Source organism: Heteronotia binoei, chromosome 11 (assembly GCF_032191835.1).
Source record: "Heteronotia binoei isolate CCM8104 ecotype False Entrance Well chromosome 11, APGP_CSIRO_Hbin_v1, whole genome shotgun sequence".
In the NCBI taxonomy this organism is placed as follows: domain Eukaryota; kingdom Metazoa; phylum Chordata; class Lepidosauria; order Squamata; family Gekkonidae; genus Heteronotia; species Heteronotia binoei.
In genome coordinates this window covers 70,784,645-70,856,467 of record NC_083233.1, presented here as the reverse complement: position 1 = coordinate 70,856,467, position 71,823 = coordinate 70,784,645, and the positions used below count along the sequence as shown (strand labels likewise).

Genomic DNA, 71,823 nt, shown 5'->3' with positions numbered 1-71,823 from the left:
ATCTTTTAGAAACTTGGGGGGTATTTTGGGGAGAGGCACTAGATACTATACCGAAAATTTGGTGCTTCTACCCCAAAAAACAGCCCCCCCCCCAGAGCCCCAGATACCCGCGAATCAATTCTCCATGATTTTCTATGGGAATAAATCTCCATAGGGAATAACAGTTCCCAGCAGACATTTCCTTCCCCTCCCCCTGCTTTCTGACGACCCTGAAGCGGGGGGAGGGCCTCCAAACCGGGGGATCCCCTGCCCCCACCTGGGGATTGGCAACCCTACATCAACATGATGCCAGGGACACTCTGGCATTTGAGCAAAACTCTCTGGTTTAATTGGAGGCCTGATATATTTGGGATTTAGTTTACAGACCAAAGTCAGGGCCCAAGGACCATGCCTTCTTCCCCTGACCTTCTCATGCTTCTAACCCAAAGGTTCTCACAAATTCTGACTTCTCGCAGGCTAGCTGATGATGTATACTGGCTGGGGCACAGAGCCAGCAAAGATGCAGCAGCCGCTAGAATCCAGAGCATGGTTTCGGGTACTTGAGAAAGGAGTAGTTATTAGTTGGATAACGTTCAAGACAGAAAGTAATTTCTAAAAGGGCCGGGCGTCTGGGACTCTCCTAAAATACTGCTGTAATCCAGGATGTGTGAGGGAAGGTAACTCAAAGGTGAGACAAATGTGCTTTTCATATACTCAGGAAGGGTTGCCAGCTTTCAGGTAGGGGGAGCAGCTCTTCTAAAATTAGGGGAGGGACGGTGGCTCAGTGGTAGAGCATCTGCTTGGCAAGCAGAAGGTCCCAGGTTCAATCCCTGGCATCTCCAAAAAAGGGTCCAGGCAAATAGGTGTGAAAAACCTCAGCTTGAGACCCTGGAGAGCCGCGGCCAGTCTGAGAAGACAATACTGACTTTGATGGACCAAGGGTCTGATTCAGTATAAGGCAGCTTCATATGTTCATATGATCTCCAGATCAGGTCTTCTGGAGAAAACGGCAGCTTTAGAGGCAGGGTTGCCAATCCACTTAAAAAAATATCTGGGGACTTCGGCGGTGGAGCCAGGATACATTGGGTTTGGAGCCAGGAGAAGGGTTGTGACAAGCACAATTGAACTCCAAAGGCAGTCCTGGCCATCACATTTAAAGGGACCACAAACCTTTTAAATGCCTTCCTTCCATTGGAAATAATGAAGGATAGGGGCACCTTCTTTTGGGGCTCACAGAATTCAACCCCCTGGTCCAATCCTTTTGAAACTTGGAGGGTCTTTTGAGGAAAGGCACTGAATGCTATGATGAAAATTTGGTGCCTTTAACTCAAAAACCAGACCCCCAGAGCCCCAGATACCCATGGATCAATTCTCCATTATACCCTATGGGAATTGGTCTCCATAGGGAATAAAGAAGTCCCCAGCAGACATTTCCCTCCCCTCCCCGCTTTCTGATGACCCTGATGATGATGAGAATTTTGAAGCTCTGCTCTTTTGTAAGATGCATGATGGTGTTTAGAAGCTGGTAGAAGCTTTACTGTGAAACAGGGGATCAAGTACGACCCTGTTGCGTTTTATATGCCTTGCTGGGCTGGATTATTTCTTCATTGTACTCGTGAGGACATCTTGGAGCGCTGAACTCCCCAGAAGAACCTACCTTTGCCATGGCCTGAACTGCTTCTATGACTTTTGCAACGCCGATTCGTCTATTAAGAGACTTGAACGCAGGTGTGGTCTTTGTGTACTCTTTGATTAGCTTCACTTTATATTATTCATATTTGTTTATTTATAAAGCACTTATACGATTTGTTAACTATTTTTGAGGCTGGTTTCTCGCAGAGGTTTCTGCCTATTTCCTGCCCCACCTGGGGATTGGTAACCCTATTTAGAAGGTGGACTCCAGGGTATCGCATCCCAACTGAGTTTCCTACTCTCCCCAGTCTCCACCCCCCAAATGTCTAGGAATTTCCCAACCTGGAATGGATAGCCTTTCTCAGGGGCATCCTCTTGGTTCTTCGTACATTCAGGAGCTGAGACTCAGGATTCAAAAACAGAGTGTGGAATTTAGTTTATTAAACTGGAGCCCTATTAGAGTTGCTTGCTAACCTCCAAGTAGGGCCTGTGAATTACAGACAACAGAAATTAGTTCTGGGGTAGGGTGAGGTTGGGGCGTTTGAGATGGCCGCTTTTGAGGGTGGAGCCAGACTCCATCCATAAAATCTCTCGGAATTTCCTAACCTAGAGTTGGCAACCCTGAGCTCTGCTGAGAGCCAGTTTGGTGTAGTGGTTAAGTGCATAGACTTAACTGGGAGAACTGGGTTCGATTCCCCACTCCTCCATTTGCAGATGCTGGAATGGCCTTGGGCCAGCCAGAGCTCTCGCAGAGCTGTCCTTTCCAAGGGCAGCTTCTGTGAGAGCCCTCTCAGCTCTACCCACTTCACAGGGTGTCTGTTGTGGGGGAGGAAGGTAAATGGAGATTGGGTTAGCCAGAGCTCTCGCAGAGCTGTCCTTGCAAGGGTAGCTTCTGTGAGAGCTCTCTCAGCCCCACCCACCTCACAGGGTGTCTGTCGTGGGGGAGGAAGGTAAACGGAGATTGGGTTAGCCAGAGCTCTCGCAGAGCTGTCCTTGCAAAGGTAGCTTCTGTGAGAGCTCTCTCAGCCCCACCCACCTCACAGGGTGTCTGTTATGGGGGAGGAAGGTAAAAGGAGATTGGGTCAGCCAGAGCTCTCGCAGAACTGTCCTTGAAAGGGCAGCTTATGTGAGAGCTCTCTCAGCCCCACCCACCTTACAGGGTGTCTGTTGTGGGGGAGGAAGGTAAAAGAAGATTGGGTCAGCCAGAGCTCTCGCAGAACTGTCCTTGAAAGGGCAACTTCTTTGAGAGCTCACTCAGCCCCACCCATCTCACAGGGTGTCTGTTGTGGGGGAGGAAGATAAAAGGAGATTGTAAGCCACTCTGTGACTCTGAGATTCAGAGTGGAGGGCGGGGTATAAATCCAATAGCTTCATGTTCATTTTTCATATTTTCTAAATTTGGGCAGATACTCTGGTGGCCATGACCCAGACCAGTGACTGGAGTTCCACAGCCTCCCTCAAATCATTCTTTTGCCGCTCTCCAGAGTGCCCCAAGGAGGACTTTTTCAATATGCCTGACTCTCCTCCCTTGTGGAGTTTCTCTCAGGATTCGTCAGGGCTCCCTCCAGACCTTCAAGTTCAACTTAGATATTGTTTTACAGAGAACCGAGCTGCGACGGATCCCTGTCCCACCTCACCCATCTCAAAATTGATGCGGGATCTTGGAATAGATTGCAAATCCCTTCCGGAGGAGGGCCCTGCACAGGGAAAAGCTGCCCTCTGCTGCCGAGCCACATTCTGTGCAGGAGAGAGGCTCACTTCTGACTTTAAAACAAAACAAGGGGAGAAATGAGGCCTCAGGATCAAAGGAGGCAAAGTCTGAGTCCCAAGAGAAAACTCTTGAGACAGCTAAATGGAGGAGCTGAACAGGCTGAGGCATTTAAAGTCTCCTGACTTTCTAAGTTCTAGAGGGACCAGAGGAAAGAGGGGAGCTGATGTGTTGCTTGCTAGTGTCCCTCTGAGAGCCAGTTTGGTGTAGTGGTTAAGTGTGCGGACTCTTATCTGGAAGAACCGGGTTTGATTCCCCACTCCTCCACTTGCAGCTGCTGGAATGGCCTTGGGTCAGCCAGAGCTCTGGCAGAGGTTGTCCTTGAAAGGGCAGCTGCTGTGAGAGTCCTCTCAGCCCCACCCACCTCACAGGGCATCTGTTGTGGGGGGAGAAGATACAGGAGATTGTAAGCCGCTGATTCAGAGAGAAAGGCAAGGTATAAATCTGCAGTCGTCGTCTTCTTTGAGAAAATGCTGTCTCCGGTCAGGCTAAATCCGAAACGAATGAAGACCAGGGCTTCTGAATCAGCCTAGATTTTTCAGCTTACCATTTCTCCAAAGAGCTCAGTGAAGCATACGTGGTTGTTCTCCTCTACCCTCTACTTTTTCCTCGCAACATCCCTATGAGGAAGGTCAGACAGAGCAAGATAGACTGGCCCAAGGTCATACTTGTGGCAATGGAGGTCTGAATACTGACTTTTGCAGTTCCACACTGACCCTCTAATCGCTACCTCACACTGACCCTCCATCATCCCAAACTTTGCTCTTAATGCATTGGCCCTGAGAGATCTGTGGGGTAGGGGTAGCCTCTAGAGACAGGGACTTCTCTGTGGTAGCCCCCCTGTTTTGCAATATGAGTCCCAGCGACTCTCACTTGTCTCCAAGTTGCCCCCTATCTTTTAGCCACTGTTAAATGATTTTATCCTCTCAATGTTTATACAGTATGACCATTTTACTCTTTCACATTCTGTGCATTCTGTCACTATCACATGGGGTTTATCATGGCTATGACAGTTTGTCTTTAGGTGGTGCTGGTTTAAGCCTTGTTTTTAAGTTGTGGATTTTGGACTCCAACCTGCCTTAGGGATTCTTTGAAGGCAAAGCTGGATATTTGTATTTAGATATTACTTTAAATGTATGCCCTGACTTGCCATTACCATCCCCGAGGCAGCTAGCATCTGCGAAAATCAAAGCTGTACAACTGAATTAACCAATATAAAACAAGAACATGAAGACTGGCTCCTTCAAACGCTGCTGGAAATGGGAGGGATCAAGTATCCCCAGATGAGATGTCAGACAGAGATGACAGGGTTCTTTTTCAAGACCACACCAAGGATGGCCTATATGGCTTACAGCAAAATGAGGGCCATTGCTCTCCTATCCCAAACCACCTCTGAGTTGCTAAAGCAGGTCAGCAGTAGGTATTGGGAAGGACCTGTCTTTGGAGTCGATCTGGGGCTCAGTGGTAGAGCCCCAATTTCTCTCCCCTCTGCAAGAAGTACTTTTCTCCCTTTCTCACAATACAAGAACTCATGGGCACTCAATGAAATTGCTGAGCAGTCGGGTTAGAATGGATAAAAGGAAGTACTTCTTCACCCAAAGGGTGATTAGCACATAGAATACACTGCCACAGGAGGTGGTGGTGACTACAAGCTTCAAGAGGGGATTGAATTAACATATGGAGCAGAAGTTCATCAATGGCTATTAGCCACAGCATATTGTTGGAATTCACTGTCTGGGGCAGTGATGCTCTGTATTCTTGGTGCTTGGGTGGGGCAACAGTGGGAGGGCTTCTAGTGTCCTGGCCCCACTGGCGGACCTCCTGATGGCACCTGGGTTTTTTGGCCACTGTGTGACACAGAGTGTTGGACTGGATGGGCCATTGACCTGATCCAACATGGCTTCTCTTATGTTCTTATGTTCTCTGCTTGGCATGCAGAAGGTCCCAGGTTCAACCTCCAGAGTCTACAGTTAAAAGGACCAGGCTATAGGTGACGTGGAAGACCTCTGAATGAGACCCCAGGAATAGAGTTGCCAAGCCTGTGCTGGAAAATACCTGGAGAATTTGGGAGTGGATCTGGGAGAGGGCGGGGTTTGGGGAGGGGAGGAGCCTCAGGATGGTACAATGCCATAGAGTCCACCCTTCAAAGCAGCCATTTTCTCCAGGGGAGGTCTCCAGGCCCCACCAGGAGACTGGCAGCCCTACAGAGAGCTTCTGTTAGTCTGAGAAGACAATACTGACCTTGATGGACCAATAGGTCTGCGGTTGCCAGGTCTGAATTGGAAAATATCTGGAGATATTGGGGGTGGAGCCTGGGGAGGGCAGGATTTGGGGAAGGGAGGGACCTCAGCAGGGTATAATGTCATGAAGTCCACCCTCCAAAGCGGCCATTTTTTTCCCAGGGGAACTAATTTTGAACAATTGTAATCAGGGATTTTTTGTAGCAGGAACTCCTTTGCATATTAGGCGACGCCCCTCTTACATAGCCAATCCTCCAAGAGCTTATATGGCTTTTCTTACAGGGTCTACTGTAAGCTCTTGGAGGATTGGCTACATTAGGAGTGTGTGGCCTAATATGCAAAGGAGTTCCTGCTACAAAAAAATCCCTGATCGTAATAGCAGGAGTCCTCCAGGTGCATCTGGAGGCTGGCAACCCTATGGATGGGATGGCCTGATTCAGTATAAGACAGCTTTGTGTGTTTGTGCGTGCCCGAGAACCACTGTGAGTCAGAGTGAACAATACTAAGTAACACAGACTAGCAATTTGCCTCACGCAATAGGACAGGTTCTTACAATATGTCCAAGACATAACTAGACCACCTCCATCCTACTTAAGTGTCAGATGATCTGTCTTCGCCCAGAGTAAACCAGATACTCCTTTCTCAGCTTCATCACTTATTTAGTCATTCAAATACTCAAAGCTTTTTTGGTAGGAAACTCTTAGCAGGAACTCATTTGCATATTAGGCCACACCCCGTGACATCACCATTGTTTCACATACAGCATTTTTGTAGGAAAAACCCAGCAGGAATTTATTTACATATTAGACCACACCTCCTGACATCGCCGAATACAGCTTTTTGTAGAAAAAGCCCAGCAGAAACTTATTTGCATATTAAGCCACACCCTCTGGTGCCAAGCCAGCCGGAATTACATTCCTGTGCATTCCTGCTAAAAAAAAGCTTTGCAAATACTTATATATCCTACCTCTCTCCAAGGATAGTGCTTTAATCAGTGGTACACTCCGATGGGGAACCCATTCCTTTCCATTTGCAGAAAACGACATGAGAGAGAACCATCAACAAGCTGGGGCTTTCTTGTATTCAGTTCAATTTCCCAGAACCTGCTTTACCTGAGTTACAAAACAGGCCCTCCCATTGAACTGCCAATGACTACATCACTCGGGTGCAGGAATATTAACCAACTCTTACAAATAGGCCCCGACACTGACCTCAAAATAAGTAATTCAGTTGTTACTTCTCTGGAGAACACAATTTTCATTTTCTCGAAACAGTTCATTTTGCCGCGAATGAACAGAGTCAAGAAAATTGAATCAAACTGTGATGCGTTACCCTCCGTTAGATCAGACCATGAATATTTAACAGGCGAGGTTCTTATTAAGCACTAACATGTTGAGTAAATGGCAGAGTAAAAGAGGGTTAAGCGTTGCCAAATGCTTGGATATTTATTGAGTTTTGAAATGTGTGTACGTAATGAATTCTTGCCCTTGTAACGGGTTGTGTAGCAAGAGAAGCTCTCAGTGAGGGACATCTCGCTTCCCTTGAAGAACAGGTCAGCACCAAACTTGCCAATCCTTTGGTCAGAGCGGGGGATTCCCCGTCTCCAGCTCCTGCTACAAGAGGCAATGAGAAAGGAAAAAAACAATAATGGCATCATTATTAGGGTTGCCAAGTCCCCCACAACCTCTAGCTGGGGCCTTTTCCGCGCACACAACATGCGAGCGGTGCAATGATGTCACCTGGAAGTGACATCACTGTGCCAGCAATGCCACGCGCCGGCCACTCTAGGCGTTTCCAGGGAAACTCTATGGTTTTCCCTGATGCTCTAGCAATTTGGGAGGAAAAACTCTATGGTACCTATTGTAGGAAAAAACTCTATGGTACCTCTATGATACCTATTTCCCTCCCAAATAGTAGGAAAAAACTCTATGGTACCTCTATGGTAGAGCAGCAGAACAGAGCAGAAATATTTATTGTTTAAAGCCATCACAATAGAAAATTAAGAACTTAATGATTAAAAAAGAAGAAGAAGAAGATGAAGAAGAAGAAGAAGACTGCAGATTTATACCCCGCCCTTCTCTCTGAATCAGAGACTCAGAGCGGCTTACAATCTCCTATATCTTCTCCCCCCACAACAGACACCCTGTGAGGTGGGTGGAGCTAAGAGGGCTCTCACAGCAGCTGCCCTTTCAAGGACAACCTCTGCCAGAGCTATGGCTAACTCAAGGCCATTCCAGCAGGTGCAGGTGGAGGAGTGGGGAATCAAACCCGGTTCTCCCAGATAAGAGTCTACGTACTTAACCACTACACCAAACTGTCACCTCTATGGTACCTATTTCCCTCCCAAATAGTAGGAAAAAACTCTATGGTACCTCTATGGTAGAGCAGCAGAACAGAGCAGAAATATTTATTGTTTAAGGCCATCACAATAGAAAATTAAGAACTTAATGATTAAAAAAGACACCTCTATGGTACCTATTTTCCTCCCAAATTGCTAGAGCATCTAGGAAAACCAGAGAGTTTTCCCAGAAATGCCTAGAGTGGCCAACGCGTGGCGTCACCAGCCCAATGACATCACTTCTGGGTGACATCATTGTGCAGGCGATGTTGGGGGAGGTTCCCCCTGCTGGCCCAATGTGGGTCAGTGAGTTGGGAACCTCCAGGGCGGGAGAACCCCCACCCAGCCCGGGGGCTAGGCAGCCCTAGCCATTACCTCATTCCAAGGAAAAGCCAGAAGTGACATGGGGTTCTCTAAGACTAGCCAGAAACGCTATGGTTTTTTAGCAATTCCTAGAGCTACCCTCTATCATTTCCAGGTTTTCGCCTGAAGTGATGTGATGGCACATGTAATGTCACAGATATGGGAATGGAAGAAATATGCATATCAGAGCGAGGATTCAGGGGACTGGGGATTTAATCTCCCCCACACAGATACATAAAACATTCCTGTGTTAATGAGTGGCCACTCACTAGCACAGTTTAGAGTGGGGGTGTCAAACACACGGCCCGGGGGCCAAATCAGGCCCCCAGAGGGTTCCTATCAGGCCTCTGAGCAACTCGCTGCCATCTGCTTCCTTCTCCCTCTCTTGTTTCCTTCTGCATCACAACTTGTTTTGCCAGGCTTGCTTAATCTTGCTTTGCCAGGCTTACAAAGCACCTTCCTTGGGGAAGAAGTGGGGGGAGGAGAGCTAGCTTTGCCAGGCTCTCTCAGTTGCTCAGCAGAGCTACAGGGCCAAGCCTCTCTTCCTTCTGCTGGCTGAGGCTCAGCAAGCCAGTGAGGTGGATTAGGCTGAGTATGTGTGTTTGTCTGTCCTTTATAAAGTTTATATCTCCCTTACCTGGCATTACATTTTATGACACACATGGCCTGGCCTGACAAGGTGAAGATCCGGCCCTCATAGCAAATGAGTTTGACACCCCTGGTTTAGAGGGAACGCTGGGCATGATCAGTATTAAATACTGCCTATCAAACTGATGTTCATTCCATTTAGTTCACCTTAAAAGTACAAGTTTGCTCTCTGAATGTCTTACGAACAGCCAAGTGTGATGTGGTGTTGAATTAGAAATGTGGAGATTTATATTCAAATTCCCACCCAGCAGTAATGCTCACAGGGTGACCTTGGGGCTACTCGTGCTCGCTTATCCTAACCAGACTGGAGCTGCATGGGGTCTCGAACTGCCCACTGCCCATTTTAAGACTGCAGCAGTTATATTTGGCTCAGGATGTCATCTGCTCCACTCAATGCAGGCGATTAGAGTTGCCAGCTTCCAGGTGGGCAAACCGGAAAAAACTGTGGCAGATTAATGAAGTCTCGGATAGTAGAAGTTGCTAATGTTAAACCTGGTTCCAAAGCTTTCTTGAAGTTGATGTGTTTAGTGCTGTAGGAATGATCCATTTTTGAAGTGATGAGCGGGGAATGCCTCTTCGAGGAAAGCTGAACCAGAAATGGTAACAAGTGCCGGCGTTACTGTCAGAGGCTTCCTTTGCACCCGCTTTCATGAATTCCGGCTTGTTGATGTTCTGAAGCTGTTACAACTGCCGCTTGGAAATAGAAAAGAACTGATACAAAATCATAAGGCACTTTTCTTCAATGGACAAGCATTAGCACTTTAACCCGCCCTGCAGGAGCTGGGGGGGGGGGGGGGGGTGGCGGCGGCGAAGTTACTGAAGTCTGAAATAAGCTACTGAAGTCTGAAACTGGCATGCTTACCCAGGACTGAATGGACTCAGACTTTGGTTATATAATTTATATTGATCAAAGATTTCAGGTTTTCACGGCTGCAACGCCACTGAGGATGTTCTCCGTAGCTGAGAACGAAACGTCTGGAAGAAAAACTTTCTCCAGTAAAACACGGCACTTGAGCCCGAAAGATTCTACAAACCCTAATAATTTATATTTACAATTTACTGTGATAATAATGTAATATATATGTAATATTGAGATATAAGATTTATTCTTCAGGCTGTTTCATCTTCAAGAGAGTTTTGGAACCAGGTTTAACAGCAGCAACTTCTAGTATTTGGGATTTTGTTAATCTTCCACAATTTTTTTGGTTTGTCCTAGCCTCCAGCTGGGGGCTGGAGATCGCCCGCTTTTACTACTGATCTCTAGCTGGCAGAGATCCGCCCCCCTGGAGAAAATGGCTACTTGGAAGGGTGGACTCTATGGCAGTGGACCATGCTGAGGCCCCTCCCCTCTCCAAACCCCGCCGTCTCCTGGCTCCACCCCCAAAGCCTTTAGGTATTTCCCAACACAAACCTGGCAACGCTAGAATTGGAGGGAACACCGATCGTGCCTTGACATGGATGGTCCAAACTAGCCTGATCTCCTCAGATCTCAGAAATTAAGCAGGGTTGGCGCTGGTCAGTATTTGGATAGGAGACCACCAAGGAAGTCCAGGGTTGGTATCAATGCCGGATTAAACCATGTGGAGACCCCCCAAGCAGTCGAAATCTCAAGGGCTCCTCACAAATTATCTCAGAGTCTGAGCGCCCACCCTGCCAACTATGGCCCCCCACTGCAGCCTGAAGGCACTTTCTTAAAAGCCCCTGTTTCTAGGAGAGGGGAGGGAGAGGCAGAGAGAGGCAAACTTGGCGACAACGGCAGCAGCGGCCGCACCAGGCAAGTCGGGTAAAGAGCAGCTCAGTTGTTGGCTGTGCGTGCAGGCTGGGAGGGCTGCAAACAGGAGGAAAAACAGGAGGGGGGAAGCCAGCTAGGGTCCCCTAAAGGTGTGGGGGCCCATAGGCCAGTGCCTTACTTGGCCTAATTGTTAATCCAGCCCTGGTTGGTATGCAGAGGTAGGCAACAGTAAACCACCTCTGCATGTCTCTTCTTCTGAAAAGCCCACTTAAGTTGCCATAAGTTGGCTGCAACTTGACTGTGCTGTGGTTGGCCCTCTTGTGAGTATTATTGGATAGAGATGGATATAAACTGCCTCCTCCCCCCCCCCCCACAATGATCATTTGGCAGATTTTTGATACTGGTATCAAAGCTGACGGTGGATATTGCAACCACAAAACAACCTTTTGTCACCAATGGATCATTCCCACCAGCACAGTCCCCAGAAAGGCAACCTGGGCTGGAGAAACAGCTGGTGCTGATGTTGTGGGAACAGGAAACACAATCTGAGAGAGCTCTGTGTTTAACAAGGAAATATTAAACTTACAGGAAGGTCGTGTGGCAAAACATGTGCAGTCAAATACCTCATATCTCTTTTTTGGACTTAGCTTTTCATGACCTTTAGATGGAAAGCAGTAACCAGCTATTTCTGAAAACATCTGAAATACCATATTGCTTAATCACACGGCTGCTAGAGATGGGGGGGGGGGGGGGAATTCTACAAAGCTGCTTTAAACACACTGCTGAAACAATGCCATAAAGACAGCAACAGATGGTTTGAGAGAAGCGTCATTTCGATCACAACCGTTTCGTTTGTGGCACTGTCGGGACTTTTTTTGTAGCAGGAACGCCTTTGCATATTAGGCCACACACCCCTGATGTAGCCAATCCTCTTGGAGCTTACAGTAGGCCCTGTACTAAGAGCCCTGTAAACTCTTGGAGGATTGGCTACGTAAGAGGGGTGTGGCCTAATATGCAAAGGAGCTCCTGCGACAAAAAAGCCCTGGGCTCTGTAATAAGTTAAAGGTCTCCAGTCTTATTGCAGTGAGGAAGTTGTAGCGCACACCCTTGGCAGTAATAGCTCTGTCTGGTAGAGTAGAATAGTAGAAATAAATAGTAGAAATAAACAGAGAGACGTCCAATCAAGAGTACAAATACAAAACAACCCAAAGGTTATAGTGACCGAATAACTCAATGTAATTCATCAATATCAAGTTCATTCCACAAGGAAACTTAAAGGTACAATTCCCAATAAAATACAATTCTAACAGAGGAGTCCCGACGTACAGGAAAGTCAATTGAATTGCTCCTACGTCGATATTTCTTATCTCAGAGTCAGAGAGCCTTCCCCGCTGCCCCGGCCGGCCCCCACTGCAGCCTGCAGGCACCTTCTTAAAAGTCCCTTCTACTAAGATGCAGGGGAAAGGTAGAGAAAGGCAAACTCGGAGACAATGCATGCAGCAGCCACCCCAGGCAAGTTGGGCAAAGAACAACTCAGTTGCTGGCTACACATGCGGGCTGGGAGGGCTGGCAGGGGGGAAACCAAGGGGGGGGACCGACCCGGGGCCCTTAAAGGTGTGGGGGCCCATAGGCAAGTGCCTACTACTTGGCCTAATAGTTAATCTGGCTCTGATAAGAGTTCTGAACCTGGTGCTTTGGTTGCTTTAGATTTCTTTACACACTGCGGTCTTTTAGTTTTGTTACCCACCTGGAAGCTGGCAGCCCTACTGCATTCAAGCACTCTGAAAACACACACCCTCCGTGGTTTGTTTCTAGATCAAGTTCATAAAATGCACAGATTTTCTCTAACCTTTCCAAGGCCACCGATAGCTTTAAAGTCCTCTCAAGGCCCCCCCCTCCCATCTGCCACACAAACTAGCATTTTGAGCCTTCATAATGAATCCGGGGCTGCCGGCCATTAGATTAGCTGGCTGGCCAATTTAGAGCAGAGCACAGCGGAGAGAGACGGAGATTAACAGCTTTCATTGTGAAGAGCATCTGGACACGACTTCTTTGCAGAATTGGACACCTTTTGAAGAGGAGTTATGAATCTCTGGGCCATTTTGCAAACTTCAGTGAGAAACTAAGATACGGCTCAGATAGGGTTGCCAAGTCCAATTTAAGAAATATCTGGGGACTTTGGGGGTGGAGCCAGGAGACTTTGGGAGTGGAGCCAGGAGACATTAGGGGTGGAGTCAAGATCAAGGCTGTGACAAGCATAATTAATCTCCAAAGGGAGTTCTGGCCATCACATTTAAAGGGACGGCACACCATTTCAATGCTTTCCTTCCCTAGGAAATAATGAAGGATATGGGCACCTTCTTTTGGGGCTCATAGAATTGGACCCCCTGGTCCAATCGTTTTGAAACTTGGGGGATATTTTGGGGATAGGCATTAGATGCTGTGCTGGAAATCTGGTGCTTCTACCTAAAAAAACAGCCCCCCCCCAGAGCCCCAGATACACGCGGATCAATTCTCCATTATTTTCTATGGGAATAAATCTTTATAGGGAATAACAGAGTTCCCAGCAGACATTTCCTTCCCCTCCCTCCGCTTTCTGATGACCCTGAAGCGGGGGGAGGGCCTCCAAACCGGGGGATCCCCTGCCCCCACCTGGGGATTGGCAACCCTAGGCTCAGAAGAGAGCACACTCCAAACGTTACAAACAACAGAGGTGCATTTTTGTAAGTACCATACAGCAGTGGTTCCTAATCTTTTCAGTACGGTGTCTTATGTATCCCAATTTACTTTGTATAGTTACCTATCCAGCCTGGCCCAAAGGTTTTTGGTGGCCTGAACAAACTGCGACCTTGGCACCCATCTCACTCCTTAGATGTTTTAAAGCAGAGGCTAGAGAGCCATCTGACAGCCAGGGCTTTTTTTTGTAGAAAAAGCCAAGCGGAAACTCCTTTGCAATTAGGCCACACTCCCTAGGGCTGCCAAGTTTAATTCAAGAAATATCTGGGGACTTTGGGGGAGACTTTGGGGGTGGATCCAGGACCAAGGTTGTGACAAACATCACTGAACTCCAAAGGGAGTTCTGGCCATCAAATTTATAGGGACTGCACACCTTTTAGATGCTTTTCCTCCGTTGGAAATAATGAAGGATAGGGGCACCTTCTTTTGGGGATCATAGAACTGGGCCCCCTGGTCCAATCCTTTTGAAATTTGGAGGGTATTTCGAGGAGAGACATTGGATACTATGCTGAAGGTTTGGTGCTTCTACCTCAAACAACAGCGCCCCCCCCCCCCCCGAGCCCCAGATAACCACAGATCAATTCTCCATTATCCCCTATGGGAATTGGTCTCCATAGGGAATAATGGAGTGCCCAGGAGACATTTCCCTCCCCCCCCCCCGCTTTCTGATGACCCTGAAGGGGGGGGGGCTTCCAAATCAGGGTATCCCCTGCCCCCACCTAGGGATTGGCAACGCTTACACTCTCCGAGGCTGAGCCAGCCAGAACTACATTCCTGCTAAAGAAAAACCAATTAAAGGCCTGCTGACAGCAATGCTGATTCTGTGAACTAGGCAGATCATGAGAAGGAGGGCAGGAACAGGAAGGGTTGCATCAGTGCTTGGTTCTCATGGCCCTTCCTTACAGGGTATGCCCAGGGAAATGCTGAGTGTCACTTCGGGATCAGGCAGCCATTTTTCTCCATGCCAGTTTGGCAAGGGATCCTGGTAGGATTGCTAGCCTCCAGGTGGGGCCTGGAGATCTCCCACTTTTACAACTGATCTCCAGCTGGCAGAGATCAGCTCCCCTGGAGAAAATGGCTACTTGGAAGGGTGGACTGTATGGCATTGTACCCTGCTGAGGCCCCTCCTCTCCTCAAACACCACCCTCTCCTGGATTCACCCCGAAAGTCTCCAGGTATTTTCCAACACAAACTTGGCAACCCTAGATCCTGGAGGTTTTTGCCATTTTCTGGGCATGGAGCAGGGGTCACTGGGGATGTATGTGTGTGAAGGAAGCAGGGCTTTTTGTTCTTTTTTCTTTTTTTTATAGCAAAAACAGTTGTGGCTGGCTTGGTGTCAGGGGTTGTGGCCTAATATGCAAGTTACTTCCTGCTGGGCTTTTTCTAGAAAAAAGCCCTGAAGGGTGGTATTTGTGAGTTTCCTGCATTGTGCAGGGAGTTGGGCTAGATGACCGGGAGGTCGCTTCCAGCTCTATGATTCTATGACCTAGTTCAGCATTCCATTTTCTACAGTGGCTAACCAACACACATCACACAAAGGTGCCGTTGCCCCCGCTGTGAACCTCAAGCAAGTGGCATTCCAACATGCATTGCCTTTCCACATGGAGCTTACTTTCTTTGACCACACTCTCTTTCTCCATTACTTGCTCAAATCCCCTCTAAGATTCTAAGAAACTCAAGTAACCAAGAATACATTTTATTTGATCAACATGTATATGCAGTGAAGAAAAAGACAAAAGCCCAACTAATGAATAGAACAGGGGTGTTGAACTCATTAGTTATGAGGGCCAGATCTGACATAAAAGAGACCTTGTTGGGTCAAGCCATGTCTGGTTGGGCCGAGCCATGTTGGGCCAGGCCACATGTGTACCTATTTAAGATTAGGTAGCAGAAATATAAATTTTATAAAGAACACAGACAAACAATATATATATATATATATATATATATATATATATATATATATATATATATATATATATATATATATATATATATATATATATATATATATATAAAAACTTAAAACATGCTTAAAACGTTAGCACTCATTGGTCATAAAGGTGCTTGCTTTGTATTTCTCTCATTCTCAGTAGCTCTGCTGTGCGACTGAGAGAGCCTGGCAAACAAAACTATTCCTCCCCAAGGCGGGAGCCTCACCCAATGGAGAAAATAGAGGTTTTGTTCTGTAGCTCCTGTGCAATTGAGCAAGCCTGGCAAAGCAAACTGTGATGCAGAAGGAATCCAAACAAAAAAGACAGCTGTGCAAACTGACGCAACCAACACAACCCCAAAAGGCACACAGCCGTTGATGCTGCAAATAACTTGTGCATTCAAGCACTTATACAAAATGCTTGGTATATTCATAAATACATAGCTCACACTGCTGATTTGTTGAAAACACTTGACACATTGCATATAAAGCTCTCATTTCATTCACGCAAACTCTTAAAGATACATGAACAATAAGTTCTGGAGATAATTATCACTGGCTCCGTAGAGTTACCAATGACTGATTCAGAGTCTGGATTCTTCTTGGACTCTGAATCAGTCACTGGTAACTCTACGGAGCCAGTGATAATTATCTCCAGAACTTATTGTTCATGTATCTTTAAGAGTTTGCGTGAGATGAAATGAGAGCTTTATATGCAATGTGTCAAGTGTTTTCAACAAATCAGCAGTGTGAGCTATGTATTTATGAATATACCAAGCATTTTGTATAAGTGTTTGAGTGCACAAGTTATCTGCAGCATCAACGGCTGTGTGCCTTTTGGGGTTGTGTTCGTTGTGATGCAGAAGGAAGCAAGAGAGAGGGAGAAGGAAGCAGATGACAGACAATTGCTCAGGGGCCTGATTCAGCTCCCAAACTGCATGTTTGACACCCCTGGTATAGAGGAGCTGTTCTCAGGGTCGGATCTCTTGGTTTTCAAAATCCCCAAGAGAGCAATGGTAAAGAGAGAGGGGGCCATTAGGGAGAGAGTTTGCTTGGAAAAGCAACTTTCAGAGGCTTTGCTTGGAAAGCACTGGGCCTGCGATCACTCAGATCCAGGTGGGGCAGCCATGTTGGTCTGAAGCAACAGAACAAAGCTGGGATGCAGCAGCATCTTTAAGACCAACAAAGTTGAATTCTGGGTATAAGCCAAGGGTGGCCAATCTTGCTTAACGTAAGAGCCACATAGAATAAGCCTCAGCTATTTGAGAGCCCCAAGACATGAATGTCAGATGTTTGAGAGCCGGGAGGGAAGGAAGGAAGGAAAATAGATGGAGGAGGAAGGGAGAGATGAAAAGAAAGGGACTTTAACTTTCAATGCATTCTCCAAGCCATCGATTTGCTTGGCTTGAAGAAGTGATTTAAAAAGACAAATGCCTTCTCCAAGCTGGCCAACGGGGCAGTGGAGGCTTTGGGAGCCATACGAGCCTCGGTTTGGCCACCCCTGGGCTGGTATAAGCTTTGGTGTGCATGCACACTTCTTCAGATATGGTGAGAAAAGACAGAATGAGAATTTTCTGCCCGTTGCTAACAGGGGCTGTAGGTGGCCTTTCCTAACATTTCTGGCCAGGGGCTTCCAAGAAAGGCAAGCAAAAGCACCAATTTCCTCAGGCTCATCAACAGCAACCTTTAGAGCTATTGCCAAGTCCAAGAGTCTCCATGCCTTTTAACAGCTATGCATTATTCAGACACACAAGCAAGGGATGACCAACCTTATAGAGCCAGCAAGCACTTCTGGAACGCTGAGAGAGAGTGGGTGGCCAACACTGCAAAATGGCTGCCAAGAGAGGGGGCAGCACCCATCACAAAATGACTGCTGTGAAGGATTCACTCTTTCCTGTGCAGAAGAGCTGCTGCTCAGTTATCATTTCTGAAAATTCGATAGGCCACAGGGAGGCATGGGAACATAAGAGAAGCCATGTTGGAACACTGTGGCCAAAACCCAGGTGCCGTCAGGAGGTCCACCAGTGGGGCCAGGACACTACAAGCCCTCCCACTCTGTGACAAAAGAGTGTTGGACTGGATGGGCCACTGGCCTGATCCAACATGGCTTCTCTTATGTTCTTATGTGACACAGTGTTGGACTGGATGGGCCATTGGCCTGATCCAACATGGCTTCTCTTATGTTCTTATGTGACACAGAGTGTTGGACTGGATGGGCCATTGGCCTGATCCAACATGGCTTCTCTTGTGTTCTTTTGTGACACAGAGTGTTGAACTGGATGGGCCATTGGCTTGATCCAACATGGCTTCTCTTATGTTCTTATGTGACACAGAGTGTTGGACTGGAAGGGCCATTGGCCTGATCCAACATGGCTTCTCTTGTGTTCTTTTGTGACACAGAGTGTTGAACTGGATGGGCCATTGGCTTGATCCAACATGGCTTCTCTTATGTTCTTATGTGACACAGAGTGTTGGACTGGATGGGCCATTGGCTTGATCCAACATGGCTCCTCTTATGTTATGTTCTTACTCAATGTCCGGTAGCTTTTCGGTCCTGGCCCTACGGAGCTCCGGGCCCTACCTGGCTTGTTAGGCTTTTGTAGGGCCTGTAAAATGGAGCTGTTCCGCCAGGTTTTTGGATGTGGCGACGGGCATCTATCTATTAGATCGGGTGGCCTCCCCCCTACTGTACTACTGTACTGTGGCACTATTCTTCTGTGCTATTCTTTAGTGCCATTCTGCCATACTATTCTGTTATGTCGTCTTGCTGGACCATCCTGTTGTACTTTACTAAATGTTGTAATTGGTTTTTATTATGATGTTATTGTAATTTTACTGTGATTTTATAACTATTTATGATGTACTCCTTTCTAAGCCCCCAAACGGGGGAATGGGCGGAATATTATTATTATTAACAGTAATAATAATAATAATAATAATAATAATAATAATAATAATAATAATAATAATAATAATAATAGCTGCTCTGGAATCCAGCCCTCCCAATTTCGAACTACAGCTGAAATGAGTTAGCGAAGAGAATTATTTTCCTTCACAGAGGCCGAACTCTGAGGCTTCGAACGGGTCTATTTGTCACTGACAATCAAACAGGAAGCTCATTCACTATTCCGGCTTTGACTGATAATGTTTTGGTTGTTCCAACCTCCTCTCATTTATCCTGTGCACAGCACTTTCCCTTCGCTATGACATCCTTTGCAAATCAGCACACGCTGCATTTACTTTTCACTCACCCTTCCCTTTCCCATTTTTTTTCCCCACCTAAGCACTTGGCACAGAGGAGTTACAGATCCACGCGCTGCTCGTACACTCAGATTACCAGCTTCTTTGATGAATTCATAGGAATTGATCTGACCTCCTTTCTTCCGGCCAGCCGAATCAGCCTTTGGGTGCTTCTGATCAGTCACCAAAATAAGAGTCTGAGATCCCGATTGCGGCTCAGGTTGCTTCACAGGTGTGGAGCCTGGTCCACCAGCCTGCAGCTGAGGTTCAAACTCATCCCGCACCAAGCACATAACAATGTCACCGCACCTCAAAAAAGATATTATAGCATTGGGAAAAGTGCAGAAAAGGGCAACTAGAATGATTAAAGGGTTGGAACACTTTCCCTATGAAGAAAGGTTGAAATGCTTGGGGCTCTTTAGCTTGGAGAAACGGTGACTGTGGGGTGACATGATAAGAGGTTTACAAGATTATGCATGAGAAAGAAGTACTTTTCTCCCTTTCTCACAATACAAGAACTCGTGGGCATTCAATGAAATTGCTGAGCAGTCGGGTTAGAACAGATAATGGAAATACTTCTTCACCCAAAGGGTGATTAACACATGGAATTCACTGCCACAGGAGGTGGCGGTGGCTACAAGCATAATCAGCTTCAAGAGGGGATTGGATAAGCATATGGAGCAGAGGTACATCAGTGGCTATTAGCCACAGCTTATTGTAGGAACTCTCTGTCTGGGGCAGTGATGTTCTGTATTCTTGTGCTTGTGTGGGGCACAGTGGAAGGGCTTCTAGCCCCACTAGTGGACCTCTTGCTGGCACTTGCGGTTTTTTGGCCACAGTGTGACACAGAGTGTTGGACTGGATGGGCCATTGGCCTGATCCAACATGGTTTCTCTTGTGTTCTTATGTCATCCAACAATCCCTCCTATAAGGGAAAAATGCACTCTGGCCATGCCAGCTTTATTTATGTAAGTACAATGTTCCTACAGGATGGATGGACAGACAGACAGATCCAGCGATCTTTGGGGTCAGGAAGGAATTTCCCTCCAAATCAGATTGGCCTAGGCAGGGGTTGTTTTGTAGAAAAATAAGTGGTGGAGCTCATTAGCATAATTTATTAGCATATGCTTCCCCCCGCCAGCCAAAAGCAACCCGATGCAAGAAAGGAGAGCCCCGGGTGAGCGAGGCCTGCTTGAACTGACTAGAGATCCAGCCAACCCAAGCAGACCTCCCTTGCCTGCTGCTCTTCTGGGCTACCCTCCCCAGTCAAAAGGCCAGCAAGCCACCCGCCACCCAAAATCACATAAGAAGTGGAGAAAGGCTGGTACGGGCTTCTCCAGGGGTTAATGAGGGCTGCTGGGGACATGCCCGCTCTTCTAATCCAGGGATTGTTATGCAGCTGCACCTACTATTCAATGGACAAGGTAGGTGGGGAGGAAGAGGGGGAACCGTTAGAAAGGTTCAGAAGCTGAGCTCCTGCCGAATCTGAGGTCTGGGTCTAGGAATCCTGGAGGTTTTTGACCTTCCTCTGGGCATAGAGAAGGGGTCCCGGCGGGGAGGGGATAGTTATGAATTTGACTCTCGAGGCCCCTTCTAGCTCTACGTTTCTAGCTTACGTTCAGTTAGACTCTTCTGTCCAATGGCTATCAGCCATGCTAGGTTTCATTTTCATTTCCTGTGTGTCATTTTAAGGCCCTGGGGAAGGAAGTGTAAGATCTGAGATTTTACCTCAAGTGTGGGGTGAGTAGTGCAAAAACACCTCCATTGGCTATGAGAAGCTATTGGAAGCGGAGAGAAGCAACTTCCGGAACACCCAAATCCTCCCAGCTCCTCTCCAACCAAAGTTCTGAATGCTTCCCAAGAGTGGTTGATCGCCCCCTGGATGGCATATAGACTCCATTAAGAATAGGGTTGCCTGGATTGAAAAATACCTGGAAATTGGGGGGGGGGGGAGCTAGAGGAGGGCTGGGTTGGGGAGGGGAGGGGCCTCAGTGGGGAATAATTCCATAGAGTCCACCTTCCAAGCAAGCCATTTTCTCCAGGAGAACTCTGTTGCCTGAAAAACAGTTGTAATCGCTGAAGATCTCCAGCCACCAGCTGGAGGCTGGCAAGCAACCCGAGTCAAAAATCACTGGATTGGATTCAGACCAGTAGAGGCAGCCTTTCAGAGCTGTCTCATAGCTGCCATCCCTTTTGAGCCAGTTTGGTGTTGTGGTTAAGTGTGCGGACTCTCATCTGGGAGAACAGGGTTTGACTCCCCACTCTTTCACATGCACCTTGGGTCAGTCATAAATCTGTCAGAGCTGTTCTTTGGATCTGACATAAATGAGACCTCGAGGGGGTGGGCCATGTCAGGTTGGGCCATGTGTGTACCTATTTAAGATTAGGTAGCAGAGATATAAATTTTATAAAGGACGCAAGAAACACAAATATATATTTTAAAAAATTTAAAACGTTAGCACTCATTGGTCTTATGGATGCTTTCTTTGTATTTCTCCCATGGGATCTAGGAAACTGGGCAAAGGAAGCTCTGGCTGTTTCCTTCCATCCCCAGGGGACTGGGGGGAGGGAGCCTCAGCCAATGGAGAAAATAGAGGCTTTGCTCTGTAGCTCCTGAGCAATTGAACAAGCTTTGCAAAGCAAGCTGTGATGCAGAAAGAAGTAAGAGAGATGGAGGAGGCGGCAGATGACAGCCAGTTGCTCGGGGGCCTGATAGGAGCCCTTCGGGGGCCTGATTCGGCCCCTGAGCCTCATATTTGACACCCCTGCCCTAACTAGTGGAGTCTTGTGAGCAAAAATTCTACTTTGTGAACTACCGGCATTAAAGTTGTGAGCTACTGCATAAATTAGTTTGTTCTGGGGCCATTTTTCCAAAACTGAGACAAACATGGGTGAGCTGGAGGCTCAAACACTGTGACCTCACACTAACTCAGCTTAGAGGGAACACTTTTCACAGAGTGTCCGTTGTGGGGAGAGGAAGGGAAGGAGATTGTAAGCCACTCCAAAACTCCACGTGAAGGGTGGGGTATAAATTCAGTCTCTTCTTCTTAACAATAGACCGCTCATCCTGAAAACGGATGCAATCATTACAAAACCCTGGAACGGGTTTCAGTACATTTATTACACAGAGAATTTATTTTACCATTTCATCTTTTCATAAATTATATCATGTGCCACGAAAACAAAGAAGTCGACCGTTTGTAACCACGCAGAGCATCAATGAGTACTGTGAAATGTAGAGTATAACCTATTTTTGACTGATGCCCCTCATAAAAACGGAAGACTGGTATATAAAAAAGTATGTGAAAAATAATGGTATTGGGGGAAAAATAATTACACCGTGGAGGGTAAGTCTATCAATGGCCACTAACTATGGTGGCTGAGGGGAACCTCCCCATTCAGAGATGTTAAGCCTCTCAATCCCAGAGCCTGAAGGCAACATCAGGGAAAGGCCTCAGCCTCTATGCCAGGGCTGGCCAAACTATGGCTCAGGAACTACATTTGGCTCTTTCATACATAGTGTGGCTCTTGAAGCCCCCACCGCCCCGTTGGCCGGCTTGGAGAAGGCATCTGTCTCTTTAAATCACGTCACCAAGCCAAGTCAGCTGGCAGCTTGGAGAACGCATTTAAAGTTGCTTTCTTTCCACCTGTCCCACCCTCCTCCATCTACTTCCTTCCGGCTTTCAAAGATCTGACATTCATGTCTTGCGGCTCTCAAACCTCTGACATTTATTATACTTGGCTCTTACATTGAGCGAGTTTGGCTCCCCTTGCTCTATGCCCTGTTGCTAGCCCTCCAGATGAACTGTTTTGGCCGCTCTATGAGACAGGATTCTGGACTAGATGGACTATTGGTCTGATCCAGCAGGGCTCTTATGTTCTGGCAATACTCGTGTGGTTTTTCTCTACCCTATACCATTATTGCAAATCTTCCAACAAACATTAATCCTAAAGGAAATTGCTTGATCTTTTCAGACATACAGACAGGGTGTGTCCAGCAAAGAACCCATGGTAAAGGCCACGTTGATCAGAACTGCTGTATGATCCAGTATGGCTTGTGGCAAGATAAAACCCTAACCCTACCCGTGGATTGTCCCCCTCCCCCCCCCAGGAACTGGTTTTTGCTGCAGAAGTGCAGTCAAAGGAAAAAGGATTCATGGGCATCATAGTGGAATGCTTCTCTACATGAGAATGGCGTTTTCACCAGTGGCAGAACGGCCAATGCAGAGTTCCTTTGTTAATTTTTGAAGCCACATTTCTTTAAATAAATAAATATATATATATATATATATATATATATATATATATATATATATATATATATATATATATATATATATATATATATATATATATATATATATATATGTTTCAATATATATATCAATCACCATAGTTTTGAGTTAAAAAATCACTTAGAAATAAGGTTGCCAAGAAATAAGGTTGCCGCCCTGAGCCACCCGTGGGAAGGGCGGGATATAAATTCTAAATAAATAAAATAAACTTTTAGGCAGCACTAAGAGATCTCTCACTATTACAATTGATCTCCAAGCTACTAAAATCAGTCTCCCTGGAGAAAATGGCTGCCTTGGAGGGTGGACTCTAGGGCAGGGGTGTCAAACTCATTTGTTATGAGGGCCGAATCTGACGTAAACGAGACTTTGTTGGGTCGGGCCATATTGGGTTGGGCTGGGCCATGTGTTTTATTTAAGATATTTAAGATTAGGTAGCAGAGATATAAACTTTATAAAGGACACAGACAAACACAAATATTTTTTAAAAACTTAAAAGATTTTAAGAGATTTTTGTAGGGCATTTCTAACTCTTCAAGGAATTTAGACACAGTCAAACACTTAGAAACTGACAATCATTAATGTTATCATTTGGTTTATTATATACATAATGAACATTTAAGAATATACATTGTAAATATGTAAACTGTCAAACTAGCAGTGATAAGAAAGATTACCTACAAGGAAAATATATCTGTGAGTTTATTCTTTTTGTTCACAATGCAGAAATAAATATTTCAAGGCCACGTATTGTGTGCGTGTGTGTTTTCAAAGGCACCCGTGGTCATTTATGTCACTTCTGGCATAAATATCTACATATCTACATTACTATATCTGAAACCATAGGAAATCAAAAGACACAGTTATCGATATTTTACACAGTAATAACACAATACAAAATAAAAAAGCCATTCGGCAACACGTGTTTTGGTTACCTCTGAATTAAAAGCCGCTAACGGCTGTACAACTTTGGGCCCCAACCCAGAGAAAGCAAGCGTGTGAAGTTCTCTTCCTTTCAACGGAACTTCATGGTGACTTAACTTGGGCTGAGCCTTTACGGACACGTCATTCATGCCAGGGAAATTTGCAACGGAAATCTCCCCCAACAAGTTCAGTGTTTTATTCAGGACCAACGCCTGATCCTCCCCCCTCCTTCATGAAAGACCAAATGGAAATTCAAAGAAACAAAACCCTGATTTCTGCTGCTGTCCTGGATGGAAAGGAAAAGGGGGCTCATGCCACTAAAGCCAATGCTGCAGCTCAGATCCAATCGACAGAGCTGAGTTTCGTCACAGATCAGAAGCATCCCAAAAAATCAAACCGCGCTCTTATCTTTGCCTCGTTAATCATTATCGTATTTTCGCTGTAAGCATTTTTTTTCTCTCCGTTATTAGATATCGGGAAGAAGGTTCACCAAACCAATTGCAAGCAAAAACCCCACTGAAACGAATAGGACTTTGTGTGTGTGTTTTGCAGAAAAACAGAAACCTCTTTTGGGGAGCTACAAAAGTATTTGAGGCAAATCCCACACCTATCAAAGCTCATCCATTCACTTTGACGCTGGAGGCTGTTTAAGACATACAAGAGGATAAGTGCAGAGTTTCATCCTCCATAAAACAGAACAGGGAAGCCTGTTTAAGTGTGAGCTCCAAGATCTGAAGGGCACACGGAGCTCTCTGGATCAGAGAGACAGGGAGAGCGTCTTCCATTCCTCTCTGAAACACCGGAGCCCTCTGCATGCTGTTATGACATTACTCTGAAAGTGGGCAAAAAGCTGATAGAGAATATACATCGGGGGGTGAAAGCACAGTAAACCTCATGGTGGAGCAGATCCTCTTAAAAACAGTGTTCCGTGATAAACGAAGGAATGTTAAGTCAAGCCTCAAGCACAGTTTTGGCCAGTTGCTGCCGAGCAAAAAAGGCACTCGCTTCTACAGCTGCCGAAAGGCTACCCAAAGACTACGACGCTGCTCATAAATTAAAAGCGCACGCTGACTTGTTATAGATATGATGCGCATTCTTCAACAGACAGCTTTCTTTAAAAGCGGGTGACAAAAGAGAACGTCACCTCTCACCCTGCCCCTCTCCCCGGTCACATTTACCTGAAAGCCAAAGACAGTCAAGCTAGAATGGAACTCACCTCTGAATTCTGACCCCAACCCCATGCGTGTTAAAGTTAAAGAGAACGTGGCTGCTTCGTTTTTTTTTTTTTAAACAAGATCAATCGCTATGTTTATTACATGGATTAATTAACGGTTAAATGGAGGCGAATGGCAAAACTCAACGTTTGGGGACAACTCGTTCCACTTGGATAACACTGGCCTATCAAAACAAAAATCAGAATTCATCTCCAAAATAGTGCAGGAAAAAAACAATCAGAGCAGCCTTGAAGTCCACGAGGTACAATCTGCAGACGACCCATTTCTAGAGGCACCTCTGCCCACCCCCACCCCCCCCCAGTCAGTGGCTGAACAGCGAACAGTCATCTGATCTCCAGAAAGAACATCTGACTGTGGCAAGTGAAGGCATCTTCACAGGTAGGCTGGTTGGTTTCCTCACTTGTGTTCTTCTCTTGGAACAGGCCTTCGCTACGAGAAGGTCGCTGCTAGGATAATGCCAAGGATTATAAGCAACACAGTGATGCAAATGATTATGAACATCAATTTCTGCAAGGAAAAGGGGGGAGGGGAGGAGATCCATCATTAGTTCGGCTGTAACACAGTTTTTTTAAAAAATGTACAGAATATGCAACAAACGAACACTCGCGCTCCAATCTCAACCTCATCCACTTGACAGTAACTGATGCCAGTGGAAACTGCATGGAGCAACAAATAGATCAAACATATGATTAAGTAGGGGATTGAGATGAGGACTCTGTTCAGAAATCACATGAAAGCACAGTTTACTTAACTATGGCTAGGTTGTCTGAAAGTGGGCCGCTCCGTCAACCATCATTAGGGGTTTTATTTTTATTTTGGGGAGAGGGGTTGCCATCATTTTGATGATGATGATGATGATATTGGACTTAAACCCCGCCCTCCATTCTGAATGTCAGAGTCTCGGAGGGGCTCACAATCTCCTTTCCCTTCCTCCCCCGCAACAGACACCCTGTGAGGTAGATGAAGATATTGGATTTATATCCCGCCCTCCACTCCGAAGAGTCTCAGAGCGGCTCACAATCTCCTTTCCCTTCCTCCCCCACAACAGACAACCTGTGAGGTGGGTGGGGCTGGAGAGGGCTCTCACAGCAGCTGCTCTTTCAAGGACAACCTCTGCCAGAGCTATGGCTGACCCAAGGCCATGCCAGCAGCTGCAAGTGGAGGAGCGGGGAATCAAACCCGGTTCTCCCAGATAAGAGAGCTACGGCTGACCCAAGGCCATTCCAGCAGGTGAAAGTGGAGGAGTGGGGAATCAAACCCTGTTCTCCCAGATAAGAGTCTGTGCACTTCACCACTACACCAAACTGGCTCTTTGCAAATGACTTGCAGCAACCTGAAAAGTTTTCAAGGCCAGAGGTGGTTTGCCACTGCCTGCCTCCATGTTGCAATCCTGGTATCCCTTGGTGGTCTCCCATCCCAGGGTGGGCCACATGCTTAACTTCTGAGATCAGATGAGATCAGGCTAGCCGGGGCTATCCAGATCAGGGAACCATGGATCATAAGGGCATTTCAATTCAGAGTTTTCGAAATTAGCTTATCATGTCGTAAAGATAATAGCACGTGAAAAGGCGTGCTGATTTGTTTCTTGGTGTTGCCTTTGACACAATGCAGCCAGGGCTCAGTAGGGAAGAAAGGAGGGGACCGTGGATCAGCGGTAGGGCCTCTGCTTGGCATGCAAAAGGTCCCAGGTTCAAACCCTGGTATCTCCAGCTGAAAGGACCAGAGAGTAGGTGGTGTGAAAGACCTCTGCCTGTGACCTTGGAGAGCTTCTTCCAGTTTGAGTAGCCAGTAGCAACCTTGATGGGCTAATGGTTGCTTCGGTATAAGGCAGCGGTGGCCAAACTGAGTCTCGGGAGCCACATGTGGCTCTTTCACACATGTTGTGCAGTTCTTGGAGCCTCCACCCCATTGGCCGAATTGGAGGAGACATTTCTCTTTTTAAATCCCTTCTCCAAGCCAGCCAGCAGCTTGGAGAATGCATTTAAAGTTAAAATTGCTTTCCTTCCACCTCCCTCTCTCCCCCAATCTATTTTCCTTCCTTCCTTGTGGCTCTCAAACATCCGACGTTCATGCCCTGCGGCTCTCAAACATCCGACATTTATTCTATGTGGCTCTTATGTTAAGCAAGTTTGGCCACCCCTGGTATAAGGCAACGCCGTGCGCTCATGAGAAAGACAGAAGGACCCAGCGTTTGTTGCGGCAAACCAGGATTTGAATGACCATCTGCACCGCTGCATCGCGGCTTTACAAAATATCCATAGGTGAAACAAACCACGGCTTCACTTCATGTTTGAGTCAAACATTGACAGCTCTTTTTATTTAACTGGAGCATTGCTTAGTTTGACACAGAAGCGTGCAGAATCTTAGATGATGAGTGTTTGGCAGGCAAAGAAGCGTGAGCTGCTGTTTCTTACCTATATACTACAGGGATACCTGGAGTTTTTAGTGCGTAACAAAAGGAGTGAAGATCCCCACTTTGAGACATTTGCAATCTAGATTTGGATGTGTGTCTATGGCTGGCGGCAGGGAAAGAACAGAAGGAAAGGAGCAAGGGCAAGGAGAAAAGGAAATGCATCTCTTCCTGGTTTTCATTCCAGCCTAACCCTAACCTTAACCCTAACCTCATCCCTTACCTCAGAAAAGAGGGGATAACAGTGAGAGCTCAGGGGATAAACCCAAAGACTTTACAACCAGAGACTGGCTTTCAAGGAAGGATTAGAGCAGGGGTGGCCAAATTGCAGCTCAGCAACCACATGTGGATCTCTCACACATATTGTGTAGCTCTCAAAGCCCCCACTGCCCCGCTGGCAAGCGTGAATAAAGTGTTTCTCTCTTTAAACCGCTTACCCAAGCCAAGCCATCTGGCAGCTTGGAGAATGCATTTAAAGTTGCTTTCTTCCCACCCCTCTTTCCCTCCCCCATCTATTCCTTCCTTCCTTCCTTCCTTCCTCAAACATCCGACATTCATGTCTTGCAGCTCTCAAGTATCTGTCGTTTATTCTATGCGGCTCTTAGGTTAAGCACCTTTGGATTAGAGGGAGAAGGCACCACATACTTCTTGGCTATTACAGGGCAAAAGGTACTTACAAAAACTTTTTTTTTGACCTCCCAAACAAACAACAGCTTCTATAGAACAAAGCGGTAGACAAGTTGCGCCTTTAAGACCAACTAAGTTTTATTCAGAATGTAAGCTTTCGTATGCTCTAAGCAGACTTCGTCAGACAAAACTGGAATGGCAAGCAGTAGTTCTTAATATAAGTGGGCAGTGAGCTGGTATGTAGAATCATGGGAATGTTTTTAGCAGATTAAAAGAATCACAACTTGGGGGTCTGTGTGTTATTCTATACAATGCGCAGAGCGAAAGTGGATTATTAAGAAGAAGATATTGGATTTATATCCTGCCCTCCACTCCGAAGAGTCTCAGAGCGGCTCACAATCTCCTTTACCTTCCTCCCCCACAACAGACACCCTGTGAGGTAGATGAAGATACTGGATTTATATCCCGCCCTCCACTCCGAAGAGTCTCAGAGCGGCTCACAATCTCCTTGGCCTTCCTCCCCCACAACAGACACCCTGTGAGGTAGATGAAGATATTGGATTCATATCCTGCCCTCCACTCCGAAGAGTCTCAGAGCGGCTCACAATCTCCTTTCCCTTCCTCCCCCACAACAGACACCCTGCGAGGTGGGTGGGGCTGGAGAGGGCTCTCACAGCAGCTGCCCTTTCAAGGACAACCTCTGCCAGAGCTATGGCTGACCCAAGGCCATGCCAGCAGGTGCAAGTGGAGGAGTGGGGAATCAAACCCGGTTCTCCTAGATAAGAGTCCGCACACCTAACCACTACGCCAAACTGGCTCTCCAATTAAGCCGCAGAACTGATCTAAATGTTCTCTCCAACCTGTCGTTCTCAATATATTGAGGAAGAATCTTGTGCCCTTGCTAAAGCCGGTGTTTTAGAAACCAACACGACGCGATGTTGGTACAGGAAAGAAAACCCTTTCATTCTAGGAGTTAAGAGTTTGTCTGTGCCGGTTTATGAGATGAGAGCACATTCACCAGTCAGCCACTAGGGGGCTCAGCCCACATCGTATCCACAAAAGTATGCAGGGCTTACCTGGATGCTGAACGCAACCCTCCGGCTGAGAAAACAAGTTAGATCGTGCCATTGTTGTAGGAAACATGCAGATGGATGCAAAGGAGCACCAAAGGTAAACTGACTGGCCTGAGCTGTTTGCAGAAAGGCAAGTTAGTCGATTAGTACTTACTGCTGCAAGAGCAAAGTGAGACACGTGCTGGTGCGTCCGAGTATCACCGGGTCCCGACTGACAAGCCGATTATTAGTGCAACTACGGCCAGCAGAACCACCACAACAATCAGAATTATCCACTTTTTCTGCCAAAGGAAAGCAAAGGTCATCGTCTCCGTTTTTTTTGCGGGGGGGGGGGGGAAATTATGTCAAAATGAAGCGAAGAAAGGCTAATATCCCACTCGATACCAATTCAAAGAGGTGTTCCTCGCTCGGAGACAAAGCTCACTGGCAGCTTTGGAGGGAAAAAAAAGAAAACACCCCACTGTTACAGGCTAGCCTACCTGACAGGATTGTTGTGAGGATCAACTGAGAAACCTCTGTATAATTCAGCCCTGAGTGCCTCAGAAGAGGAGTGGGGTATAAACAGGAAGGTGTGCTGCTTTCCCAGAGGAGAATTTTGATAGGATGCAAAAGCCATGTCACAGGATAGAGGCAGAAGAGGGCTATTGTGGCACATGCCCATTTGCTGGCCCCTCCATCCCTTGCACACACAGCGATGTCACCTAAGAGCAGGGCTGGATCAACAATTAGGCCAAGTAGGCACTAGCCTAGTATTTCCCATTTGCAGGGTCGTGGCCCGGTGCCGGAAACCTCAATACTGGGTCACAAGAATAGCCAAAGCAAGCCCCGCCCCCAGCTCTGCTCTGCTTCCTTCCTTCCCCCATCTCTCTGTTGTGCAGAGAAAAGCTAGCCTTTAAGACTGACACAGGTTGCAAAGCCTGAGCTCTGTTTTCTTTCCTTCCTTCCCCCGTCTCTGTGACATTATTCCTGTCTCCCAGCTCCACTCCAAAGTCTCCTGGCTCCACCCCCAAATTTTAGTGGGCCACGAAGGAGAAGTGTAAAAATACCCAGACCACGGGGGGAAAAAAGTTTGGGAAACTCTGTACTAGCCTATGGGCCCCCACACCTTTAGGGACCCTGGGCTGGCTCCCCGCCCCCCCCCCCCCCCCGGTTTCTCCCTGTCTGTAGCCCTCCTAGTCTGCACACGCAGCCAGCAACTGAGCCACTCTTTGCCCGACTTGCCTGGTGAGGCTGTTGCTGGTGCCGTCGGCAACTTTGCCTCTCTCTGCCTCTTCCCCCGCAGCTTTGTCAACGGGGTTTTTGAGAAGGTGCCTGCAGGCTGCAGTGGGGACTGCGGGCAGCAGGGCAGGTGCTCTGACTCTGAGATAATTTACGAGGGGCCCCGTGAGATTTTGACTGCCTAGGGGCCTCCACAGGGTTTAATCTGACTCTGCCTAAGAGCACTGGCTGGGACCCAGCTCATCGCATTTTAGGTTTGGCTCAGCTAAATGGCTGCAGAGCAAAGGGCGGGAGGGTGGAGTACTACATACTCATTTGTCCAGGTTCAAAAATCTGTTTAATAGCATTCCATAGGCAGGTGAGTCAGTCCCATTGCTGGGCTCACAAATGCAAACTCAGTGCGGCGATTAAAGTTAGTAGCTCTGAGCACACTGAGCCAATCTTGGGTTCCTAGCTGGCGTGAACCACCCCGGAGGATTACAGTTCACAGAATTATGGAAACGGCTCTCAGTACCGACGCGTGGCTTTTGGTGGTGGTGGTGGGGGGTGTGTCTACAAAAGTGGAAAGGATGACGACAACACAGGAATTGGAATTGGTGGCACTCACGCTGCAGCAGCAGATGGCGCGCTAAGGGCTGTTGGCAGGGCAGCCGACAGGCTTGGAGAAAAATATCCCCTTCCTCAAACAGGGTAGAAATGCGATGCTTATCATGCAGGTAACTAACACCACCTGGTAAGCAGCATCTCACTGAGCCCTGATTAAATAGATAGATCTTTTTTTTTTCCTCCTCTGGGCAGTCAGCAACCAGGAGGCTTCAGAAGACCGACCCAGGGGTCGTTCCATGGGCGTTAAACGAGGTCTCCTCTCCACCATGAGGGGATAACGGGACTCTACTGAAGAGCGCACAACTTGTGGCCAGTGTTCTCTCTAAGCTGAATTAGCATAAGCTAGCTCACAGATTTTTAGCCTCCGGCTCACACATTTTTGTCTTAGCTCAGGAAGGACGACCCCAGAGCACACTAATTTATGCCACACGACTCAGGGAGGATGACCCCAGAGCACACAACTTTATTGCCAGTAGCTCACAACGTAGAACTTTTGCTCACAAGACTCTGCAGCTTAGAGGGAACTTTGCTTGGGACAATCCTCCAGTGTTTGATCTCCGATCACCTGCCCCACCCAGGAAACAGTGCCCCCACCAAATAACAAACACACTCAAAGCGGACCAACCCCCAGGCGTGCACCCCTTTGAACTGTTAAGATAGAGCACAGACAGGTTTAAGAAACAACATCACAGCCGTGCGCAACTTTTAAATAATTTCAATAAAAGTATGGGGGGGGGGGTGCATTGTTGACAATCTGAAGTGCTCCGTAAATGCCAAGTGGTATTAGTAGGACGTGTTTTCTGCAAACAGCAATTTGTTTTTAAAAGTCTCGTAATCGTGCTAACTTGCATCTACTATTCAGAAACATCTACATCAAATTAAATGAGAGGGCGACAGTGGGTGGGGGCCACACATCACTCTTCAGGGGTCACCTTGTTGATGCATTAAGCAGGGATTGGGGGGTGTACTTTGAGAACACGGGAGGAATGCTGCCCTCTCAGATGCCTGACTTCACTGCTCTCTGTTGTATTCAGCCGTCTCTCCACCAGCCTGACTTTACCACTAGTAACGTAAAGCCGCCCTTGCACTCCATTTACACACACACACACATACATATATTGGCCACTGTGTGACGCAGAGTGTTGGACTGGATGGGCCATTGGCCTGATCCAACATGGCTTCTCTTATGTTCTTATGTGACACAGAGTGTTGGACTGGATGGGCCATTGGCCTGATCCAACATGGCTTCTCTTATGTTCTTATGTGACACAGAGTGTTGGACTGGATGGGCCATTGGCCTGATCCAACATGGCTTCTCTTATGTTCTTATGTTCATTTCTGTTCAAGACAGCACCTGCCTCCAATTTAGACTATGAAGCACAGAAAGCTACAGGCTTTACTCAGGCAGGGGTGTCAAACTCATTTGTTATGAGGGCCAGATCTGACATAAATGAGATCTTGTTGGGCTGGACCATGTGTGTACCTATTCAAGATGAGGTGTCAGAGATATAAATTTTATAAAGAACACAGACAAACGCATATACATATATATTTTTAAAAACTTAAAACACGCTTAAAGCTTTAGCACTTCTTGGTATTAAAGATGCTTTTTTTTGTATTTCTCCTATGGGATCCAGGGAACTGGGCAAAGGAAGCTCTGGCTCTGTTACACCAGTTTATGTCCTGGCAGATTTTTACACCAGACATAAAGAAAGAAAAACACTTGTGGAATGTGGTGGGTGTGGGGACCCCTTGAAGAAACAGGCACTTAGAAGAGGAAGAATTGCAGATTTATACCCCGCCCTTCTCTCTGAATCAGAGACTCAGAGCGGCTTACAATCTCCTATATCTTCTCCCCCCACAACAGACACCCTGGTGGGTAGGGCTGAGAGAGTTCTCACAACAGCTACCCTTTCAAGGACAACTTCTGCGAGAGCTATGCTTCACCCAAGGCCACTCCAGCAGCTGTAAGCGGAGGAGTGGGGGAATCAAACCCAGTTCTTCCAGATAAGAGTCCGCCCATTTCACCACTACACCAAACTGGCTCTTACAGGTGAGGGAAATGGAAGTTCAACCCTGGAACTCAAATAAGGCTTTAAATTAAGAACCTACGAGCGAGGAAAGTGGAGTTTGACTCTGGAGCTCAAATAAGGCTTTAGATTAAGAACTGAAGCAAAGGGCTCCAGGCCCCAATTCACCACCATCTCCAGACCACTCCGCAGAAAGGGGGTTTTGCAACAACCACTTCTCTTCGATGCCTGGGTAAAAAGCAGCAGGAGGCCTAAGGGCATTATGCAAGACCGATAGCCGGCAACCTCATTCCTACCCTGCGAGCTTTGCTTTGGTATTTGACGGCTTTCTTGGTCTCCTCTTTTGCGTGTTCAACATAATCGACTGCATTCAGCACGTTCTTCTCGATGCTGTTGACCATTTCACCCTTCGAGTCGAACCATGGAACAGAAAACAGTGTTCAGTGTGAAAGACGCCTTAAGTTGGCGCGGAAAGAAATTCTCGAGCAATTTTAGAACAAGGGTTTATGCGTAAGAGGCGCGGCGCTGGGAACTGTTACAACGGCATCTACATTTTAAAAGAAAAATGCAATCCCGTTTGTTTTACGGGGATTGTATCGTGAAAGCAGGCAGGGGTGGGTTGGCAGGAAATAATGCAAGTGGAGCTGCAGCTGCAAAAATGAGAAATGCTTTTGAGTCTGCTGAGAACTGGCATTCTAAATAGGGATGAGCATGAAATGTTATGAACCCATGCGCCCGCTTCAGTCCTCGCTGCGACATCTGTTCACTGACTCTTCTCTCAGGACAGCTTCTGTGGATGTACCCCATGAAGAAGGTTTTTATACCCCGCTTTCCTTTACCATAAGGAGGCTCAAAGCGTCTTATAATCTCCTTCTGTTCCCTCTTGTGAGGTAGGTGGAGCGGAGAGTGTCTGGGGAGAACTGTGACTGGCCCAAGGTCATCCAGCTGGCTGCAAGCGGAGGAGGAGTGGGGAACCAAACCTGGCTCTCCAGATTAGAGACTGTCTCTTAACCACTATGCCATGCTGGCTCTCATGAAACAGTTGTCTGCCGGAGGCTCAAAACTATGTGTTTGCCCATCATTTAAGAGGGCACACAAGAGGGCTTTTTTGGCTAGCTGCGGACATCACGCCTCTGATGGCGGGTTCTTCTTAGGATAATGATGTGCCCTTTTTCTTTGGTTCCCAATTTGTTTTTGGTTTCCTTTTTGAAATGGTTTGACTGCTGCCTTGGGCCCATTCTGCGCGTGTGTGTGTGTGTGTGTGTTGAATATGAGGTATAACTATTGTCATAACACTGAAATAGATATAAATTAGAATCCGGCTCTGGCAGTCGCAGTGTTGCTGTCACATCACAGGGATTTGCCTTAAACTAACCCCATGCTTTCCACAGCAGAGGATCCCTTGGGATAGGGCCTGGAGGTGGCAGTGGAGGAAATTGCTGCCAAGTCGCAGCAGACCTATGGTGACCCTTTAGGCTTTTCAAGGCAAGGGACATTCAGAGGTGGCTTGCCATTGCCTGCTCTAGACTTCCTTGGGGGGTCTCCCATCCAAGTCAGAACTGGGGTTAACCCTTCATAGCTTCTGAGATCTGACAAAATTGGGCTACACTGGGACATCCAGGTCAGGGAGGATACGGCCTCCCCCTCCCCCACAAGGAAACAAGAAGAAGATATTGGATTTATACCCCGCCCTTCACTCTGAATCTCAGAGTGGCTTATAATCTCCTTTACCTTCCTCCCCTACAACAGACACCCTGTGAGGTGGTTGAGGCTGAGAGGGCTCTCATAGCAGCTGTCCTTTCAAGGACAACCTCTGCCAGAGCTATGGCTAACCTAAGGCCATTCCTGCAGGTGCAAGTGGAGGAGTGGGGAATCAAACCCGGTTCTCCCAGATAAGGGTCTGTGCACTTAGCCACTACACCAAATGTATCTACCATCCCACTGAGGGCAGAACACACACTCCACGATTCTTTATTCTTTTTTTCCCCCTCTACTGTACCCATTTCTCCCCATGAGATGTTTCACAGTAAGGCTATCTCTTTAAACCAGTCATGATGGCGACCGAGGTGAGGCTGTGCCATCAGGTGCTGGACAAATTTGTCCCATGCGAGACGCCATCCACTGGGAAGTTCTGCAGAAGCTGCAGCGAGGTAAAAGAGAGGCTAGGACTACCCAAGGGATTGCACCCCGTGCTGATTCATTGGCAGGGATGCTGTGTGGATTTTCTCCCTTGGGCAACAAAATGTAATGAGCTTGTCCCACATCCCCCCCTTACTGGTTTCACAGCACAGCTGGCTGCATAAGACCTCCCCTTGAATGCGTCCAGTTAGAAGGCCAGTATACAGTCATGGGATGGATCTGATGAACAAACTTGAGGAACAATGCATGGGAAACATGGGGAAGTTTATCAGAGAAGTGTTACCTGGGTGGTTCTGTCCGTCGGCAGACATTATCAGCAGCAATAAACAGCAAAGTGTTAAAGGTGTGCTTGTGTCACATTCAATTTTAACTGCATTCAGTTAAAAACCTCAGAAAGGAAACTGTTTCAACTTGTAAGATGCAAAGCCCACCCAATACAGTAAGTTAAACAGAAACTCAAAGTGCTACATAAGAATTTAAAATATATATATTATTTTTCCACTGCCTGAAACAATTACGCTAATCCTAAGAGGACAGATCAAGATGGGTAACTTTGTAGCAGTAGAAATGCACAAGAGTCCAGTAGTGTCTTAAAGACTAGCAAAATTTATGGCAGGCAATGAATTTTCGAGAGTTATTGCTCATGTCTTCAGATATCTGAAGGAGTGAGCAGTGACTCACAAAAGCACATCCCCTTGCCACAAATTGTGTTAGTCTTTAAGGTACTACTGGACTCCTGCTCGTTTCTACTGCCTGAGAGGACAGTTCATGCTTACCTAACCTCAGGTGACTGCTATGTTGTGCTCCGCTCAGAGCCCCCATGAGGAATGGGTGGAATATAAATAAACAGATAATAATAATAAATGTCTGAGGCATGTTAACCGCAATTGCATATGGGACATGGTACACGGGGGTCAAACCTATTCAGAAATTTTTTGGATGTTGCTCATATATTCTCCTACATGCAGCTGCTGTCCAAAAACACCGCCTTCCAAAAACATTCCTGGTTGGAAATTTTTGCACCAGTCGTTTCAGACTCGGGTGATGTCGCATCACAATGTTTTCACGGCAGACTTTTTACAGGATGGTTTGCCACTGCCTTCCCCAGTCATCTACACTTTCCCCCCAGCAAGCTGGGTACTCATTTTACCCACCTCGGAAGGATGGGAGGCTGAGTCAACCTTGAGCGGGCTACCTGAACCCAGCTTCTGCCGGGGATTGAACTCAGGTTGTGAGCAGAGCTTTGGACTGCGGTACTGCAGCTTTACCACTCTGCGCCACGGGGCCCCTCCCCAATACAAATTCATTGTTTCCACATGCACAGACAATGCGCTTGGGAGGGGGGGCGATCCATCTTAGTGATGGTGGCAGATGCCTGCAGCCACTTTGGGCTTGGTGGCCGCAGCGGAAGGCGGCACTGGCAGCTGCTCCCTACAGGCTCCCCACTTTCTACTCCCTACAGGCTCCCCACTTTCTACTCCCTACAGGCTCCCCACTTTCTACTTCCTACAGGCTCCATTCAGACTCAGCTACAAACCACAGTTTTGTGCTGCATGAACGTGTCTTAGGTTTGAAAGCCCCTGGCTAACTTACTCCAGTCTACAATGAATCAGTCCAATGGGGGCTGTTCTAACTACAAAGTTTCGAAAGTGTTATTTGACCACCGGCAATCAGCTCCATTCAGCTGACCTACCTGGACCTCAACGAGCATCGCCATGTCCATGAACATTTCGTGCAGCTCCTGGATACTGGATTCCAGTTTTATAATGTCTTTGTGACGCGATTCAATTTCGTCTAGAGCTTCTCTGGTAATTTTGGTGTCCAGAATAATCTTTGGGGGGAATAAGAAGCAGCAAAAATCACTAGGCTGACAGGACTGCCTTTATTTATTTATGTTTAGTATTAGAATAAAAAAGGAGTCCAGTTGCACCTTTGAGACCAACAAAGTTTTATTCACAATGCAAGCTTTTGTGTGGCAGAAGCACACTTCATCAGACAATAGAATGGAACGGCAAGCAGTCCTAAATATAGAGAAAGAGGGCAATGAATTAGGATGCAAAATCATGAAAATGTTTTTTTAGCAGATTAAAAGAATCACAAGTTGGGGTCCTTGGAGGTTTTTAAACAGACGCTAGATGGGTATCTGACAGTGATGAAGAAGAAGAATCGCAGATTTATACCCTGCCCTTCTCTCTGAATCAGAAACTCAGAGTGGCTTACAATCTCCTCTATCTTCTCCCCCCACAACAGACACCCTGTGAGGTGGATGGGGCTGGAGAGGGCTCTCACAGCAGTTGCCCTTTCAAGGACAACCTCTGCCAGAGCTATGGCTAGCCCAAGACCATGCCAGCAGGTGCAAGTGAAGGAGTGGGGAATCAAACCTGGTTCTCCCAGATAAGAGTCCACGAACTCAACCACTACACCAAACTGGTTCTCTGTGAATTTGGGGTAGGTATCTGTGGGTTTCTTGCATTGTGCAGGGGGTTGGACTAGATGACCCTGGAGGTCCCTTCCAACTCTATGATTCTATGATTTGTGTAGACTGGGCTGAAACAACAACAAAGGCAATATATGTCAGAATAGCAGATTGATGTCTATGCCATTAGGTATCCTGAGTGTGAAGTGCAATAAATAAGAGTCTGTTGTAATGTTAGCTCTGGGTTAAGGTGAGGGCATTAGTTTCTCAGAGGTTTAATTTAAACATTTAGTATCGTGTGTGTACGTGCTTGCATGCCTGGAAGTCATGTGACTTCTGGTGACTCCTAGTGGGGCTACATTTCAGAGAGGTGGCTTGGATGCTGCCTGTCTCTGCATCCCAGCACTAGTATTCCTTGGAGGTCTTCCTTCCAAGTATTTGTTAGGGTTGGCCCTGCTTAGCTTTCAAGATCTGACGAGACTGGCCTTGCCTGGGCTATTCCAGGTCAGGACTGGCTGACGGCATTGTGGATGAGAAAGAGAACAAGAGATGTAACCAGGACATCAAAGGAGAGCTGAGATACGTACGTCAGAAGTGAAAATAGAAAGGTTGCCGCTCTCCAGCATCTCTTCCAGTTGCTCGTCAGTGGTGGACTTTCCAGCTAGGGAGAAATGACATCAATTACCATACATCACATAACAACTGAGCCTGCCTAGGCGGGGAGGGCGGGATATAAATAAAATTAATAATAATAATAATAATAATAATAACTGCTCTGCTGAAACCTGAAAGCAATTAGGCAGAATTATCTGCTTTTCATTATTAGTAAGCAACAGTGAGAGAGAGTGAAATACCCTAGTCCTCCCATGCCATGGCTCCATTCCAAGTCGGGGTCCTGTATGACTGAGACTGAAAGACTGATCTCACATTATCATGACTTTTTCACCCTTTAGGAATTAAGTACAGGTACTGATTTGGCCCAGAGCAACGATTTAGTAGCCTACCTAAGAGTACTCAGAAAAAGTGTCTATTTTAATGGCAAAGAACAGTGTAGAAATATTGAGACTCCTTCTGAACTTTTTATTTCATTAGCACACCCCAATAACGGTACTGGCCCTCCTTCTAGTGTTCGGTGCTTATGGGTTTTTAAATTGAATTTTGTAACTTGAGTTGTATTTTTGGTTTGTTTTAAAGTTTATGTTTGACACCTTGTGGACCCTGGTTGGGTGGAACGGCCGGGAGTGCCAATGCTTCCTGCACTACGATGTGTCTTCCAAGATGAAGAAAGACCAAAGATGGTGAAGACCAAAGTTTGGCCAGCAGCTACACGATCTGGGGCTTCCACTGGAACAGGCGCCCTTCCTACAGAGTCTCTTGCCCCCTGAGGCTCACCTGACCAACTTGGTCTTCTCATACAGGACTGCGAAGATCTTTCTCAAGCTGCACCAATAAGACTTTGATCAACAGGGGGAAGGGCTGTGGCTCTGTGGAAGAGCCTCTGCTTGGCATGCAGAAGGTGCTGCGTTCAATTCCTGGCATCCTCAGTTAAAAGGACCAGGCAGGAGGTGACATGAAGGACCTCTGCCTGAGACCCTGGACAGCCGCTGCCAGTCTGAGTATAGACAATACTCACCTTGATGGACCAAGGGTCTGATTCAGTATAAGGAACCTTCATGTGTTTAACAGCTACTAAGGATAATTCTTGAAGGCAAACAGGTACATGCTGGCAGTTCCACCTGTTTTAGGTTTCCTGTTATGGAGCACAGCTCTGAGTACATTTAATCTGAAGCAAATTGTCATGATCCTGGGCCTAGTGAGGCCTGCAGGCCCAGGGAAGCCTGCTTAGGAGTTACTGGGAAGAGCCTGCATTTCCCAGAATCCCTCCTGCCCCTCTGATTGGGTGCCAAGGTTTTGAAGGGAAACTGGCCCAGAGAGGGTGGGGCTTGGGAGGAGAAGATAAAAGGGCCAAGACCAGGAAGGGGGTGTTCTTTTCCTGGAAGGCTGAGCTGGAGGTAGGCTGTAGCCTGGAGAGCTTGCAGCAGGGGAAAGATCCCTTACCCAAGGAGGAAAGTGTTGGTATTAGAGTAGGGACAGTAAGTCCAGATGCATTCGGGCATTTGTTTATTTCCCTTCACCCCTTTTACTGTTGGATGCACCTTGTTAGTTTATATTGCACTGAACTGATCTATTAAATAAACTTTTTGTTGTTGTTATTCACTCCGCCTGGCCTTATCTGGCCTAAGCTAAAGGAGGCCTGAAGGGCTTGGGAAGGAACTCTGTGCTATCTCAAGGAGAACCCTTAACCCAGAGTGGTGGCAGCAATTGGCAATACCCCCCGAGTTGTGACACAAATCCCCACTGAATGTGATAGATTGGGGTTTTGCACAAACACATGAAGCTGCCTTATACTCAATCAGACCCTTGGTCCATCAAAGTCAGTATTGTCTACTCAGACTGGCAGCTGCTCTTTAAGGTCTCAGGCAGAGATCTTTCTCATCACCTAACTGCCTGGTCCTTTTAACTGGAGATGCTTGGGACTGAACCCAGCATGCAAGGCAGAAGCTCTTCCACTGAGCCATGCGCCCCTCCTTCACGGGGATATTTAAATCTTTTTTCCACAAACAAGAGGGGCATAAGTTTTAGCAGCAAATGAAGCCACCTGGGAAGACCTGTGCTTGGCATGCAAGTAAACTTTTCACAGCCCAAGAATAACTTAAACAGCCAAACTTGGGAATTATAACAAAAATAAAACAACCATGTTATTTAGAGCGCTAAATAGTTTGAAAAGCTCCAAGATAATCACTTTTTTAAAAGGTTGCTTTCCCTATTATTGCACAATCGGTTTCCACCCTAGAAATATTACATGGATTTATTGTTTATTACCAGAAGAATAGGCATTATATTTCAAATTCAACAGTGCCAGTTTTAAAGAAAGAACCAGCCTTCGAATCCTAGACTCTTTCCGTACACGAGTCTGAATAAGTTCACACCCTAGGTTTCTGGGCAATTAGACACTTGAAAGTTTCCCATGCCCAGGTAACACAACAATCTACCAGGGATACAGAAAATAAGCATTTGGGATGCTTGGAGGTAAGCAACACAGCTGCTTATATGTCAAGAAAAGAGAATAACCACAAACAACCCACCCTACCTACCCACTTCCTGGAAATGCTATTTCAAAACCGCAGTTTGCTGTTAAAAAAAAAAAGAGGAACACTTACTGATTTCTAACTGCCGCCGTATCTGATCTTTTGTGCGTTCTCGAAAGAGGGTCTGTGTTCCGTTGTACGCTGTCATGACCTCCACAAACTTCCGTGCCAACACTGAATGCTGGGATGAAAAAAAAAAAGTACTAAAACAAGTTATAAATGCACACAAACACACCACTTTTTCTAGTTGTACAAAGCAGATGGTTTTTGCAGGGTGGTTTTTTTGCTGTTCAGTTGACCCCACAGTTTTTTCAAGGGAAGAGACGTTCAGAGCTGGTTTGCCCTTGCCTGCCTCTGCATGGGGATCCAGACTTCCTTGCTGGCCTCCCACCCAAGTACTAGTCAGGGCTGACCCTGCTGAGCTTCTGAGATGGAACAAGATCTGGCTAGGCGGGGCCATCAAGGTGAGGGTGGCCACTGCTTAAAAAGGTAAAGGTAGTCCCCTGTGCAAGCACCAGTCGTTTCCGACTCTGGGGTGACGTCGCTTTCACAACGTTTTCACGGCAGACTTTTTACGGGGTGGTTTGCCGTTGCCTTCCCCAGTCATCTACGCTTTACCCCCAAGCAAGCTGGGTACTCATTTTGCTGACCTCAGAAGGATGGAAGGCTGAGTCAACCTCGAAAAGGCTACCTGAACGCAGCTTTCACCGGGATCGAACTCAGGTTGTGACTGTGAGCAGAGCTTAGGACTGCAGTACTGCAGCTTTACCACTCTGTGCCACGGGGCTCTTACTGTTCAGTTGGCTGCAAAAGGTGGTGGTGGAGGAGGAGGAAGAGGAGAAAAGTGCTTATGGTGACCCCGGGGGGGTTTCGAGGGAAGAGATGTTCAGAGGTGCTCTGCCATTGCCTGCCTCCACATCACCACCCTGGACTTCCCTGGTGGTCTCCCATCCAAATACTGACCAGGGCCAAAGCCTGCTTAGCGTCTAAGATCTGACGAGATTGGGTTAGCCTGAGTTATCCAAGTCAGAGCCCAAAGTATTATACAGTCAGAAAAATATAATATACATAAATTTAAAAATACAATACATATAATAACAATCAGACTAGTTCAACTTGCTGCTTTTGTTGTAATTTGCTGGCTTAGAACTTAAGAGAAGCCATGTTGGATCAGGCCAATGGCCCTTCCAGTCCAACACTCTGTGTCACATAAGAACATAAGAGAAGCCATGTTGGATCAGGCCAATGGCCCTTCCAGTCCAACACTCTGTGTCACATAAGAACATAAGAGAAGCCATGTTGGATCAGGCCAATGGCCCATCCAGTCCAACACTCTGCATCACATAACAACATAAGAGAAGCCCTGTTGGATCAGGCCAGTGGCCCATCCAGTCCAACACTCTGCGTCACATAACAACATAAGAGAAGCCCTGTTGGATCAGGCCAGTGGCCCATCCAGTCCAACACTCTGCATCACATAACAACATAAGAGAAGCCCTGTTGGATCAGGCCAATGGCCCTTCTAGTCCAACACTCTGTGTCACATAAGAACATAAGAGAAGCCCTGTTGGATCAGGCCAATGGCCCTTCCAGTCCAACACTCTGTGTCACATAAGAACATAAGAGAAGCCATGTTGGATCAAGCCAATGGCCCATCCAGTCCAACACTCTGTGTCACATAAGAACATAAGAGAAGCCATGTTGGATCAGGCCAATGACCCATCCAGTCCAACACTCTGTGTCACATAAGAACATAAGAGAAGCCATGTTGGATCAGGCCAATGGCCCTTCTAGTCCAACACTCTGTGTCACACAGTGGCCAAAAAACCCAAGCGCCATCAAGAGGTCCACCAGTGGGCCTAGAAGCTAGAAGATGCTAGGGAAGAAGCTAGAACTTGTTTCTTTTAAGTTAAAAAGGCAGTTGTCCAGAACACTCAGCTGGCACCACTGTTGTCTGTAGGGCTGCCAATCCCCAGGTGCGGGCAGGGGATCCCCCGGTTTGGAGGCCCTCCCCCCACTCCAGGGTCATCAGAAAGCGGGGGGGGGGGAGAGGAGGGAAATTTCTGCTGAGCACTCTATTATTCCCTATGGAGACTGATCTCCATAGAAAATACTGGAGAATTGATCCGCAGGTATCTGGGGCTCTGGGGGGGGCTGATTTTTGAGGTAGAGGCACCAAATTTGCAGCATAGTATCCAGGTCCTCTCCCCAAAATACCCTCCAAGTTTGAAAAAGATTGGACCAGGGGCTCCAATTCTATGAGCCCCCAAAGAAGGTGCCCCTATCCTTCATTATTTTCTATGTAAGGAAGGCATTTAAAAGGTGTGCCGCCCCTTTAAATGTGATGCCCAGAACTCCCTTTGGAGTTCAATGATGCTCGTCACAACCTTGCTTCTAGCTGCACCCCCAAAGTCTCCTGGCTCCACCCCCAAAGTCCCCAGATATTTCTTGAATTGGACTTGGCAACCCTAGTTGTCTGGTCCCCATTTTGTGGATGGCCAAGAACAGAAATACGATCCTAGTCACTCCAGCACCTCCCTGCAGAGACATCAGATAACATTTGAGACTTTGACCAGTTGTGTGCTCATCTGAATGCAGATCGGGCTTGAGTTCATCCTGTGAATTCTTGAATTTATTTACCCAGAGCGTAATGAACACATGGAATTCACTGCCGCAGGAAGTGGTGGTGGCTACAAGCAGAGACAGCTTCAAAAGCGGTTTGGATAAACATACGGAGCAGAGGCCCATCAGCAGCTATTAACCACAAGGTAGAGATGGAACTCTCTGTCTGGGGCAAGTGATGCTCTGTATTCTTGGTGCTTGGGAGGGGGAGGGGCTGCAGTGGGAGGGCTTCTGGCCCCACTGGTGAACCTCTTGATGACACCAGGGTTTTAACCGCTTTGTGACACAGCACTAGACTGGATGGACCATTGGCCTGATCTCTTATGTTCTTATGCACCTCAAAAAAAAGAAGGTATCACCATGCTCCCAACTACGGAGTTTTATTATTTTATTTTTACAATGTATTTTATTTGCTTCATTTGTACCCCATTTTCCTCCCCAGTGGGAACCCAAAGCAACTTACACCATCCTCCTTGCCTCTGTTCTAATGTTTATTTTATTTATTTCTGTCGATTTGTAGTCCGCCCTTTCCCGCGGTGGGCGGATTCCAACATGGTAAAACAATTATACTAACAACAGGCAATCTAACTGATAAACAGTAAAACAATCAAAGATTTCAGGTTTTCACGGCTGGTAACATCATTAGGGTTTGTAGAATCTTTCGGGCTCAAGTGCCGTGTTCTACTGGAGAAAGTTTTCTTTCCAGACGTTTCGTTCTCAGCTGCGGAGAACATCCTCAGTGGCGTTGCAGCTGGAGCAGGCGCTCTGAAAACAATCAAACAATTATAGCTGCCTACAAACACTATTTGCCTTATCCTCTTTGGCTTGCTGGCTGCCCGTACCTGCGTCTTCCGTATTCTGAAATCCGCTGAAGTTCTGTTCGCACTCTCGTTCCGAGCTAAGCCCTGTTCCATGGCTGAAGAAGACAAAGGAAAGCATCCCTCCATGATAATATGACATAAACACCAATTATACTGTTTTGAATCTGTTTTAACTAATTATTATTTTCTATTTACTGACTTAATTGTTTATGTTTGATTATAATGTATACCACCCTGAGGGTGGTTTATAAATTTTAACAACAAGAAGAAGAACAACAACAACAACAATAATTTCAACCAACTGAGCAGATTTGCGATTTCCACACAAATCACAACTCCCCATCACAGAAAGGAGGATTTCCTTTTTCTTGCATTGCATTTCTTATGACAACACAGAGTCCGGTTCTGAAAGGAATTATTTAAATAAATCCTCTTGGTGGGCCAATTTGGCAACATGTTGCTAATCGGAAGGACCCCCCCCCCCCAAAAACAATTTGGAAGTTCTTGCAACAGATTGACATAACGTGCAGTTTATTTTCAGGAACCTGGAAGAGGTCACACTGCAGCTATAGTCGTATTCCAGCTAATCTCTAAATTTGCCCCGTAAGTGCCTAGCATATAGTTTGTTCACTATGCTGAGCAAACTGATTGGGCTATAATTATTAGGGTCTTCCTTGTTACCTTTTTTATACACGGGGATAATGATGGCGGTCCCCCAGTCTTCAGGTATCTTCCCAGACTGATCAATCTGGGTAAACAGGTTGGTTAGAATAGGCGCCCATCAGTCTTTATTGCTCTTGATCATTTCTGGGGAGATTAGATCTATTCCGGGGGCTTTCCCAGATCTCAATGTGTCAATAAGATGATTAACTTCCGAGCTGGATACTGGGGGCCAGCCTATAGTCATATTCTGCTTATCCTATCATTTGTTCATGAACACTCTGCCTTCCAGTGTGAGACTAAGCCCTTACTAGACACTTAGTTTGTTATTTAAATAAAAAGCCAGATCACCTTGTAAGATGCCAACAACTAGGTGCAAATCAAACAAACAAACCCCTCTTGTTTTTGCTCTTCTTTTCAGCCAAATACCATCTGCCAAAACAGCTCACGGGAACCAACAGGGGATACACATGGCAATTCAGGTGTGGATCAATCCCTTTTGTTTTTAGAGATCCGTGGAGCCCCTGCTGAGCCAGCACACACACCCCCAACGGGCTGCATTCGACTGCATGTGCGCCTCTCCAGGTCTGCTCTAAAGCTGCAAATGGTTTTGTAACATCACCGGTTCCACAACCCAGCAACAGACAGTGCCAGCCAACTATTTCGCCCAGTTGCCTACCTTTCAATTTAGCACGAACTATGTTTGCCGTTTTCCTGATTTCTTTATTCAGTTCTTCAAGTTCATCCTTTGTTTCTTAAAGAGGAATTCGAAAGGTATTATCTTTTAGGGCAGTTTGCTAGCAACGAGGCCTCAGAATCACAGCAGCCTTATAAATAACTTATTTAAAAACACATACACACAGAATGTCAGGAGAACAGCCTGAACTACCAAGGCACACACATGAAGCTGCCTTACACTGAATCAGACCAGGTGAGCATTGTCTTCTCAGACTGGCAGTGGCTCTCTAGGGCAGGGGTGTCAAACTCAGACCTGACCTGACATAAATGAGACTTTGTTGGGCCGGGCCATCTTGTTATAAAATGTAACGCCAGAGAGTGGAGATATAAACTTTATAATGGACACGGACAAACAAAGATTTTTTTAAAAAAACTTAAAATAAAACATGCTTAAAACATTAGCACTCATTGGTCTTAAAGTTATCATATTTTTTGTATCATATCATATCTTTGTATCTCACTTGTGTGATCCAGGGAACTGGGCAACTGGTTATCCTCTGGCTCTTTTCTTTCTTCCCCAGGGGACCAGAAGGGGGAGGAACCTCAGCCAATAGAAGGAAGAGAGGCTTGGCTCAGTAGCTCTGCTCTGAAGGGGGAGGAACCTCAGCCAATAGAAGGAAGAGAGGCTTGGCTCAGTAGCTCTGCTGTGAAATTGAGAGAGAGCTATTCCTTCTCCCTTCCTCCCCAAGGGAGGAGCGTCAGCCAATGGAGAAAATAGGGGTTTTGCTCTGTAGCTCCTGTGTAATTGAGCAAGCCTGCCAAAGCAGGCTGTTATGCAGAAGGAAGCGAGAGAGGGAGAAGGAAACAGATGACAGCCAGTTGCTTGGGGGCCTGATAGGAGCCCTCCAAGGGTCTGATTCGGTCCTGGGGCTGCATGTTTGACACCCCTGCTCTAGGTTATCAGGCAGAGGTCCTGCACATCACCGATCCTTTTAATGCGAGATGCCAGGGACTGAACCTGGGACCTCCTGCATGTCAAACAGGTGTTCTACCACTGAATGGTGCATGGCCTCTGCAGGTCCTCAGCTACTAGAATCAGAAAGCCTGGAACCCAGAGACAAAGTTTACTTAAGTTATCTGCACATTGCTCTTTTCGGCCCTGGCCCCAGCATGGTGGCACATGCTCCCGCTCGAGATCAGGGCCCTGCAAGAGCTATTATAGTTCCGCAGGGTCTATAAGATGCAGATGTTCCACCAGCTCTCTGGGTGAGGCAGTGGGTGTTGAATCATCTCAGCCTCTCCTGCTTTCTAGTACCTGGCCACTACCCAGATGCTGCTTACTACTTATGGGGCACTGCTGTACAAAGTAGTTTTTAATCACCATCTGATTAAAAACTATTATGATTCAGACTACTTACCATCGCCTGCAAAATGCTGAAGGAGATTTGGTTTATTAGTGTTGTCTTATTTTATATTTTTTAATTGTTTGACTGTAGGATTTTATTCCAGCTGCTGGTATGGCCTTGGGTCAGCCATAGCTCTCACAAGAGTTGTCCTTGAAAAGGCAGGTTCTGGAAGAGCTCTCTCAGCTCCACCTACCTCACAGGGTGTTTGTTGTGGGGGAAGAAGTTAAAGGAGATTGTAAGCCGCTCTGAGACTCTGATTCAGAGAGAAGGGTGGGGTATAAATCTGTGGTCTTCTTCTTCTTCATTGTAATTTTACTATGTTGTCATTCATCCTGAGCCCACTTGTAAGTAAGTTAAATAAAATGTTAAATAAAATAAATGCAAATAAAATAAAATAAATAAGCCCCTATATTTTCCACACATTTTTATCCCACTTTTTCTCCAAAGAGCTCAGGACAACATACGTGTTTCTCCCCTCCTCCATTTTATCCTCACAACCTGTGTGCAGTAGGCAAGAGAAAGTGACTAGCCCAAGGTGACACAATGAGCTTCATGGGTAAGTCAGAATCTGAACACAGACCTCCCTAACCTTGGGAAAGAAACAAAAGTGATGAAGATCACATATCTCTGTCCACTATCCAGTGAGAACTGCAGTAGTCTCTGTTTGCCTCAGGGCCATGCAGGGAAAGGCTAAGGGCTTTTAACTCTTCAGTCACCTTTTGTCTTTACTAACAAGAAATCAGACTTCTTGGCTTGTCATTAGCATTTAAAGGGGAGGGGAGATACATCTTTTTAAAAGACAGGTCTTTCTTCTTAAAACTCCCTCAGCAAAGTTAGGGCATCCGTTCCAATGATCAAAACCAAATTCAAGGGTTAAACTTCCTCTTTCTTTTCCACAAGCCCCCCCAAGGCAAATGGAGGCTGTGCAAGCTTGCAGCGTGCACATGACTTTCATCCCTTTTGAGCTCTCATCCCAACACTCTGAACACCACCCCATTCTGGCTCCATGTATTTCCGTGGAGGGGTACAAATCAAAGCCACTTAACACAGATGGCCAAGAGTAAAACACAACCATAAAAGCGGGGGTATAATACAAGCATCATGCAACACTGCCGCTGAGCCGGGCTCAGAAACTAAGGAAACAGCACGTGCAGCCATCTGCCAGTTGCAAAGAAGCAACTGTTATTAGCCATAGAAGAATTTTTAATGGCATAGAAGAATTCATGTGGTAAGGTTGTCTTCTTGAAAGTCCCCAAGCCACACTGGGGAGGAGTCGTGGCCCAGTCGTAGAGCACCAGCTCTGCACCCAAAAGGCCTTAAGTTCAGTCTTTGGAAATATCAATTTCTGGGCTCAATTCAAAGTGCTGGGGCTTACCTTTGGGGGGCCATGGTACCCTGAAGGATTGTCTCCTCCAGCCAAACAGTTAAGATCTGCCTCTCAAGCTCTGCCATCTCTACCCCTGCCTTTAGAGGTGAGGCAGGTGGTGATTAGAGACAGGACATTTTCGGTGGTGGCACCTCACCTCTGGAATGCCCTTTCCCCTTGAGGCTCCCTGGCACCTACTTTACTTTCTTATAGACACTGTGACAAAACATCTTTTTACCCAGACTTTTAATTAGGAGTTTAATCTTACCAAGTTTTTGAAATGGTCTGTTTCATGGATAGCTTTTATGCTATCGATGCCCAGTGACTTGTTTTTAATGGCTTGTTCTAATTTAATTTAATTTAAGATTTATACCCTGTCCCATCCCACTAGGTGGGCTCAGGGCGGCTTACAACATTAAAACAACATTGCAGTAACAATAAATAAAACATCCAATTAAACACAACACATTTAAAATATCTCATAAACATAATACATAAAACAGAGGGTCACAACTCCAACAATAACACAGCCAGAAGCCACCGTTTAGCAGCTGGTACAGCTTCAGCCGGTGAACACCACAAAGCACAACTTCATGCAATTAACACCACTCAGACCCTTGACCAACTCAAGCACAAGGAGAGTAAAGTGTTGGGGGAAGCTTTCAGAGGACGCACAGTAAATTAAAAGCCTGGTGAAAGAGCTGCGTCTTACAGGCCCTGCGAAACTCGGGTAAGTCCCGCAGGGCCCGGATCTCCAACGGGAGCTCATTCCACCAGGTAGGGGCCTGGATTGAGAAGGCCCTGGCCCTCGTTGAGGCCAGCCGGGTGTCCTTAGGACCAGGGATCACAAGAAGATGTTGTGTAGATGATCTCAAAGCCCTGTGGGGGGGGGGCTCATGGGGAGAGGCGGTCCTGAAGATATGCACTGTAAACCACCTAACGCAGGATTTAGAGGCTGTACAGAAACAGCCAGCATAAACAGATAAATCATCTTGAACAGAAAGCTTAAGGAAAGACCTTCCTGTGCCTTGGACAGCCACTGTCAGAACCGACAAGAAACAGCTGAGTGGATCAATAGTCTAACATTTTCAAGCCACTTCATAAATTTTAATGGCATTCAATAACCTCCTGATTTGCAAATCCCACGACAAGAGTCCATATATGCCTATGGAGGAAGCAGGAATTGCTGAGAAGTTTAATTAGGGGAGTGGTCAGTGACACATTGTTAAACGGGTAATCAAATTAGTTTGGGCAGGTAGCTAGAAGACCTAGAAGTTAATGAGTAACCAACTGACACATCACTCATACTCATACACCCTCCTCAAAAGCATGCTTCCTCATATTTACCCAGTTTCTGATAAAACAATGCTCTCTATATTTGAGCTTCCTTTACTGAATCTTTGCCTTGTTTTTTTTTGCTTTCAACCCTTTCCCTCTAGCCAGACAACTGTACCAAGCACGGCTTCATTATTCCACCGGAGAATACTGTATATTGTACAGTACATAGTTCACTCTACACATGAAACTAAGAGCTAAAATTAGCTCCTGAGCTATTTGTGAAAATTAGGCGTGTGTTTTAAGGGATCTAATATGCATTTGACTTAAACCAAGGCACAACACTTTCAAACAAACATGTTCTGCTTTAAATCTGGAAGTAAACTTCATCAATTTCAGATTAAAAATATATCAGGCTGTGGCCTCAGACCCGCTGACAATGTAAGAAGGAGAGCACCAAATTTTAATATTTTTATAAAGTCCACTACATTCTAATATTAATATTTTTATCAATATAAAGAAGCCCAAACAAAAATTTCCAAACAAAAATTTTTTTAGAGAAGCACAGTTGAAAATCTTTAAAATGACAGTAAGACTCATAATATACACTAGGTATCAATTGTATATAGATGGAGCACAATCACCTTTTCAGTTTTTCATAACGTAATGGTAAACAGTACATCATTTTAAATATTTTCAACTGTGCTTCTCTAAAAATGAGTTTGGGTTTGCAAATCTTTGTTTGGGCTTCTTTAGATCTTTTATACAGGACCACATTTCTGATTCCTTTTTTTGGATATACATTATAATCTCTTGAAAAAAAGAACAATCCAAAATGGTTAATATCAAATATCTGCTGACAACTTAATGCAGGAGATGAAAAAACTAACAGATGTTTTTGCTTGGAATCCGTTTCAATTGTTTATTGATAACTTCATGTACAGCTCTTAAAGCAGAAGATCCTTATGTAGTTTTTAGAATTCCTTATACAGGACTTGAGGTCTTCGTAGTTAAGTTTTATCTTTCGTGGATTTATTCACCTAGTGTGATGTTTACTATATTGTTGTAAACTGTATTGTTATATTCAGAGCTTTTTTTTTTGTAGCAGGAACTCCTTTATGTATTAGGCAACACAATCTGATGTAGCCAATCCTCCTGGAGCTTACAGTTGGCCCTGTACTAAGAGCCATGCAAGCTCTTGGAGGATTGGCTACGTCAGGGGTGTGTGGCTTACTATGCAAAGGAGTTCCTGCTACAAAAAAGTCCTTATTATATTATATTATACTATACTGTATTATATTATTTGGTTATTATATGGGATACTATCTTGTTTGTTCTGCCGATTAACCTCCCTACCCTGGTTGTTTATCTTAGACTGAATCAGATCCTTGGTCCATCAAGGCCAGTATTGTCTACTCAGACTGGCAGCAAAGGTGTCAGGCTGAAGTCTTTCACATCACAAACTACACCACTTTGGTGTAGTGGTTAAGTGTGCAGACTCTTACCTGGGAGAACCGGGTTTGATTCCCCACTCCTCCACCTGCAGCTGCTGGAATGGCCTTGGGTTAGCCATAGCTCTGGCAGAGGTTGTCCTTGAAACGGCAGCTTCTGAGAGAGCCCTCTCAGCCCCACCCACCTCACAGGGTGTCTGGTGTGGGGAGAAGATATAGAAGACTGTAAGCCGCTCTGAGTCTCTGATTCAGAGAGAAAGGTGGGGTATAAATCTGCAGTCTTCTTCTTCTATTACCTGGTTTGGTGTAGAGCCAGTTTGGTGTAGTGGTTAAGTGCACAGACTCTTCTCTTGGATAAATGGGTTTGATTCCCCACTCCTCCACTTGCAGCTGCTGGAATGACCTTGGGTCAGCCATAGCTTTCGTAGGAGTTGTCCTTGAAAGGGCAGCTGCTGTAAGAGCTGTCTTAGCCTCACCTACCTCACAGGGGGTCTGTTGTGTGTATGTGTGTATGCGGGGGGGAGATAAAGGCGATTGTGACCGCTCAGAGACTCTGAGATTCAGAGTATAGGGCGGGATATAAATCCAATATCATCTTCTTCTTCTATTTTTTTTTAACGAAAGATGCTGGGGATTGAACCTGGGACCGTCTGTATGCCAAGCAGAGACTATCAGTGAGCCACAGACTCCTAGTTTGATCAAGGGAAGAGGTTAAAACAACAAAGCTGCCTCTTAGGAGGCTGATCTTGCACTTAGAGTACATAAATGGGAAACCAGAAATCAACCATCAGATCTTAAATTTCTATAAGTATCAGATGCTCCCTGGTACAGTGGGGCTGATCTGAACCAATTCCTGATGTAAAGTTATTCCACCACCACGCCCCGCCCCCCCCCGGGAACCACGCCCCGCCCCCCCCCCAGGGAAAACAGTACTGGGGGGGCAGGGTCTGATTTACATGAGGAATATAGACCAATAGGAAAGGAGAAAACCCCTTTTCCCTGCACCAAGGGCCTGATCCATGTTGAGTCTCTCAGGCCTATCTGAAGTTGTTCACATGTCTATCATCACATGGGCTTTATTCCCTTACCCTGTCAAGTTGGTAGTCACTATACCTGCTCACACTCATTCAAGGCAAAGAACTGTGCATCTGAATACAGATGAAAAGCTTACTGTCTTTAAGATTTGTGGCAGAAAGGATAATGCTGTGCTTCTTCTTCACTTCCTCCAGAACGTCTGATATTTTCGTAATGTGCTTTCTGACTTCCTCAACCTCGGAGATGAAGAGAGATAAAAAGAGAAAGGAACCACTGAGATAATTATTTTATTTATGTTTCACCTCATTTATACCCTGCCTCTCTCTCCAATGAAAGCCAGGGTGGTATAATAGTTAAGAGCGACATACTCAAATCTGGACGGCTGGGTTTCACTCCCCACGCTTCTGCGGGAAGCCTGCTGGGTGACCTTGGGCCAGTCACGTTCTCTTCTTACAACTCTCTCAGCCCCGCCTACTTCACAAGGGGCTCGTTGCAGGAAAGAGAAGAGAAGGAGATTGTAAGCCATTTTGAGACTCCTTAAGGTAGAGAAAAGTAGGGTATAAAACCTGCTCTTCTTCCTCCTCCTCTTCTGGACCCAAAGCAGCTTACACTATTTTCTCCTCTATCTTATCTTCACAACAACTCAGCGAGGTAGGTTTTCTGAGTGAGACTGGCCTAAGGTCACTCAGCAAGCTTCCAAGGCAGAGTGCAGATTTGAACCTGGATCTCCCAGACCCTAGCGTGACACTCTGATCACTACACTATGCTGGTCAACTGAACAACTGTATACACCTTTACTTCCAGCATTACTTGAGAAACATCACAATGAGGCTCACTGAAGTCAGCAATCAATTCCTGATGCCCGCTTTCCTTTCACCGTATTATTCTTCATTTTAAAACTATTTTTTTAATTAGTTAGGTAATGAAATGCTGCTCATCGGTTGATTTATTTAGACTATTTATACTCCGCTCTATCCCAAAAAGGGCTCAGGGTGGATAACAACATTAAAAAACCAGTATAAATAACCATTAAAACACCATCAATAAAATCATACAATCTGATCATAAACAGTTACAGGTGGTGGCTCAGTTAGACACCTGTCACATAGATTAAGAATCTGGCACAGCAGGGATGGTACTGCAGCAAAGGGCCGGCTGATGGAAGGATCACCCGATTAAGTAGAATGCCCACTGCCTCAACTAAAGGCCTGGCAGAATAGCTCCGCTTTACAGGCCCTACGAAAAGGCAACAGTTCGGTGAGGGCCCAGATCTCCAAGGGGAGCTGATTCCACCAGGCCGGGGCCAAGGCCGAAAAGGCCCTGGCCCTAGTTGAGGCAAGATACCAACTTTCAGAGGAGCAACAGTCTGACCTTTGGTCACAGAGTAATACAGACGCACGCGCTGTTACAGGCCAAACAAATCAATACTCAAAAGCCCGGATCTATTCATTGCTCATGCACAGGGTACGTTTTTTTCAGACAAAAGCTGCTTTCAGCAACTGTTCTGAAGCAATGGATTCAATCTGACCCCTAAGCATGAGAATACCCTTAAAGAAGAAACTGCTGCATCTTAGAGCCGTGTGATAGCACTTGCCCCTTTGAAGATGCAAAAGCAAGGAACAGTTACATAGGGAGCAGCAACTAGGGCCCATTCATGCTGAGCATCAATAAATGACAGAGTTTTGGAAGACAAGGGAGATTGATACAGCATGATATGTTAGCATGATCAAGCTGTTGCTTTTAGATGCCACACACATGAAACGAATTGCAGACTTCTTTTTGGTCAAAATTCCTTTACTTGGACAGTATTTGAAGAAGCGTGCATGCCCACAAAAGTTTACACCCAGAATTAAACTTTGTTGGTCTTAAAAGTGCCACTGGACTCAAAATTTGTTCTGTCGCTATAAGAACATAAGAGAAGCCATGTTGGATCAGGCCAATGGCCCATCCAGTCCCACACTCTGTGTCACACAGTGGCCAAAAAACCCAAGTGCCGTCAAGAGGTCCACCAGTGGGGCTAGAAGCCCTCCCACTGTGCCCACCCCCAAGCACAAGAACACAGAGCATCACTGCCCCAGACAAAGAATTCCGATGATAAGCTGTGGCTAATAGCCACTGATGGACCTCTGGTCCATATGCTTATCCATTCCCCTCTTGAAGCTGTCTATGCTTGTAGCCGCTGCCACCTCCTGTGGCAGTGAATTCCACATGTTAATCACCCTTTGGGTGAAGAAGTACTTCCTTTTATCCATTCTAACCCCAACTCCTCAGCAATCTCATTGAATGCCCACAAGTTCTCGTATTGTGAGAAAGGGAGAAAAGAAGTACTTTAGTAAGGTGCTAATAGTGTCAAATCAAGCAGTTCTAAAGGTGCTGGTGCCAACCTCACCAAGCACAACTCTGCTGGGCTGGACGTCTGGACCCCAGATATAAACCAATTCAATTATTAAGGAACCTTGAAACTGTAGGTCTGAGAACACTCTAAATGGTTTTTTCAAGTGTTCCCAAGGCCAGTTTTCATAGCATTTTTGGGGCAGAGGTAAGGATGTATATATAAACAGCCATGGCCGTTAAGCATGCATATCCCTTTTTGGTGACTGTACTTTTTATGAGAAAGAACATAATCTGAAAGATGAAACTGCTTCTGAAACAGCCACAGAAGCGGCAAGAAGTGAAGCAGGAGTTGTAATACTTAGGCTTCAGGACAGACAAAAGGAAATACTTCTTTACACAACAAGTGGTTAAAGTGTGGAATTCACTGCCAGAGGAGGTAGTGCATAAAAAAAGCACCAGTCGTTTCCAACTCTGGGGTGACATCGCAGACTTTTTACAGGGTGGTTTGCCTTCCCCAGTCATCTACACTTGATCCCTAGCAAGCTAGGTACTCATTTTACCGACCTCGGAAGGATGGAAGGCTGAGTCAACCTTGAGCCGGCTACCTGAATCCAGCTTCCACCAGGATCGAACTCAGGTCATGAGCAGAGCTGGGACTGCAGTACTGCAGCTTACCACTCTGTGCCACAGGGCACAGACAGCTTTAAAAGAGAACTGGATGGATTCATGGAGGATTGGTCTTATCAGTGGCTATTAGTCATGGTGATTGAGGGGAACCTTCGCGCTAAGCTTCTGGATCCCAGCGCTAGGAGGCAACATCAGGGGAAGGACTCAGTCACTGCACCCTGTTTGTTGGCCCTCCAGAACAACCGGTTTGCCACTGCATGAGACAGAATGCCGGACTAGATGGACCACTGGTCTGATCCAGCAGGGCCTTTTCTTAGGCTGCCTCTTGAAGATCTTTTTACCTGTTGGAAGAAGTCTTCCATATAATGGTCATTTTCAATGACAACCGAAGCTTCCCCGTCTTCATTTCGTGTACTCTAGAAAAATCAGGGGAGAGTTACATAATTTGAACACGTCCATTTTACAAGGCTAATGCATTTTGACCTTAACATAAGGGGCACGTGTGTAATTAAACAAGTATACAACTTAAGCACAGGATTTTCCGTAGCCATGATCTGTTCCGCCATAAGAATCTGCTCTGTAGCAACCCGCTTTATTTGTTAAAGCTGAAATTCAAAATACGTGTTGATGCACACAGCTAAGCTTCAAGTTAGTGACTAAATTGAACGCATTTTTCTCATCCCATCGGGATAAACCTCTGACTTTTCCTTCCCTTGTTACCACCATGACTCACTGGAAAAACGTAACAAACAGGCTTTCAGTGCATTAATAGACACAGGGGAACACATACATGCATCAGAAACTTTCCTATGAAATCTTATGAGACTAGCCCTGAGGAAATATTTAATTGGGAAAACACTTCCCAGTTCTGTAGTTAAGTGCTCAGCATTCATACTGAACAGCTATTCTGATTTTACTCCCTTTTTTGCTTTGTAAGGTGAAGAGCATTTTTAAAATATTAATGAGAAAAGAGCCCTATCATTGCGCAGTCACTCAGCAGCACTGATTGACCGTATGCAAGGTCTTATTGGGATGTGAGAAACACAAGTGGAAAATATAATAAATAATAAATCCACCTTGACCCAAGCCTTGGGAGGCAAGAAACACGAGTTGGAAACACAATAAATAAATAATAAATCCACCTGGTCCTACTTGGGAGGTAGACCTGATGATTTCCATGGGAATTAGTTGCAAGTACACATAAATACATTGTTCTAAACTTATAGCAATAAACGGGGGGGGGGGGGGGGTTGAGCAGGAATACACAGGAACACAGTTCCGGCAGGCTTGGCATCAGGGGGTGTGGCCTAATATGAAAATGAGTTCCTGCTGAGCTTTTTCTACAAAAAAGGGCCCTGGCAATAAATAAATAAAGCACTTACACCAAGCAATATTTCAATAATCACCAGGAGCATCCCATACATGTATATCTTATCATTTAAAGAACCCCTTCCAAATAAAATATTTTCAACGTATATTGCAACTCATAATCCAGTTGCCAACCTCCAGATGGGGCCTGGAGATCCAGGAATTACAACTGATTTCCAGGTAACCGAGATCAGTTCTCCCGGAGAAAAATGGCTGCTTTGAAGGGTGGCCACTACGGCATTATACCTCGCTGAGGTCCCTCCCCTCGCCAGACCCTACTTTCTCCAGGCTCCATCCCCAAAACCTCCAGGAATTTCTCAATGCAGAACTGACAATTCTAAAATCAACGGACAATGCTTGCAAGACTTATACCTTACTGTTCCCACTCAGAACTTTCAGGTAGTGGTACAGGAAGAGAAGAAAGTACAAAATGAAATACTTATTTGATGAGCAAACATGCTGTGGAAAAAAAAATACAGCCAGCCAGGAGGCACCCATTACAAATAGTTGCCAACCTCCAGGTGGGGCATGGAGATCTGGGAAATGCAACTGACAAATAGAAACGATAAACTCCCACGAAATCAGAAGACAGTATTTCATAAAAATTCAGACTATCAATTACACTGACAAATGCAGATTAGGACAATGCAGACTGAAAGAGACATTTAATGCTCATTTGGCAAAAGGAAACCAGGATTTCAGTAAGACAAACAAAGAGAAGAAAAACACACACCTTGGTAATCCCGAGTAATTTATTTATAGTCCACTTTATCAAATGGGATGGGGGCGGAGAGGAGTACACATTTGAAGCCTCTTCAGTTTACTTTTTACCTTTAGACTAAATAAATGTTTTTTTGTTTTTTTTTTAAATACTTGCTGGTAATGTTTCAGTGTGAAGGGGTTTTGCAAAACGATAGCGACTTTCTTCAAAAAGTCTTAGTGCTCTTAAACAGATCCTGGACTCAATGCACAGCAGCCAAGAAGGTCAGAGCACCTGCTCCGGCTGCAACGCCACTGAGGAAGTTCTCCGCAGCTGAGAACGAGACGTCTGGAAGAAAAACTTTCTCCAGTAGAACACGGCACTTGAGCCCGAAAGATTCTACAAACCCTAATGATGATGAAAACCTGAAATCTTTGAGATCCTGGACTGCCAACGACAGAAGTTAGGATATGCAGGACACAAGGAGAGATTGTTTGTTTAGAAAATAAGTACAATTTTGGGTCTGCCTAGCCCAGCTTGCTCTTTGCTCTTCAAGATATTGGCCAGCAATCTGAGCCTTCCCACATCCTTGCCTAGTCTAGCCTCCACACCACACACTGGCTGTTGCGAACAGATCCAAGTGGGCAGCTGTGTTGGTCTGAAGCAGTAAAACAAAGTTGGAGCCAAGTGCACCTTTAAGACCAACAAAGTTTTATTCAGAACGTAAGCTTCCGTGTGCTCCAAGCACACTTCATCAGACGAGGAATCAGGGACAGTGAGCAGGGCTATATATAGCTGGTAGGGAGTGGTTTAGAATGCAAAATGGTACAAATTTAAGATCCAACGACAGAATAGTAAAATTAACAAACTGAGCAATTACGTATACCAAATCTATCTTCCACTATATTTTAATGTATTTTTCTTCTAACGGCAAACTATATGCATGTTACATGTCAAAAGGTAAATTATGGTAGTTAGATGGGAAAAACTTCTGAGGAAGTAATGCCTTCTTTTTGACCCAGGTTTATAACAATAGAGTGATTGACAGACATTCTCACATTTTGACATGTTACTGTTTTATTGCCTTTGCATGCTCATGCGACCCAGATCAGAGGTTTGCTCAGTTTGTTAATTTTACTATTCTGTCATTGGATCTTAACATTGTACCATTTTGCATTCTAAACCACTCCCTACCAGCTAAATATAGCCCTGCTCACTGTCCCTGATCCCTCGTCTGATGAAGTGTGCTTGGAGAACACGGAAGCTTACGTTCTGGATAAAACTTTGTTGGTCTTAAAGGTGTACTTGACTCCTACTTTGTTCTACGGCTGTTGTGAATGTTAATGCTCTACAATATTATTCCAAAGCCACTGTTCTATCTTTCCATTCGTTTTGCCTTTGCAGAACATCTCAGCTACCGCCAAGCCTCATCTTTATCTCATTTCCCCTTCTCTTAAAGAAAACAGCAGGGTTTTTTTCCCTCATCACAAAACCACTGCTTTTTTTTAGATCACCCTTTAAAACCTCCCTTCCCCTGAAGCGGCTTTGTTTCTTCAGGAAGAGATAAAAACAAAAGGAAGGAAATATATATTATTTTACTCACATGAGCTTCTCTACCAGTTGTCAGATGTAAAAATGAAGAATAATTGATTCTATTGTTCGCGCAGGGAAAAAATGTCAGCGCACACAAACATGTGAAATGAAACTCACTTGTAACAGAATTTCTAACACAACGGCTTCGAAGGAGAGAGAAGCCATTCTTACTCCTTGGGGCCAAATTCGACATGTGTGGGAACGTCCTTGTTTGTCACACTACATACCCCTTTCCTTGTGATCGCCCACTATTACAATTGATCTCCAGATGTCCAAAATCAGCTCCCCTGGAGCAAATGGCTTCTTTGGAGGGTGGACACTATGGCATTATGCCCTGCTGAGGTCACACCCTACACCTCCCAAGGCTCCACCCCCACATCTCCAGATATTCCCCAACCCAGAGATGGCAACCCTGGTTTGTTATTATTTTCTAAACATCATGTTTTTAGGTGTGCGAAGCCTGGATTGGGCCTGCAGCACATGGGGAGAGAGGTTTTAAATGTTTCCACTCATGCTATCTTCCTGACATAAAACTGTTCCAGAGTACCACCAAGGTAAAGTTTGACTCCCTGAGGAAACAGTGCGGGGAAATTGGCTTAAGAGAGCAAGTTTGGTGTAGTGGTTAAGTGTGCGGACTCTTATCCGGGAGAACCGGGTTTGATTCCCCACTCCTCCACTGGCTGCTACTGGAATGGCCTTGGGTCAGCCATAGCTCTCATAGGAGTTGTTCTTGAAAGGGCAGCTGCCGTAAGAGCTTTCTCAGCCCCACCTAACTCACAGGATATCTGTTGCGGGGGTGGAAGATAAAGGAGTTTGTGACTGCTCTGAGACTCTGAGATTCAGGGTGAAGGGTGGGATATAAATCCACTATAATCATCATCTTCTTAAAAACCCCTCCCCGAATGCACCTGAAAATTAGGCTTAAAAAACAAACAAACTGGAAGCTCCAATGAGAGATGTAAGACTTTCAGAAATCCTGAAGTCATGGGGCAAAACCTCCCCCCCTCTCCATTTTTTTCCGGGGGAGGGGCAGAAACGTTGGCAAAAACTGAAATACAATGTTTGCTGTCCAATCAATCTTAATTTTACTGCTTTAACAACAGAAAATGCATCATTTTATTCTTACAGGGCCGGCCCCTGCCTCTAGGCAAACTAGGCAATTGCCTAGGGCGCTGGCCTTCTGGGATTACCAAACAGGGTGCCCTCCATGTGACTTGGTGATGTTATCAGTGCAGGGGGAGGGGGCGCCGGAAGTCAGCCTTGCCTAGGGTGCCAGAGAATCTAGAGCAGGCCCTGAATATATAAAATTGCACAATTTGAAACACTTATGGAATTTAAATTTAAAAATGCAAAAATTCCAAAGATATCCAATGCTTAAGTGGGGGGGGGGGGAGCACACTGCGGCACCCTATGCTACCTTAGCCCATTTACCTTAATTTTTGCTATCTGAAAAGTGGAAAAAAATAGGAGTTAAACAGAAAACCCAAGCCTTGTGTTAAATAACATAAAGTATATCATTTGGCCAGAAAAACAGGTCACACAAAGGCTCAATAATAATATCTCCACAGCTAGACGCTGGTCCACCTAGTTGCTGTCTTCTTCCTTCTGTAGCTACTAGTTAGAGAGCTCAGTTCTCAATGAAACTTCCAGAGATTTCCCTCTGAGGCTTTGGAACAGTTTCTGCCCCACCTCTTTTTTCCCTCCAGCGAGGCAAGGCAATAAGCTATGTGATACTCAACCTGTGGCTGTACTTGCCATAGTGGTTTAAGGGAGCGGTGAAAAGGTCAACCACAAGATAAGAGTCAGATCAAAAGGGCCACAGAAGCAACGAAAGCCCTGTGTGCCACCCTCACGAAGCTCAGGTATCTTTCTAGCTGCAGATATTAGGGTTTGCCTGTTCCCAGCTGGGAAATACCTGGAGATTTTGGGAGCGCAGCCTGAAGGTGGAATTTGCAGAGGGACTTCAACAGGGTATAATGCCTTAGAGCAGGGATGTCACTCATTTGTTCTGAGGGCCCGATCTGACATAAATGAGACCTTATTGGGCCGGGCCGTGCTGGGTTGGATTGGGCCATGTGTGTACCTATATGAGATTAGGTAACAGATATAAAGGACACAAACACAATTTAATTTAAAAAAAAAAATCTTAAAACCTGCTTAAAATATTAGCACTTGTTAGTCTTAAAGGTGCTTTCTTTGTAACTCTCCCATGGGATCCAGGGAACTGGGCAATGGAAGCTCTGGCTCTTTCCTTCCACAGGGGAGGCGTCTCAGCCCGTAGAAGGAAGAGAGGCTTCACTCAGTAGCTCTGCTGTGCAACTGAGAGAGCCTGACAAAGACAAGCTCTCCCTTCCCACTTCCTCTCAAGGGAAGAATTTCAGCCAATTGAGAAAACAGAGTATTTGCTCTGTAGCTCCTGTGCAACTGAGCAAGCCTTGCAAAGGAAGCTGTTATGCATAACAAAGCAAGAGAGAAGGAGAAGGAAGCAGATGACAGCCAGTTGCTCGGGGGGGGGGGGGCCTAATAGGAGCCTTCTGAGGACCTGATTCAGCCCCCAGGCCGCATGTTTGACAGCTCTACCTTAGAGTCTACCTTCTAAAGCAGCCATTTTCTCCGGGTGAACTGATCTCTGATCCCAAGAGATCTCCAGCCACCATCTGGAGGTTGGCACCCCTAGAAGAAATACATACTTGTTCTATGAGCTGCACAGCATGCCAACGGTGTCTTTAAAAGCATTTCACTAATTCTAAAAGATTTCACAGAAGTTCCCCCCCCCCCCCCCCCAGGACTCCTCCAAATTTCCAATTTTTCCACTGGGAAAAAAGGCCTTGGAAGAAACAGGAAAAAATCCCCCCCCCCCCCCCAATTTTTCCAGACCTTCACATCTCCAGCTCCAACACAGAACTCCCTGTGTACATCTGGTGTATCCCTCAGTTACTTTGCTCTTCAAATAGGAGAGGTGCTGGACAACCTGCAATGGGACAATACTGCTTAAAATTAGAAACGGGGACTCAAATAATCCAACACTTCTCCATTAAAAAAAAATGCCAGAGAGAAGGGTTGTAGCTTAGTCTTTTCCCCGATTCTTTGTCAGAGAGCGTGCTTGAAATAAAAATGGGGAAGCATTCTAACACTTAAGCCATCCATCACAATCCAAAGGGGCGCAGTTTTTCCATTTAAACCGCTCTTTGGAAGAGCCAGACCCAAGTGAAACAACAAGAACAGGCCCTCCATGGAGCCATTTCATGACCGAGGAATGGTGTAGGAGTCAAGCTTAAACCCCTCTTTCTGCAGCCTTGATTCAAATCCAGGCCCTGTACACCTGCTTTTTTTATAAGAACACAAACACACACAACTGGAGCTCATTCATGTAGCTCCCCACATCTCGGTGCAGTTGGGCTGACTTAGAGACGGAATAATAACTTCATCTTGGATCTCAGCAGCTTTAGGAAAGCCCCAAATCTGGCAGGGTTGGTTATGCCTCCCAGAACAAGAAAGGCAGAAAAGAGAGCCTCTGGGAGCTTAGAGATTTTTCCCCCCTCCGTTTAGAGATTTAGTTCAAAGGGCCATTCACTAGGCAATCCCCTTGGTGACCTTTCTGCGAAATCAGCTACATTCCCATTAAAATATTAATAATGCATTGTTAATGCTTTACAAAGAGAGACAGATCCCTGCCCAAAGAGTTTACAATCTGCATTTTGGCCATGGGCATGGGGGAGGAGAGAGATGGGAAAGTGACAAGGTTGCCAACCTCCAGGTGGTGGCTGGAGATCTTCCAGCATTACAGCTGCTCTCCAGGTGACAGAGATCAGTTCCCCTGGGAGAAAACGGCTGCTTTAGAGCATGGAGTTCACAGCATTATACCCTGCTGAGGTCCCTCCACTCCCTAAATCTTCAGGAACTTCCCAACCCAGAACTGGCAACCCTAGCAGGGAGGGTGGAGTTGAGAGCCACAGGTTATGAATGAGCACAGATGCAGCTATGAAATCTGCACTTTGATTGGGGAGTGGGGGTTAGCCTCAGCAGCTCAACTAGCAGAAACATCTGTGTGTTGAGAGACTGGAATGGCAGGCGGTTGTCAAAAAAGGCTAGGGAGGAATTTTAAGACATTCCTTATTGGCCGCAGCCATTCACTTCACAGTGTCATGGAGAGAAGCCCTCAGCAGAAGATCTTAATGTGCAGGCAGGCGGTCCTTAAGATTTCGAACAAGCTTTCAAGCATCTTTGCAAGGTGGGCTGTAATTATTGCCATCATTACAATGGGAGGGGGAGGACTTGTAGAGATGTGAAGGCCCAGAAAAAAAACAGAAAAATTCAGGGGGAAACAGTTTTTTCCCCGAAGCCTTTTTTTTGCTTTTTTCTGAAAAAAATGGAAAAATTGAGAAAAAGAAAAGAAATTGATTATAGAACATTTTATTTTAACATGATGAATAAAATATTTTAAGACAAGGTACGGGCCCTACGAAATCTTAACCAATTCCGTAGGGCATGCAAAACGGCCCTCTTCCAGCTAGCCTTCTAAGATGGAACTTGGAATAAACATCACGCAATCATTAATATAACTGAGATAGTAGCACTATTAAATTTTATTCTTTTAGACTGTTTTTAGATTATTTAAATGCTTAATTGTTAATTGTACTTAACTGTATTATCTTGTTTTATTGTTTTAACATGGCTTTTGCCATGTCTTGTAAGCTGCCCTGAGCCTGCCTCGGCGGGGAGGGCTTTTTTTGTAGCAGGAACTCCTTTGCACATTAGGCCTCACACCCCTGATGTAGCCAATTCTCCAAGAGCTTACAGTAGGCCCTATAAGAAGAGCCCTGTAAGCTCTTGGAAGATTGGCTACATAACAGGGGTATGACCTAATATGCAAAGGAGTTCCTGCTACAAAAAAAAATCCCTGGATACAGGTATGGCTGCCATATGACTCACTTGATTGAGTTTTTGCTTAGAATCTGGACATGCTGTCCAGTGTCCATTTGTTCCTAAAAATTATTGTCCTGGGCAGGGCTTTTTTTTTTTTGTAGAGAAAGCCCAGTGGGAACTAATTTGCATATTAGGCTGCACACCCTGACACCAAGTCGGCTGGAACTGTGTTTCTGTGTGTTCCTGATTGAAAAAAAGCCCTGGTCTTGGATTTTGAGTTTTTGTATTTCCCTTTTTAACATTTAGAAAAAGACTTGCAGATTTATACCCCGCCCTTCTCCCTGAATCAGAGACTCAAAGCAGCTTACAATCTCCTATATCTTCTCCCCCCACAACAGACACCCTGTGAAGTGTGTGGGGCTGAGAGGGCTCTCACAGCAGCTACTCTTTCATGGACAACCTCTGCCAGAGCTATGGCTGACCCAAGGCCATCCCAGCAGCTGCAAGTGGAGGAGTGGGGAATCAAACCCGGTTCTCCCAGATAAGAGTCCACGCAGTTAACCACTACACCAAACTGCTCTCAGTTTTACAGGCACTGTAGACTCAGAGACAGGCTGTAAAGCGCATAGAAAATATTCTTTCCAATCGTTTAGTGAGTCATGCCCATCAGTGTTTAGGCCAGTGAGGGAAGTCCCTCATTTTGGCTGGGGATGAGGACAAATGGGTTGAATAAGAGAAGATGACATCAGGACAGGTTCTGACCAAGCCCATGACCTATTGCTTTGCTTCTTCATGCTATCCTGGCCAGACGGCAGCCTCTCCTGATCCTCACTTCCTGTTTTCTTTCCTGTGTCTCCAGGACCTACCATAGAGGCCACAGCCCAGTACCGAGTGTCTGAATCGTTCTTAAGTTTCCCTCAATATATATATTGATTTCGCAAAAGCTTTAATTGTACCTTTTTCCCCACTTATGTGTTTTTTAACAAAATATATTTATTTCTTACAAAACCAATATCTTTAGACCCAGCCCGCCACTGCCTGCACATACAGTCCACGGCAATTGCACACGTGCAGTTTGATCAGAAACGCACGTTATCTGTCCACCAAACCGACCTGTCTTGTTTATCACCTCAGGTTGTGAACTCAACCGGCTCAATGTGAAATTTAGTGTGACCAAAAACCCTCAGATAAGGAAGGCTTGTTATTAGTGCCCTCATCCTGCCCCTCTGTAAAGATAAAAGATGAGCTTAATTATCCTCTTCTCAGTAATCAGATCTCTCTCCACATCCACCACCTGGCCAGCCTCTCACAGAACCCGCCAATTTCAATGGACCCATGTTCACCATACCAATTTCACCAGCTGCTCTGCCCAGTTCTCTGAGTCAATGCCAAAAGCATCAAGTGTTGTCCATGCACGTCCTTTTGACTTGTCTCACCCCTATTGTACAACTTTGTCCCATCAGCTTTCACACTACATACCCTTTCACTTGCAGCTGCTGGAATGGCCTTGAGTCAGCCATAGCTCTTGCAGGAGTTGTCCTTGAAAGGGCAGTGGCTGTAAAAGCACTCTCAGCTTCACCTACCTCACAGGGTGTATGCTGCGTGTGTGTGTGCGTGGGGGGGGGGGAGGTAGAGGAGATTGCAACCGCTCTGAGACTCTGAAATTCAGAGTTTAGCGTGGGATTTAAATCCAATATCTTCTATCTTCTTCTTGCTTAGGCTGAGCCCCCACATTTTGACCTGGCTATCCCATTCCATCCAAAACAAGAACCCTTCCATTCCCCTCTGTAATCGTAATTAACCATTGTCAAGTTGCAAACAATTTATGATGACCCTACAAATTTCCCACCTCATGGGGTTTTCAAGGCAAGAGATGAGCAGAGGCGGCTTGGCATTCTTTTGTCCACCCGGGTCCTAGGTGGATGGAAGGGGCAGTGGGGTGAAAGGGGTGGTGCAGCGCCTCTGCCTCGCTCCACAGCCCAGTTGCTAACAGGCCACGGACTGGTGCCAGTCCACAGCCCGGGGGTTGGGGACCCCTGCTCTAGTCTTCAATCAGCCTTTACTAGGGGCTGAAAATTCTGTCACTTATCTGCATCAGGTGTAATCTGACTGATCACTCCCACTGCAAAAGGGCAGCAACGTTACCCTCTCCCAGAGAATGACTGTTGCATCCCTGGATGAGTCACTCTTTCAGGTTTTCATCCTTCTTGTCAGGAGGCATGGCCAGAACAATAGCTCATGCAAACAACACACAGGGGACAGGTTCTCCATGGGCAGAAGGCACTCTCTTTTATAGGCTCTAAACACAAATCTTTCCAAAGTTAAGAGAGACCTGTGTTTTCAGCTTTAATTCGGGGAGAGGGAGGACGAGAGAGAACAAAGAAGCTGCAGCTACCAGAAGTTTGGAAAGCATTATCCTAAAGTGTAAAGCATATACTTTGAACAAAAGGATATATGATGCATACTGTACACAGATTTACAACAAACATCCAAAACACAGAAGCTGTCAACAGTCACCAAGGACTGTCGTGTGCCTATTGTGCAACTGGATAACATCCAGTCCTCAGGCACATACAAGCCACTTTATCTGTCTACAGATACACACACACACACTCAAATATATATATATATGCATCTACTTAAACATACTGATGCACATTTTTACATCAGCCTCCTTGTCTTACCCTGTCTGCTTCTAAATTGCATTTCTCTTTATCTTCCACATATGCAACAATTAAGATTTTTTTTTCTCTCCATAACACCTCCGCAAATTATATACAGACAGGTAAAACAGATTCTCTCTCTCTCACACACATACTTATTTCCTGCTTTCAGGCAGATCAACAGCCATGCTATTGTAGTAGAAACCCACAAGTCCAGTATAAGCTCTCATGAGTGACTCAAAGCTCATACCTGACTTGACTCCTTATATATTCTCATAAAATCTGCTGAGTCTTTTTAAGGTGCTACTGTTCTCAGATTTTGCTCTATGTATTTGCTGGTGTGTTTATAATAGTGTGTCTGTGTGTAGACAGAGAAATATCAATACAGATAGATGAATATGACAGGCATATGTATGTATGTATGCATGAAGGACTTTTTTTGTAGCAGAAACTCCTTTGCATATTAGGCCACACACCCCTGAGGTAGCCAATCCTCCTGGAGCTTACAGTAGGCCCTGTACGAAGAGCCCTGTAAGTTCTTGGAGGATTGGCTACCTCAGGGGTGTGTGGCCTAATATGCAAAGGAGGTCCTGCTACAAAAAAAGCCCTGCATGTATGTCCCACCAAGTTGCAACTGACTTAAAGCAATTCCAGCAATGGGCTCCCCTGGCAAGCAAAAAGCAGAGCTAGATTGCCATTGCCTTTCTTTGCAGAGCCTTCCTTGGGGGTCTGCCATGCAAGTCCTAATATACAGGGACCTCCCAGATCCACAGATATACACAAGCGTCGTCCAACCACGATCGAGTTACAGCAACCCCAGCGAGGGGCTTTCAAGGCACCTCCTTGGTGGTTTGCCCCATCAGCCTTCCTCTTGCAGAGTCTTCCTCAGCACTCTCCTTTCCAATCCCAGCCCCGCCTGTCAAAAATCAGAGTATTTCACCACCATCCTACAGCCCCAGAAAGGCTCCCTTCACCAAATGACATATAAAACTGGGGCCAGAAAACGCTCCTAGAACATGATTGGAAAAAGTCTACTATGCTGACTCTGTATAGCTGGAGAAACAAGATCTGGGGATATTTTATTCTTTGTAAACTCGCATATTCAAATAAGGATGTTCCACCAGAATCATATGAAAAGGAAATTGTACAGCAATGGTATCCAGTAGTTGCATACTTGTCAGAGCTTAACATTATTCCAACAAATCCTTTGTACCAGAATTTGATTTATTTTTGAACTACTATTATCAGTATGACTAAGGAGTATGAAGCCTATTTCTGCAATTGTATTGAATTTGGCAAAATAATAAAGTTTATTTGAAAGTTTTAAAAAACAAACAAAACAGAACCTGAGGCCAGAATGGGTGTGCAGGTGCAAACTCCCACGCAACCCAAGAGGCCTAATAATTAGTACATGGATACATGAAGCCAAAAATAGCTCTCGTACTGCCTATCCACACCCATAGCAGGAGAGAGATGAATGACAGCCAGTGTTATATGCCCATCAGTGTTCACTCTAAGCTGAGTTAGTGTGAGCTAGCTCACTCATTTTTAGCCTCCAGCTCACATATTTTTACCTTAGCTCAGAAAGAATAGCCCCACTAATTTATGTAGCAGCTCACAACTTTAAATGCCATGCCAGTAGCTCCCAAAGTAGAATTTTTGCTCACAAGACTCTGCAGCTTAGAGGGAACACTGATGAACACATAAAGCTGCCTTATACTGAATCAGACCCTTGGTATTGTCTACTCAGACTGGCAAGTGGCTCTCCAGGGTCTCAAAGCTGAGGTTTTTCATGCCTACTTTTGCCCGGACCCTTTTTTGTTGGAGATGCCGGGGATTTAACCTGGGATCTTCTGCTTACCAAGCAGATGCTCTACCACTGAACCATCGCCACTGAAGAACATATGAAGCTACCTTCTATTGAATCAGACCCTTGGTCCATCAAAGTCAGTATTGTCTACTCAGACTGGCAGCAGCTCTCCAGGGTCCCAAAGCTCAGGGTTTTCATGCCTATTTTTGCCTGGACGCTTTTTTAGTTGGAGATGCCAGGGATTGAACCTAGGATCTTCTGTTTGCTAAACAGATGCTCTACCACTGAGACATCGCCTCTCCCCAAAATTTATGAACCTATGAAGCTGCCTTATACTGAATCAGACCCTTGGTCCATCAAAGTCAGTATTGTCTACTCAGACTGGCAGCGGCTCTCCAGGGTCTCAAAGCTCAAGTTTTTCATGCCTATTTTTGCCTGGACCCTTTTTAGTAGGAGATGCCAGGGATTGAACCCAGGACCTTCTGCTTGCCAAGCAGATGCTCTACCGCTGAGCCACCGTCCCTCCCCTTTAGTGGCTTTCCAAGGTCTCAAGCTGAGGTTTTTTTCACGGCCTATTTTGGCCTGGACCCTTTTTAGGGGAAGATGCCAAGGACTGAACCTGGGGACTTTCTGCTTGCCAAGCAGATGCTCTACCACTGAGCCACTGTCCCTCCCCTTTAGTGGCTCTCCAAGGTTTCAAGCTGAGGTTTTTTCATGCCTATTTTGGCCTGGACCCTTTTTAGGGGGAGATGCCAAGGACTGAACCTGGGGACTTTCTGCTTGCCAAGCAGATGCTCTACCACTGAGCCGCCAATGCCCCTCCCTGTGAAAGGCAGGAAGGTTGCCCATCTATCCAACCTCTCCCGCTCTCTGCATTCACACGCCCTTTGCACAAAAACAACAGCGCGATGACGACGGCCTCGGACTCTCTTTCGCAGCATCCTCTTCAGGCGGCAGCGGCGACCGACCTCCCCGCCCCCTCTCCTCTCCTCTCCCCCCTCACCGCTGCTGCTAGCTCGGCCAGGCGGTCCTTCATCCCCACGGAGCGGGGACCGGCCCCCGGCTCTGCCGCAACAGGGGGCTTCTTCTCCTCCTCCTCCTCCTCAGGCCGCCTCTCGGGCTGGACTCGAAGCCGCTTCTCGCCTCCCCTCAGCGGCGATGCCAGGGCAACCACCGCCTCTCGGCCGCGCTCGGCGCATGCGCCGCCTGACCCCGCGGCCCGCCTCCGGTTACTAAACGCCAACAGCTGGGAGCCGAAAGGACCAGGGGGCGGGGCCGTATGCAAATCGGGAGGGCGTCGCTTAGGCAAATCGGCCTCGCTTGGCGGAGGGTCGAGCGGCTGCGCGGTTAAAGGCCAAAAGGAGAAGCGGGAGGGCGTGTTAAGGCTCTAGTCCTGTTGGAGGTTTGTTTCGGAGCGAGACCTGTGGCGGACATTTGCTGCATAGACTCAAGCAGGGGTGTCAAACATGCAGAATCAGGCCCCCCGGAGGGCTCCTATCAGGCCTCCGAGCAACTGGCTGCCATCTGCTTGCTTCTCCCTCTCTCTTGCTTTCTTCTGCATAAGTTTGCTTTGCAAGACTTGGTCAATTGCCCAGGAGCTACAGAGCAAAACCTGTTTTCTCCATTGGCTGAGGCACCTCCCTTTGGGAGGAAGAGGGAAGGAATAGCTTGCCTTGCCAGGTTCTGCCAATTGCACAGCAGAGCTACTGAACTGAGCCTCTATTGGCTGAGGCTCCTCCTCCCAGTCCCCTGGGGAAATAACGAAAGAGCCAGAGATTGCCAGTTCCCTGGATCCCATGGGAGAAATACAAAGAAAGCATCTTTAAGACCAATGAGTGCTAACGTTTTAAGCATGTTTTAAGTTTTTAAAAAAATATATTTGTGTTTGTTCTTTATAAAATTTATATCTCTGCTGCCTAATCTTAAATAGGTACGCACATAGCCCAGCCTGACATGACCCGCCCTAACAAGGTCTCATTTATGCCAGATCTGGCCCTCATAACAAATGAGTTCGACACCTTTGAAGGGTTTGTTATGTATGTACTAACTAGATAGATATTGTTTAGGATGACAGCATGCATAGGATTGGAGGTGGAAGGCTGCCATCCTTGCTCACGTTTATTTCAGAACTCATAGGGTTACCAACCTCCAGGTGGGGTGTGGCGATATCCCAGAATTACAATTGCTCTCCCGACTGCAGAGATCAGTTCCCATGGAGAAAGTGGCTGCATTGGAGGGTGGATTTTATGACATTGTAGCCTGCTGAGGAGGTCTCTCCTCAGGCTCCACCCTCAAAAATGTATAGGTATTTCACAGCCTGGAGTTGGCATCCCTATGGGTTTCATTGACCTGCTAGCAAAACGTAGTTCAAGGAGGCTTAATCCCAAGTAAGTGTGCTTAGGATGTTCCAAATTGGTGGTGTGTGACTACAGTTCTAGGGCACTCCTTGAGAGTAAGCTTCACTGATTTTAGTATAACTTAGTATGTGTGCAAAGACATTCCTCTTCTTACAGATTTGAGAATAAGCCCTGTTCATATCAGTACTATCTACCCCTGAGACTGAAGTCATCAGTATAGTAATTCATAAAAGGACAGGGGGTCTAAGGTTGGAATAGTATAAAAACTTCTAATTATTTACATCAATAATACCCTCCTTTTCTCCCCAGTGGGGACCAAAAGCAATCTACGTCAGGGGTGGCCAACGGTAGCTCTCCAGATGTTTTTTGCCTACAACTCCCACCAGTCCCAGCCAGCATGGCCAATGGCTGGGGCTGATGGGAGTTGTAGGCAAAAAAAATCTGGAGAGCTGCCGTTGGCCACCCCTGACCTAAGTCATTCTGCACACCTCTGGGGTTTTTTCCTACATCTCTGTGAGGTAGGTTAGGCGAAGAGTGTGTGACTGGCAGAATGTCACCTGGCAAGCTTCCATTGGCACAGTGGGAATTGAACCTGGGTTTTCCACGTCCTAGTCTGCTAACCATTATTCTGTACCAGCTCTTGGAAATAGTGGGTTTAGCTTCTAAATAAACTTGTATTGAATGGAAATCCACAAGCCTGCCGGTAACACCATCAAAAAGACACAGGCTCCAGCTTGCCTATCCCATTTTTAATCCCACTCTCCAAGGAAAACAGGGCAACATATATGGTTCTCCTTTCCCCCCCATTTAATTTTTTTAAACCAATGAAGTAGGTTAGTTGACAGGATTTTCACTGGGCCTCCCAGATGATAGTCTGACATCCTAACTAATTGCTATAAAAGCACATGCTGCAGCACCCAAATGCAGAGGCTGCAATTTTTAGGCGGCCCCTGCTACGTTTTTCTTTGCCCAGATCTCGGGTTGTTGACAGCAAAGCAGCTGAACGACAGCCAGCAGAGGCTTGAGGCATGAGTGGTTGACACCTCTGTGACAAGAGCTATGGACTGACTGCCATCCCAGAAGGTATGTTGCAAGCGCCAAATAATTTGAAATAAATATCCATTTTTGTAGGAATTCGTTTGGCAAGAGATGCAATATGAGGCAGTTCTGGATAGGTAGCTGTGTTAATCTGTAGCAACAAAATAAAACACGAGTTCAACGGCTCCTTAAAGACTAAAACATTTATTTCTGTACATGGTTTTATGCGGCAGAGCCCAGTAAAGCACTCAACCATTACCTACCACTGGACTCCTGATTTAATTTGGGGTAGTATAGTTCTTTCAGAGGCCATTTACTTCCATACCAGCCCTGGAAAATGCTCCCTGAAGAAGTATTGAATTACTTGGCACAGAGAATTAAACATCACATAAAGGGGGTGGGGGGAACAGGGGTGGGTGGGAACC

General features: G+C 46.1%; 1 protein-coding gene and 1 non-coding gene across 3 annotated transcripts; one reads left to right on the top strand and one right to left on the bottom strand.

Annotated features, from left to right (window-relative positions):
* Positions 1-754: 754 nt before the first annotated feature.
* Positions 755-821, top strand: TRNAA-GGC (transfer RNA alanine (anticodon GGC)). Its single transcript has one exon. It is a non-coding gene; the product is annotated as a tRNA-Ala (tRNA).
* A 22,658-nt stretch (positions 822-23,479) lies between these two features.
* STX2 (syntaxin 2) lies at positions 23,480-69,232 on the bottom strand. 2 transcript variants are annotated; one of them, XM_060249853.1, is made up of 10 exons: positions 69,007-69,232; positions 55,345-55,419; positions 52,179-52,278; positions 45,511-45,585; positions 44,193-44,266; positions 40,801-40,909; positions 38,167-38,240; positions 36,857-36,994; positions 33,321-33,431; positions 23,480-25,567 (listed from the first exon to the last, which is right to left on the bottom strand). In XM_060249853.1, exons 1-10 carry the CDS (start codon positions 69,037-69,039, stop codon positions 25,490-25,492), a joined length of 867 nt encoding a protein of 288 aa, XP_060105836.1. In that variant the 5' UTR covers positions 69,040-69,232; the 3' UTR covers positions 23,480-25,489. The 2 variants fall into 2 exon arrangements, with proteins under 2 accessions (XP_060105836.1, XP_060105837.1); XM_060249854.1 differs by lacking the exons at positions 23,480-25,567; positions 69,007-69,232 and adding an exon at positions 29,315-29,451 and having other exon boundaries at positions 55,345-55,428.
* Between the last annotated feature and the right edge of the window lie 2,591 nt (positions 69,233-71,823).

Coding starts and splice junctions, on each gene's coding strand:
- STX2 (XM_060249853.1), bottom strand. CDS start 69,039: ATGAAGGACCGCCTGGCCGAGCTAGCAGCAGCG. Junction 55,420..69,006: donor TGGCCGAGCTAGCAGCAGCG/GTGAGGGGGGAG, acceptor TGATTTTTCTAG/AGTACACGAAATGAAGACGG. Junction 52,279..55,344: donor TGGAAGACTTCTTCCAACAG/GTAAAAAGATCT, acceptor TTCATCTCCGAG/GTTGAGGAAGTCAGAAAGCA.